Raw genomic sequence first — 71,741 nt, 5'->3', positions numbered from 1 at the left:
CCTCCGTTGTGGAAGGACTTCAAAAATTATTTGAAACACAAACGAAAGGAAATGTCCCTTGAAGATCTCATTGTTCGGTTGAGAATCGAAGAGGACAATAAAGCTGCTGAAAGGAGAGGCCGTGGAAATTCAACAATAATGGGAGCAAATATTGTTGAAGCTAACAAAAAGAGGAAGAAGGCTTCTGGTCCGAAATACAACCCAAGCAAGAAGCGGTTCAGTGGAAACTGCTACAACTGTGGGAAAACCGGACACAAATCTACGGAGTGTCGTGCTCCGAAGAAAGACAAGAAAAGGGGTCAAGCAAACATGGTAGTAAACCATGATGATGTTGATAACTTGTGTGCCATGCTCTCTGAATGTAACTTGGTGGGAAATCCTAAACTGTGGTGGTTTGATTCAGGAGCCACTCGCCATGTTTGTGCAGTTAGAGAGGCTTTTGCTACCTATGCTCTTGCTGAACCCGGAGAGACAGTTTATATGGGAAATGCTTCAACAGCAAAAGTTGAAGGATATGGGAAGGTATTTCTAAAAATGACTTCTGGCAAGGTCATGACTTTGAACAATGTCCTTCATGTTCCCGAAATGAGAAAGAATTTAGTCTCTACTGGACTTCTTGTTAAGCACGGTTTTAAGTGCATTTTTGTATCCAACAAGGTTGTAATTAGTAAGAATGAAATATTTGTGGGAAAAGGTTACCTCACCGAGGGCCTTTTCAACCTAAATGTAATGGTTGTTGAAAATAATAATAATATTTCAGCTTCTTCTTACTTACTTGAGTCAAATGATTTATGGCATGTACATTTGGGTCATGTCAATTATAAAACCTTGCGGAAAATGATTAACTTGGAAGTACTGCCCAAGTTTGAATGCGAAAAATCAAAATGTCAAATATGTGTGGAATCTAAGTATGTTAAACATCCTTATAAGTCAGTTGAAAGGAATTCAAATCCTTTAGACTTAATTCACACAGATATTTGTGACATGAAGTCAATATCATCTCGCGGTGGAAAGAAGTATTTCATAACTTTTATTGACGATGGTACTCGATATTGCTATGTTTACTTACTGAATAGTAAAGATGAAGCAATAGACGCATTCAGGCAATACAAAAATGAAGTTGAAACGCAACTTAACAAGAAAGTAAAAATGATAAGAAGTGATAGGGGTGGTGAATATGAATCTCCTTTTGAAGAAATATGTTTAGAATATGGAATTATTCATCAAACAACAGCCCCTTACACGCCCCAATCTAATGGGATTGCGGAAAGAAAGAATCGCACATTAAAGGAGATGATGAATGCGTTGTTGATAAGTTCTGGTTTGCCACAGAACTTGTGGGGGGAAGCCATTCTTACGGCTAATCGAATATTAAATCGAGTGCCCCATAGCAAAACACAATCCATTCCTTATGAACAATGGAAAGGAAGGAAGCCCAACTTGAATTATTTTAAAGTGTGGGGGTGTTTGGCAAAAGTGCAAGTTCCTAAACCCAAAAGGGTAAAGATAGGACCGAAAACCGTTGATTGTGTTTTCATAGGATATGCGACAAATAGTAAAGCATATCGATTTCTGGTTCATAAATCAGAAAATCCCGACATTCATAATAATACGGTTATAGAATCAGATAATGCTGAGTTTTTTGAAAATATATATCCGTATAAAAAGGAATGTGAGTCGTTTGGTGAAGGATCTAAACGACCTCGGGAAGAAACAAAAGAAAGTACATGTAATCAGGAGAATCCAAGACGTAGTAAATGTCAAAGAACGTCTACTTCATTTGGACCAGATTTTGTGACTTTCTTATTGGAGAATGAGCCTCAAACATTTAAAGAAGCTATGACTTCTTCGGAATCATTGTTTTGGAAAGAGGCAGTCAATAGTGAAATAGAATCCATATTGAACAACCATACATGGGAATTGGTTGATCTTCCTCCTGGAAATAAACCTTTGGGTTCTAAATGGATTTTTAAGAGAAAAATCAAAGATGATGGCACTATTGATAAATTCAAGGCAAGGCTCGTAGTCAAAGGGTATAGACAACGAGAAGGTCTAGACTACTTTGATACATACTCTCCAGTTACAAGAATTACGTCCATACGGATGTTAGTAGCATTAGCTGCAGTATATGGTCTTGAAATTCATCAAATGGATGTTAAGACGGCCTTCTTAAATGGAGAGTTGGAGGAAGAAATTTACATGGAACAACCTGAAGGGTTTGTGGTTCCAGGTAAAGAAAAGAAGGTATGTAGACTTGTTAAGTCTCTTTACGGACTAAAACAAGCACCCAAACAATGGCATGCGAAATTTGACCAAACAATGTTGTCAAATGGTTTTAAGATAAATGAATGTGATAAATGCGTGTACATTAAAAATGTTCCAAATCACATAGTCATTGTTTGCCTATATGTGGATGATATGTTGATAATGAGTAATGACATTGCCAACATAAATGCTACTAAGCGTATGCTCAATAGCAAGTTTGATATGAAAGACTTGGGAGTTGCTGATTTAATTCTGGGAATTAAGATCAATAAGACTCCTCAAGGTCTGGCATTGTCACAATCTCATTATATTAAGACAGTACTTGAAAAATTCAAGCACTTGGGCTTTAAAGTTGCAAAGACTCCAATTGACGTGAATCTTGCATTAGCAAAGAACAAAGGCCAAAGCATATCATAATTGGATTATGCTCGTGTATTGGGATGCTTAATGTATATCATGAATTGTACACGACCAGACATAGCTTGTGCTATAAGTAAACTGAGTCGATATACGAGCAATCCAGGCCAATCTCATTGGATGGCAATGAAACGAGTTTTGGGATATTTAGAACATACCCAGAACTTTGAATTGCACTACAGTAATTTCCCTGCGGTGATTGAGGGATACTGTGATGCAAATTGGATCACCGGTTCAACTGATTCTAAGTCCACGAGTGGATATGTATTCACTATTGGTGGAGGAGCGGTATCTTGGAAGTCGTCCAAACAAACATGTATTGCCCGCTCTACAATGGAGGCTGAATTCATAGCCTTAGATAAAGCCGGTGAAGAAGCTGAATGGCTCCGGAATTTCTTGGAAGATATTCCATTTTGGCCCAAACCGTTGGCACCAATATGCATACATTGTGATAGTCAAGCGGCAATTGGAAGGGCTGGGAGCGTCATGTATAACGGTAAATCTCGTCATATACGACGAAGACATAAAACCGTTAGGCAATTACTCTCTAGAGGAATTATCACAATTGACTATGTAAAGTCAAGTGATAATGTGTCGGATCCACTTACAAAAGGCCTAACTAGAGAGGTAGTTGAGAAATCATCAAGGGGAATGGGGCTATGGCCGAGAACAAGTCATTGTGGCGGTAACTCTACCTAGAAGACTGGAGATCCCAAGATCTAGGTTCAAAGAGATCAAACAAAGTCATTAATGACGGTTCAACATTGTCAAATAAAATTTTAGTCCATTCTCGTGATGAGACAATGTTCAGTACCAAGGATAAAGCATTAAGGCTTTTTAATGATTTCTAAATTTGATACGGGGTATATCAAATAGTGTATCTACAGGATGACACGTTTAGGAATCACCTATTTAAGTGTGAAGTGTGAGCCGCTTCAAGGAGAACTTTGTAAGGCCAGTTCTCTACGCACTTATGAAACCAGGCGGTGTTCATGGCTGAAACGAACACAACAATGAGAACCAAAGACGGTTAAGGGTTGATTGTGTGACTTATGGTTGTCTAGGTATACACCAAAGATCGACGGTTCAAAGATATCAAATCTACCGATTGACCGAGTATATCCGACATAAGTTTACTACGGAAAGTTCAAAGGGAAACCTACTTATCCAGATGCAATTAATCCTTGCTTGTAAATCACACAGTTTTTCATGCATACTTCCGTGATATAGCCATTCCCCATTCATGTGGGGGATTGTTGAGGTTTTATTTTTAAGATGTAATATTCTTAAAATGAGGGTGAATGGAAAATGGAGGAAAAATGAAATTTTGAGTAAAATTTTAAGTTTTCCCCTCTTAACAATGAGACATTGTCCCATATTGGAAGTGGAAGACATTTTTGGTGGGTATATATATAATTGCTCTTCTTGTAGCTCTTAAAGAGTTAAGAAGAAAGCAAGCCTCGCGCCGTCGTCGTCGTCGCTCGCTCGGCTCGGCTTCGGCTTCGGATTTGGATTTGGATTTGGATTTGGTCAAATGATCGATTGATTGATTAATTTTTTGGACCAAATTTATTTGTTAATAGTAAATATTAACGTAAGATTATCCGTATTTATAAACGGATATTTTCCAATCCGTGTATTGATAATTTGGCAGCCGGATAATGGTCTTCCCACCATGAAGTGCTTGCTCCACAAACATGAAGTGCTTGCTCCACAAACATGTAATGCTTGCTCCACCATGAAGGGTGGACGTTTGGTCTTGCACTCCTTCTTGGCTGCTATATATATGAGCAGCAAATGTTGAAGAAAGATACTCAACTCAACATACAATTCGCTCAACAAATTGGCTATACATTGCATTCCTTCCTCTCAGAACTTCCATACGTTTTTCTGAGTATATACTCCTTCGTTCTGCATTGTTTTTTAACTTCAAACAAAGCAACTGTAAGTGTGATTTGCTACCGAACTTTGTGTTCGCCGAAACACTGGGGTTTGAAGTACCGCTACACCAGTGTGTTATTCGTTCTATCCTGGGAGGAAATAATCCATTACCTTGGGTACTAGGAGGGGATTAAATTCCTTAAGGAAACACTGTGAATTCAGTGGGCTCGAATTTATTATTATTGTTTCATTACGTTAACTTATATTTTGCAGAATTAATATTTACAAATACAGGAATATTGACGGGAATAACAATCTTAAGGAATTTAATATTTATTTCTGTACTTGTGTTATTCTTATTATTCTGCAAACTAAAACCTTTGTGGTTTGTGTACTCCCGTTTTGGAGAGTTAAGCCTTCGTGGCGTTTTGTTGGATATTAAAATCTACGTGATTTTTACTCCAGTTTGAAAACGTGTATTAAACGTTTGTTTGTGTCATTCTTTTCTGAAAAAGATGATGACTGAAAACGAAAACCAAGCTGTTCCGATGGCGACTGCCAACGCAACGACAAGCCGAACACCGGCGTTGGCACCGGCAGAAAAACCCGAAAAATTTTCCGGGATTGATTTCAAACGCTGGCAGCAGAAGATGTTCTTCTACTTAACTACGTTATGTCTACAGAAGTTCATCAAGGAAGATGTTCCTGATCTGCCGGATAAAACTCCAGATAATGAACGCTTTCTCGTGATTGAAGCGTGGAAGCATTCTGATTTTTTATGCAAGAATTATATTCTTAGCGGACTGGATGATAATCTGTATAATGTATACAGTAGCATGGAGACATCCAAAGAATTGTGGAATGCGCTTGAAAAGAAATATAAGACTGAAGATGCCGGGATGAAGAAATTCGTTGCCGCAAAATTTCTGGACTACAAAATGATAGATAGCAAGTCTGTTATTACTCAAGTCCAGGAATTGCAAGTGATTATTCATGATCTACTTGCTGAATTGCAAATGGATTTTTAAGAGAAAAATCAAAGATGATGGCACTATTGATAAATTCAAGGCAAGGCTCGTAGTCAAAGGGTATAGACAACGAGAAGGTCTAGACTACTTTGATACATACTCTCCAGTTACAAGAATTACGTCCATACGGATGTTAGTAGCATTAGCTGCAGTGTATGGTCTTGAAATTCATCAAATGGATGTTAAGACGGCCTTCTTAAATGGAGAGTTGGAGGAAGAAATTTACATGGAACAACCTGAAGGGTTTGTGGTTCCAGGTAAAGAAAAGAAGGTATGTAGACTTGTTAAGTCTCTTTACGGACTAAAACAAGCACCCAAACAATGGCATGCGAAATTTGACCAAACAATGTTGTCAAATGGTTTTAAGATAAATGAATGTGATAAATGCGTGTACATTAAAAATGTTCCAAATCACATAGTCATTGTTTGCCTATATGTGGATGATATGTTGATAATGAGTAATGACATTGCCAACATAAATGCTACTAAGCGTATGCTCAATAGCAAGTTTGATATGAAAGACTTGGGAGTTGCTGATTTAATTCTGGGAATTAAGATCAATAAGACTCCTCAAGGTCTGGCATTGTCACAATCTCATTATATTAAGACAGTACTTGAAAAATTCAAGCACTTGGGCTTTAAAGTTGCAAAAACTCCAATTGACGTGAATCTTGCATTAGCAAAGAACAAAGGCCAAAGCATATCACAATTGGATTATGCTCGTGTATTGGGATGCTTAATGTATATCATGAATTGTACACGACCAGACATAGCTTGTGCTATAAGTAAACTGAGTCGATATACGAGCAATCCAGGCCAATCTCATTGGATGGCAATGAAACGAGTTTTGGGATATTTAGAACATACCCAGAACTTTGAATTGCACTACAGTAATTTCCCTGCGGTGATTGAGGGATACTGTGATGCAAATTGGATCACCGGTTCAACTGATTCTAAGTCCACGAGTGGATATGTATTCACTATTGGTGGAGGAGCGGTATCTTGGAAGTCGTCCAAACAAACATGTATTGCCCGCTCTACAATGGAGGCTGAATTCATAGCCTTAGATAAAGCCGGTGAAGAAGCTGAATGGCTCCGAAATTTCTTGGAAGACATTCCATTTTGGCCCAAACCGTTGGCACCAATATGCATACATTGTGATAGTCAAGCGGCAATTGGAAGGGCTGGGAGCGTCATGTATAACGGTAAATCTCGTCATATACGACGAAGACATAAAACCGTTAGGCAATTACTCTCTAGAGGAATTATCACAATTGACTATGTAAAGTCAAGTGATAATGTGTCGGATCCACTTACAAAAGGCCTAACTAGAGAGGTAGTTGAGAAATCATCAAGGGGAATGGGGCTATGGCCGAGAACAAGTCATTGTGGCGGTAACTCTACCTAGAAGACTGGAGATCCCAAGATCTAGGTTCAAAGAGATCAAACAAAGTCATTAATGACGGTTCAACATTGTCAAATAAAATTTTAGTCCATTCTCGTGATGAGACAATGTTCAGTACCAAGGATAAAGCATTAAGGCTTTTTAATGATTTCTAAATTTGATACGGGGTATATCAAATAGTGTATCTACAGGATGACACGTTTAGGAATCACCTATTTAAGTGTGAAGTGTGAGCCGCTTCAAGGAGAACTTTGTAAGGCCAGTTCTCTACGCACTTATGAAACCAGGCGGTGTTCATGGCTGAAACGAACACAACAATGAGAACCAAAGACGGTTAAGGGTTGATTGTGTGACTTATGGTTGTCTAGATATACACCAAAGATCGACGGTTCAAAGATATCAAATCTACCGATTGACCGAGTATATCCGACATAAGTTTACTACGGAAAGTTCAAAGGGAAACCTACTTATCCAGATGCAATTAATCCTTGCTTGTAAATCACACAGTTTTTTCATGCATACTTCCGTGATATAGCCATTCCCCATTCATGTGGGGGATTGTTGAGGTTTTATTTTTAAGATGTAATATTCTTAAAATGAGGGTGAATGGGAAATGGAGGAAAAATAAAATTTTGAGTAAAATTTTAAGTTTTCCCCTCTTAACAATGAGACATTGTCCCATATTGGAAGTGGAAGACATTTTTGGTGGGTATATATATAATTGCTCTTCTTGTAGCTCTTAAAGAGTTAAGAAGAAAGCAAGCCTCGCGCCGTCGTCGTCGTCGCTCGCTCGGCTCGGCTTCGGCTACGGCTTCGGCTTCGGCTTCGGCTTCGGATTTGGATTTGGATTTGGATTTGGATTTGGTCAAATGATCGATTGATTGATTAATTTTTTGGACCAAATTTATTTGTTAATAGTAAATATTAACGTAAGATTATCCGTATTTGTAAACGGATATTTTTCAATCCGTGTATTGATAATTTGGCAGCCGGATAATGGTCTTCCCACCATGAAGTGCTTGCTCCACAAACATGAAGTGCTTGCTCCACAAACATGTAATGCTTGCTCCACCATGAAGGGTGGACGTTTGGTCTTGCACTCCTTCTTGGCTGCTATATATATGAGCAGCAAATGTTGAAGAAAGATACTCAACTCAACATACAATTCGCTCAACAAATTGGCTTATACATTGCATTCCTTCCTCTCAGAACTTCCATACGTTTTTCTGAGTATATACTCCTTCGTTCTGCATTGTTTTTTAACTTCAAACAAAGCAACTGTAAGTGTGATTTGCTACCGAACTTTGTGTTCGCCGAAACACTGGGGTTTGAAGTACCGCTACACCAGTGTGTTATTCGTTCTATCCTGGGAGGAAATAATCCATTACCTTGGGTACTAGGAGGGGATTAAATTCCTTAAGGAAACACTGTGAATTCAGTGGGCTCGAATTTATTATTATTGTTTCATTACGTTAACTTATATTTTGCAGAATTAATATTTACAAATACAGGAATATTGACGGGAATAACAATCTTAAGGAATTTAATATTTATTTCTGTACTTGTGTTATTCTTATTATTCTGCAAACTAAAACCTTTGTGGTTTGTGTACTCCCGTTTTGGAGAGTTAAGCCTTCGTGGCGTTTTGTTGGATATTAAAATCTACGTGATTTTTACTCCAGTTTGAAAACGTGTATTAAACGTTTGTTTGTGTCATTCTTTTACAGAAAAGATGATGACTGAAAACGAGAACAGGATGACTCGCCGTAAGCAACGAGCAGGGTTGTGATAGAATGATAAGTACTTCTTCATCTTGAATTAGGGTCTCGGGTTCGAGTCTTGTATCGAGTCGCCTTTATTAGAAAATATTTTTTTCCCCCAATGTGGGATTTCGTGTAGCAAATTCGAGTTTAATCGGGCCCTAATACGAATATCGAACATAAATGGGAGACCAAAAAAACACACAATGTGGGACGTTTAGCATGCACACCCACAATTAGACATGTTGCATGAGCAATATAACACGGTGATCCAACATCGGATAAGCTTATCATGTCATGAAAACAGAATTTGAATTTAATTCAAATGCGAAAAGGTAGCTCATGATGCGAGAATAATTTTGATATCATATTAATAAAATATATATTAGATCTCATTTAAATTCAAATTTTATTTAATGAGATAAAAATTACCTAAAATCATATGAGGAGATAATTGTTCATCCCCTTAATCGTTCGGCCTTAACAATTGCCAACCACAGAAAGAAGAATTATTGCTTCAGTCAAAGCTGTCAAATAGTCTATTTACTAGCTATGATTGATTTTTCTTAATTAGCAGCCAAGTTTGGAGCTTAGCACTCAAGTCCTGTGATTATTTTTTGTGAAGTGATCGTTCAATAAGTTTCTAAAAGAAAAGCATGACCAGGAAAATGATTAGGAAATTACTGTTAATGTCAATCTTAAAGTCAAGATTACTGTCCCTATACATTCTATTATGGACCACATTTATTTACCTTTTACTTCATGAACCTTGTTTGGGTGACGTATCAATGGGATCAAGGTTGAGTCAGTGGCGAAATTAGAATTTTTTTCAACGGTGTTCAAACTTGAAATAAGTAAAAAACAATTTGACAAAGGGTGTTCAATATATGCTATGTTCATCTAAAACGTAATATTTTACCTATATATACAGTGTAATTTTCCGATAAAGGGTGATCAATTGACCACCGTAACCATAGTGTGGCTTCACCCCTGGTTGGGGTAGGGGTGGGGTAAGTGCCTCGGGGGCGGACATAGAGTTTAGCTTACATGTTTGGCCTTAGCTTATATATAGCTTCGGCTGAATCCAATAATTTTGGTTCAAATTTTGTATTTATGTTAAAAGATTTATTGAATATATACAAATTACTCCCTCCGGTCCACAATAAGTGATTTTTTCCGACTTCAAGAATGAATTAATTATTTTTTCCTACATTGCCCTTGGAGTAAATAGTGTTGGAGTACGTGCTAGGAGTGTTTATGTGAAGAGATAGTAAAGGTTAATATGACCAATTTCTTTGCTAATTAATGTTAAAAGGTAAATTTCTTAATCTGTGTGAAAACAGCCAAGAAATTACTTATTGTGAACCGGAAAGAGTAATAATTTAGAACTTAATAACTTAAACGGACTAAAATTTCAGACTATGCCTCAAATTTTAGCTCCCCTATGGACTAACTGAGTAAGGGGAGTTAAAGTATTGAATACCATTAAGCACAATGTCATTTTCAAGATGTTAAAGTGTACATACCTTTGACTTTGAGAACAGTAAATACCATCCAATACAGTAAATAAAACATTTTTTTTTCCATCTCAACTTTTTTCACCTTCTTATGCCCACTTCATATTTTCCTTTACTCTGTGTTGGGCTAAGATCTGCAAAAGCTTTAATTAGCCAACCTGTTTTTGCCTTTTCATTTAAGTTTGGAATCATTCTATCTAGGAACAGCAAAACAAAAAGATTGCGTTTGTTCTCGGGTTCATATTATTTGTCTTTTAAGATTTGTGCACACTAATTAAGAAAAGAAAATTGATAGTTTAATCATAAGTGTTGTCGGCTAAACTCTATACCTTTTTTCTCTCATAGAAGTCTCATTTAATTAATAATTCACTATTTGAAATAGTAAGGGTGGATTTGAAAAAGGAAAGTAAATAACTGATTTCTTATTTTTTTAAAACGCTTAATATTTTAAAATAAATTCAGTTTGCAAAATGACTAATACTTGGAACGATGTAGTATATTGATTAAAATATCTCCATATGGGGAAAAGAAGTATTAACGTTATAAAGTTATTCGGTACTTGTGCGGGATACTCCCTCCGTCCCGTTTTTAATGTCATTTTAGCTCATGTCCGTTAAGAATAATAAATACAAGGTGTAGTTTACTAAATTACTCCTATTAAATACTTTTTGAAAATTGAGTAGTATTAAAAAGAAGTACAACTCCTTTAATATTATGGGTATAGTTGAAAATAATTAACAAATTTAATCTTGAATTTCTAAAGTGACAATTATTTTGGATATTATTTGAGCTAAAACGATAGTTAGAATGGGACGGAAAAAGTAATAGCTAAATCATAGAATTAATCAAGGTGTCCGCAAGTTGGACTCGACACTACGTTTGTTAACAATGATTCTTGATTGGACGGTTATTATTGAAGAGAGACAATAGTTATGGCACAATTTCAATTATTAGGGATGTTTTAAAACATGGGGTTTGTAGGGTGGGCAGAGTAGGCAGGGCTAAGCCTTGATTTTCTGGCTTATTGCTTCACAAGTAACTCTTCTATTGACTTTTTCAGATATATCATTTTGGACTCTATTAATTGTAAATAGTTACTAATACTTGCATTAGAATAGTATGTATATAACTTTACATCATACTCTTAGGGGTATGATTCTTCTGCGGATCCAGCGTGAATACGTGATACTTTATGTATCAGGCGGAGGCGGATTTAGGGGGGCGGAAGGGTGTTCACTCGAACCCTCTTCGCCGGAAAATTACACTGTATATATAAGGTAAAATTCGGTCTGTACCTCTATATATTACATTTTGAATTCCCTTGAAACAACCCAAAAACATAGCTCAATGATCATGTGGTTCAAAATCTTTGTTAGATTGCCGGGTCAATTCCCACTGCCACAATTTCTTCTATTTTTTCAACGTTTTTCTCTTTTTTGAACCCCTCAGCAGGAAAGACATAATATATAACTACCATATATCTACTCTTGATGATTGTATTCATGAGATTCATCCCAATTTATTGCGAAGGCAAATGATCTTAATTCCTCTTGCCTAAACTTCAAAAAACTAAAATTGTAATAAAAGGAAAATGGTCATAACTTCCCCTAACCAAAAGTCCAAAACTAAACTTAATCTTACCAATAAAATCTATTCAAATAGCTGTTGTTTTAATAAAGCTCCCTTCACAATTTTGAGTCAAAACCATGATTATAGAGCGTGTAGTAGCTAGAAAAGTAGGAAAAGACAACGCATATATTAAATTGCCCTATATATATATATATATATCATGCATGACCCTTACCCTAACCAAAATCAAGAAATTAAACTCTCTTTCTCTGTCTCAATTCCAATATTCCTACTCCCTCTCCTCAAGAAACCAAAGCAAAATTGAAAACCAATTAGATTTTGTTGAGGGGAATGCTGTCTGGTTCGAAACCATTCTGTAAAGTGATCCAAGTCAATGTTTCTGGGTCGAATCTTATATATGTGTATGAAAACTAAATATAGATAAAATTTGATATACATTCAGAACGCACAATGTCTAAATTCTGGATTCTCTGTCGTAAATCAAAGTTGATGATCATTTGATCATGAGTGATTTCGGACCAGGCTTCATTCCCCTCAACTCAAGAGTTTTTCATATATATACTACTCATCAAAAGCTTATAAGGATCATTGCAGGTTAAATTTTATTGCTGTTGTGAAATATATACTTCAATTAATATTATGTCATTTTCCTTATTGTGTTAAACAGCTAAAGGATGGTTCAAACGGAGAGACATCATACCACTGGTATTTATTTACTGTCTTCATTATATGCAAGTTTAAATTATTTTTTTAAAGTTTTCTAGCTCGTGTTCGGTATTCACATTGGAACTCCAATTAAATTCTGATTCGCACCGGAAGTCCAACATTAGGGTAAAGTATTCCCCAATCAGAGGCGGACGCACATGATGAGTCGAGGAGTCACCGACACTCGGAAACTTCGGCAAAATCTCCATATATACCTACTAATATCTTCAAAAAATAGTCAGATATTAGCATAGGCCCCGTACCAATCTTCATGTGCACTGGTAAATTTATAAATGTCATGGTGCCCTCGAGGCTGCCGAATCCTGGGTCCGCCTATGTTTCTAATAAATGTGATTCCATACTCAGGGCTCAAACCAGAGACTTATGGTTTGAAGATGAACACTATTCACTGCAAAAAAAATTTCTCTTTTAAATTCACTTCAGCTTTCTGGGCATCCTTTATCTATTGATGATGATACTTATAGTGGTTGGTCTGTGCCATAATTATTTTTACATAGGTTTATTAAATGGAAATAAATAAAGATGCCCTCGCTGTTGATCAATATAGCCATAGAAGTGTATTTTAATTTCCTTGCTCCTTGAGTTTATTATTTTTAAGAGTTTAATAATAAGTGTAGCAAAAAAAGAAATGAGTACGTATCTGAGGTTGCTCCTATTTTCAAGAGTTTCAGTTTTATTCTTTTTTATCTAAAAATGGATCATAGAAATGTAATACATGTCTTGGTGTTTGTTAAGGAATACAACTTTAGTCCCCTTTATCTTTCTATGTTTTTCACCAAATTCATTGAAAAACATGGATTATGTGTAGTGTGAAAATATGACTTGATTGGTGCAAAAGAATTAAAAAGTTTGGAATAGAAACATAAAGTAATTGGGTTAGGTTTTCACCTTTTTATACAGTTGGGAAGAAGAGTCTTAGCTTTTAATTACACCTTTACTTGTAGAGAGTTGCAAAGAATATGAAGTTTTTTATTATAACTTTTCTTTTCACCATTTCACTTAATGATGGCTTAGCTGCATGAGAAACTACGTTGATATTTGACTTTACTTTTTTCTTTTGGGACTTTATCCATTAATTTTGTATTCGTATCGGAGTAATTCGACTAATTCAGATTCGTGCTGCGTATGTTCAGTAAAGGGAAAAACGCTTCCAACCAAGTGCTTTTTCATCTAAAGCGCTCAGATTTGAAAGCTTTGAGTAATGGTGAAGAGATCGATCTCAGTCAACCCGTCATACTTTTTGACGGTAATAATTAACTTTTCCTTGATCCCTTCACCTAACTTTCATCATTAACACTAAGCTCCTCTTGTAAACTTTTTACTACAATTGTGGGACATGTTGTGTCACGTTTGCATGAAAATCTAATACTGGTCCATATTGTTGCTTTTGCTATCGATAGCCTATATTCTAGTTTTAATTTTGATTCAAATGTTCCATAAAATCTTTTACTTGGTTTAACTTAGAGGACAAGAGATTAACTTTAGAATGAGAAAATTAAGGTTGAGAATAACATTAAGGCAAAAATAACTATAAATGATTTCGACACCTGAAAATCGCGTTACAAAATCTATAATCCGATTCTTAGCTTCTATATTTGAATAAAGGAATAACAACAATTCAGTTGAGTTATATATAAATTTTGTTCTTGTCTATTTGTCTATACAAAATGTAGGTAAATACATATCAGATTGTGTTTCCATCAATATTTTCGTTAGAGCGAATCTAAGATAATTTCCAAGCTAACATAAGATATCCTAAGTGTGTGTCAGGATAGTCCAAAGTTTCGATAATTAGCTCTCGGCATTCCGGTCAAAAAACATCGATAAAGAGTACACTACTCCGTGGTGGGGATTATAACTTTCCATAAATTTCTCATTTGTCACTCAATGACAAAACCTTGCTTTATTTTTTCTCTTCTTTTTTTTTACGATCGACGAATCGAACATTTTTGCCTCTTCTTCTCCCTCTAAATTAAATTTTTCGTTGCCATAATAGTTGAATTTCTATTTAGTATTTATGATACAAGTTGAATCCTAGATGTAGAAATAGAAGAAGGTGTACCCCTCTCCGTCGAAAGAAATGAGATTATTGCGGAAACACACATTAAAAATATTAATCAAATTTATCCGACGTAGAGGTAAACAAGAAAGCGACGTAAGTGAATATATATAACCTAGACTCTTATTTTCCGTACAAGAAATGTATTTTGACTAATAATGTTTGTCAATATTTTTGGTGGAAAATATTCTTGGAAGGAGTCAGAATAAAAGAGAGAGAACTTAGTACCTTCTCTTTTGTAACTCACTTGACTATATTTAATGAAATTTCTCAAGAAAAAGTAGAAAGTTTTGATTCTCCGTAGCGATATTAAAGCACTATGGAGTGCACATATCTATGAGTGAATTTCTACATTTAGCGACCAAAACAATTGATAATCATTAATTATATAAGAGGTTACCGTAGGCATGCAAAATTTATTGAATTTAAATTCAATAAAAATTTTGGACTATACTTTAAATATATGTTAGTCCAAATAAATATTATGGGTCAATATGATTAGATTAATAATATTAGTCAAATATATATGGATTAAATAAATAAATTCAAATTTATTGGGCTAAGAGTGATGAGCCCACTTCATTAGGCCAAAGAGGTCCAGTTTGGTGCCACGTGTCAAATGGCGTTACACGCTAAGTCAAACAGAAGAGCCAATAAGATCGTGTCATGTGTCAAAATGACAAGGCATGCCAAGTCAAATTAAAAGGCCAATGAAATCACGCCACGTGTGCAAGTGACATATTTTGACCAATCAAATGAGGTCTTGTCACTCTTCAATCTGATTGGTCGAAAAGAGTTTGTTCTCATCACAACTCTTCTCTACCACAACTATAAATAGGGGTCTTCATAACCCAAAAAAGGGACCAGAAATTATAACAAGAAGACACAAGAGAGCTCGTGGATCAAAGGCCACAATTCTCTGCAAACTCCAAGTGTTCAAGTATTCAAGCACTTCAACAGAAATTTCAAGTATTCAAGATCAAGAACGAATCCAAATCAAATACAAGGCGTTCAAAATCAAGGCTACTTGTTCGTGATAAAATTCGTGGCAACAATCAAAGTGTTCGTGACGGATAAATCAAATTCAAATTCAAGATCAAGCCCAAAGGCTCTTGAATTTATATTGAAAAAGTAGAATCAAATGGATCATAGAGATTGTAACACTCAAATTACTCGAAATCAAATACTATGATTGTTGCAATATTTTTCGGTCTTGATTTTATTTTCTTGACGCAATTTATTGCCTACAAATTCTGGCACGCCCAGTAGGAAAATCTTTACTCTCATCTCAACTTTTCAATCTCCAAAGTTCAAGAATATCGAAATGGCTTCACAGAAAATTAACCGCAGATCAACTTCCAGTTAGGCTGTTAATTCCAAGTTCTATGTTGATGTGGAAAGCATCATCGATGTTACCTTCGGAAGCTTTGGGCCAGTTACAAGGAGCAAAGCCATCTCTTTAGGACAGCAAACACTCCAAGTGTCGTCCGCATCAACCTCTATTTTCGGATCTTCATCTTCAAAAAGAGCAAGATCTGCTACAAGCACGACCCATAAAGGGAACGACGTCGACAAAAGATCAAAAAGGTTCTTGCCTAACTTAGTTTACCTAAGTCCGAGAAACCTTTCATGCAAGCTTATGATGATGACTTGAGCGCTGGATCTACTTTAGTCTTCATTAATGCGACCTCCAAGCTCTATCCCAATAATGACCTATTCCAAATTTGACGAAAGCAGTTGAAGGCTTGTCAAACCGCGTGCAGGATCAAGATGAAAAAACTTTCTAATTTAACAAATAAATTGGATAGCGTAGTAGAAGGAGAATCCATACAAAAAACTTTAAATCTTCAAAGGATACAAGAGAAATAAGACTCCTCCGAAAAGTAAGCAACGACAACTAAAGAGATATAAGTCTCCGCTGAAGGTCTAATTCCCGTTGAGAAATTGAAGGACTTCATCATGGAGGCTATCAAAGATAGACATGAGTCGTCGTCCAAATTATCTCTCACATATTTAAAGTCGTATACGCAAAGAATTGATAACTTGAAGATGCATGCTGGTTATCAACCTCCTAAGTTGCAACAATTCGACGACAAGGGAAATCTGAAACAACATGTAGCGCACTTTGTTGAAACTTACAACAATGAACATACAATGATTATCTTGTCAAATAGTTTGTTCGATCTCTCAAAGGTAATGCATTTGATTGGTATACATATCTCAAACCTGAATCCATCGATAGTTGAGAGCAGTTAGAGCAGGAGTTTCTTAATCCTTTCTATAGCACAAGACGTATCGTAAACATGATCGAACTTACAAATGCTCATCAACAAAAGGATGAGCTAGTTATTGATTTCATCAACTGCTGGAGAAGCTTAAGCCTCAGCTACAAAGATCGCCTTAGTGAAACTTCTGGCATCGAAATGTGCATTCAAGGCATGCATTGGGGTCTTCGCTATATCTTACAAAGCATAAAGTCCAAAACATTTGAAGAACTAGAAACTCGTGCTCATGATATGGAACTAAATATGGCCATAAGTGCCGGCCAAGGGCTACCTGTCTTTGAGGCTTACGACGAAGAAGAACAAGAAGGCGAGGATAGGAGCAAGTTTTCATTCAAAAATGAAACCGAAGAGTCTATGCATGTCTCTATGCTCCTTAACGCATGAGCCTAAACTGCAAGTTATAATGATCCTCAACGCAGGAGCCTAAATTGCAAGTTATAATACTCCTCAACGCACGAACTTAAACTGCAAGTTATAATACTCCTTAACGCACGAGCCTAAACTACAAGTTATAATGCCCCTCAATGCATGAGCCTAAACTGCATGTTGCAATGCTCCTCAACGCACGAGCCTAAACTGCAAGTTATAATGTTTCTTGGTACATGAGTATACATTGTATGTCACTAAGCTCCCCAATTTTTAACTAAATCTTTAAGACGTAAAGCTCTTCAAATTCGAGCAAAGTCTTCAAGTTGTAAAGCTCTTCGAATTTGGGCGAAGTGTTCAAGTCGCAAAGCTCTTCAAATTCAATCAAAGTTTTCAAGTTGTAAAGCTCTTCAAATTTGGGCAAAGTGTTCAAGTCACAAAGCTCTTCAAATACGAGCATAGACTCAAGTTGAAAGCTCTTCAAAGTCGAGCAAGGACTTCAAATCGCATTTTTTTTCAAATTCGAGCAAAGTCTTCAAGTTGTAAAGCTCTTCGAATTTGGGCAAAGTGTTCAAGTCGCAAAGCTCTTCAAATTCAATCAAAGTCTTCAAGTTATAAATCTTTTCAAATTTGGGCAAAGTGTTCAAGTCGCAAAGCTCTTCAAATACGAGCAAAGACTCAAGTCGAAAGCTCTTCAAAGTCGAGAAATGACTTTAAATCACAAAGTTTTTCAAATTTGAGCCAAACTTCAAGACGTAAAGATCTTCAAATTCGGCAAAGTCTTCAAGTTGTAAAGCTCTTCAAATTCGAGCAAAGTGTTCCAGTTGCAAAACTCTTCAACTTTGAGCTAAATCTTCAAGTCACGAAGCTCTTCAAATTCGAGTAGAACTTCAAGTTGCAAAGCACTTCAAAATTGAGCAAGCTTTAAAGTTGCGAAGAATTTTGAATTGTAAGCTAAATCTTCAAATTACAATGCTCCTAGACGCATGAGCCTAAACTGCAGGTCATAAAGCTCTTCAAATTTGAGCAAAATCTTCAAGTTGCAAAGCTCTTCAAAATACGAGCTTAAATTACAAGTCACTACGCTCCTTGACGCATGAGCCTAAACTGCATGTTCCTACACTCATAGCCCGCATGAGTCTAAACTGTGTACGACCCAAAAAAAGAAAAAAAAAGAAAAAAGTACGCTAGGTTGAAAACCTCGAAAGAAGCGGCCTAGGCGATTAAAAACAATCACCCATTCTGAACTACGGTATGATTTGATCATCTTCACCGAGGTACATAGGCAGCTTAGAGTTTCATTCTGAGTTTATTCGCATGAATTCAAAAGATACACATTGCCCCAACCGTTGTCCGAATAAAGTATGATGGAACATAATCCATTCAATCAATACTTGAAAATCGGACTGAAATGCCATTCTTCTATTGAACTTTGGATCCCATATGATTTAAAGGGGGTGATACTTCATGGTAAATTGGTGTCCTCAATGAGATGATTATAATCTTTTAGGAGGCTACCAAGTATTTACATAAAGTCTGGAGATTCACTATGCCTTCGCTAAACCTTCAAGTTTTTGGTCTTCAAGTTGAAATATTTAAATCTGTCAAGCCTCCAAGTTGAAGTCTACAAGTACTCCAAGTCTTCAAGTCGATCGGTCTTCTAGTTAAAATCTTCAGATTCACCTATTCTTCAAGTTGAATTTTCAAGTCCACCGCCCTTCACATTGAAATCTGCAAGTTTGCCAGTTTTTAAGTTGAAGTCTTCAAGTCTGCTAATTCTTCAAGTCGAAGTTTAAAGCCCATCGCTCTTCAAGTTGACGCGTCGAAGTTTGCCAAATCTTCAAGTCCATTAAATCATCAAGTTTGTCGGTCTTCAAGTTGATTTCTACAAATTCACCAAGTTTTTAAGTTGAGGCTTTCTATTCTAATCTTAAGGTGGACGTTTAAATCCCTTTGCACCTTAAGTTGGCTTCTTTATGGTTTGTCCTTAAAAGGAACTAAATTTTTCAGTCTTAAGGTGGACATTTAAGTCCCTTTGCACCTTAAGTTGGTCTCATCACGGATTTGATCCTTCTATATATTGTTAAGAATTTGTCCGTCTATATAGTGATATGGATTTATCCGTCTATATGGTGATGTGGATTTGTCCGTCTATATATTGATGTGGATTTATCCGTCTATATGGTGATGTGAATTTGTTCGTCTATATGGTGATGTGAATTTGTTCGTCTATATGGTGATGTGAATTTGTTCGTCTATATGGTAATGTAGATTTTTTCGTCTATATGGTGATGTGGATTTGTCGTCTATGTATTGAAATGTATTTGTCCATCTATATATTGCGAGGGATTTGGCCTTCTATATGTTGTTGAGGATTTGATCATCTATATATTGTGATAAATTTATCTTTCTATGGAACGTCATGAAATTGCCCGTCAACTTGGCACTCAACGACTCTTCTCTTCTAGACTTACAAAAAAGGGGAGACATAAACAAATATAAAAAAATAATGCAAAAGAATTTTTTTTACCTTCAGTGATGCTCCGCAATCGTCAAAACATTGTGAATTGGTGTTCAATGAAGGAAAAAATACGCCACCTTATATAGATGATTCAGGATGGCTATGTAGAAGGCTTTTCGATGTTGGACATTGCTACATATTGCTTCCTACAAGGATTTGGCTAGTGGAGGCAGCGACAGTAAGTAAATTCAATATAGGAGTAACTATCTTGGAGTCTAAAGCAAATTAAATTGTCAAAGTAGATGTCACGTGAATGCATCAAGGATACAACACGTGAATTTGACTTTTTCTAGCCTAACCACTATTGTTGTACTATTTTGCTAATAAAGGAAAAAATAAGATCTTTGGCACTGGTGGTTCAAGTGTCAAGAATTATTTGCCTAAGTAATTTGACATTATTCTCATACGAATGTGGATTGATATTCAAAGTCTCAAGGAATAAATTGTGGGCACGACCTCTACTTATCTCGAACCCCAAATTTAATGCTCCGTTAATACTTCATGTCTAGTCTTAAAAAAAAGGGTTTAAAACTCCGACAAGCCTTGAAGTAGGAGACATTTGTAGACATGTAAAATTTATTGAATTTAAATTCAATAAAAATTTTGGACTATACTTTAAATATATGTTAGTCCAAATAAATATTATGGGCCAATATGATTAGATTAATTATATTAGTCCAATATATATGGATTAAATAAATAAATTCAAATTTATTGGGCTACCAAATTTAATTGGGCTAAGAGTGATGAGTCACTTCATTAGGCCCAAGAGGTCCAGTTTGGTGCCACGTGTCAAATGACGTGGCACGTCCAGTCAAATAGAAGAGCTAATGGGATCATGCCATGTGTCAAAATGACAAGGCATGCCAAGTCAAATGAAAAGGCAAATGAAATCACGCCATGTGTGCAAGTGACATGTTTTGACCAATCAAATGGGGCCTTGTCACTCTTCAATCTGATTGGTCGGAAAGAGTTTGTTCTCATCACAACTCTTCTCTTCCACAACTATAAATAGGGGTCTTCATAACCCAGAAAAAGACCAGAAATTATAACAAGAAGCAAGGAAGAGCTCGTGAATCAAAGGCTGCAAATTCCTCCGCAAGTTCAAGTTCAAGCTCAAGAACAAAGAACAAATCAAGTTCAAGTTCAAGCAATCAAGCTCAAGCTCAATCTCAAGAATGAAGAACACATCAAGATTCAAGGAGTACGAGTTCAAATCAAAGTTCATGCTAGTTGAATTCAAGATCATTGTTCTGTAAAGTACCGGGCTACTTTAACACTCTTTGAAGTCCAAATCGATGACTAATTGATTAGAAATGGAAGTAAAATTTTCATGTCCAAGAATACTTTAAGGTCAATATATGGTTACGGAATAAATTGAAATCAAGTTGGTTTAGTATAATATTTTTAAAATGGCAGAAATATGGAACTGCCAATTAGTATTTTGGCTACGTAATTAATTAATTATTTTCTATGAAAAACAAGGGTGCAAAAGATCATCACAAAGTGGGCTTACAATTGAGATTACACGTGAATTACAAGCCCACCCCAAAGACGATGTTGTACACGAGGGTCATTCTTATGTTTCTTTATTTGTCAATTTTAAAAGAAGAAAAATGCAGCAACCAGGTCACGAAATTGAAACGAAAAGAAATAGGGTTTACTTAAGGATTACTAAATAAGGGCAGTAAAATAGCTTCACTGTAAGTTATTCTCAAAACATGAAGCATAGGGGAAGACATATACATCATTGTCTTTCACTTTTGGTAGGAATGAGATGAAAAATTATTGGGATTTGAAGAATAGCTAATGCTTGTCATTTAAATTCCACCACGATAACTTTTCAAAGGGAACAAAGTGATTTGGATAGCTTCCAAGTAAACAACGAAAATCCCAACAATCCTTGAAGGATTAAGTAGAAACAAATCGCGAGGTCGAGGCATATTAACAATCAAATGTTGGCGGTGGACTACGATGGTTTAGTATAGAAATTCTTGCATCAGATCTTTAAGTTTGGATTCAAGGTAAGTTTTAAAGCTTTCTCTCCTAATAGGAAATTCTATTAGAACTCACGTGCTATATATATTCGACAAAATTCCTAAGTTAGGTCTCTTTGTGCTCCAGTATTCAGTTTACTCTATTCTTATTCGGTAGTATGAAAATGTGACAGTCTTATATGCTTACATATATTATCAATTATTAGTTGACTTTGTTATGATATTTTTATTTAGTTTAGCATTCATTCATGCATTAATGTGATCACATTCAGAAAGGGATAGCTAGCCGACCTCTCTTTGCGTGAGTGCCACGAGGCCAGGGTTAGCTACCCCACTCTCGTAGGGGCTATTGTTTGATGGGGAGATTGGCCGACACTCCCTCGTGCGTGTTGCTAGATCTCACGTACGTAGGGCCACTATGTGTAACTATTTTTCAGAAATGTTATTTCATTAAAAATACTTAGTTTTCACCTTAAGTTTCAGTTATCAATTATAGACTCAGTTTTCATGTTTTCAGTTATCAGCTTATAGTTTTAGTTTTCAGCTCATTTCCTGTTTATAGATTATGCTGTTATGAAATTGGAGTTATCAACTTATAGTTTCATGTTTTAACTCATTTCCTGTTAATAGATTTTGTTGATATGATATTCTATGAAATCACTTCCTTTCATATTATGATTTCTTTTCCAGAAGGTCTCGTTCTGCCTTTTTAAAGGTAGCCTATGAGACTTACTGGGTATCCTTTGATGGCAATTAACCTGTTTGGGCCTGCCATGTCATGTGGCAGGTGTTGAAATTGTAGGTAACGAGATACGTGGCTAGAGACATACTTCGTAGACTCAATTGGCAAGCCCGTTGTTTCCTCCCAGCGGTGTTGGTGTCCTTTTAGGTCTTTAATTATTGTTTGACTTTCATATTATTCTAGGGGAATTCCCCATAGACGTATGTATTCAGACTTACAGTTAGAGGCTCATGACTTTGCAAGTGGGTTCAGTTGTCAGACATGTTAATATAAATATTAGATTTTCGTTTTTAGATAACTATTATTTTAAGACTTATTTATGAATTTCTTGGATATTATGTACATCGACTTTCAGTTAGTTAGAATAAGTTTGCTTGACGGGTAAGGTAGGTTGAGCGCCATCACGTCCCACCCAGTTTGGGGGCGTGACAGGTTCATGGCAACAACTACATATTCAAGATCAAGCTAAAAGGCCATTGGATTAATTTATATTGGAAAAGTAGAATTAGAGGAATCATAGAGATTATAACACTCAAATTACACGAAATCAAATACTACGATTGTTGCAATATTTTTCGGTCTTGATTTTATTTTCTCAACGTAATTTATTGTCTACAGTTACCAATAGAGAAAAAACCTTTTTTACGTCATTCGCTATTGAAAAATCATAAATGAAGAGCTATAGTAATTTTTATTGAAATAATATATATGTAACAATAAGGGAATTTATAACTAAAAAGCTACAATTTTGGGAAAAAAATTAATACTCCCTCCGTTCCAATTTATGTGAACCTGTTTGACTAGGTACAAAATTTAAGAAAAAAACGAAAACTTTTGAAAGTTGTGGTCTTGAACAAGTCAAAAGGGGTCGTGAGTATTTGTGTGGTTATAAAAGCTTCTCATTAAGGGTAGAATTAAAAGTTTAAGCTAAATTATTTCCAAATTCAGAAAAGGATCATTCTTGTTGGAACAGACCAAAAAAGAAATAGGTTCATATAAACTGAAACGGAGGGAATACTCTGTATGTGACAATATAGAGGCGGGAAAATCGAAGGTGTAAATCGTATTTGTCAAATTGACATATCACTTTAATGTTATAAATCGCATTGCATAGTCAAATGCGACTTATAAATCGCATTCTTAAAATTATAATCACATTCCTAAAATGCAACTTATTAATAATCTCTCTCATTAAATGCGATGTATAAATCGCATTCTTAAAATTATAATCATAATCGTATTCCTAAAATGCGGCTTATTAATCTCTCTCATTAAATGCGACTTATAAATGGATTTTTAAAACGCCACTTATAAATCGCATTTCAAATACGATTATTCGGCAGGAAACTCCTTCACTCCAATTACTTCAACTGTCAACCAAAAATTTCTCTTCGCATATCAGCACTTTGTTTTATTATCTTTAACAACAAACTAATGAAATTATAGAATGGTTGAACTGCCCCATATTGGAGAAGGGTGAATGAGAAATGGAGGGAAAATGAAATATTTGAGTTTCCCTCTTTGACAAAGGGACATTGTCCCATATTGGAGAAGGAAAAGACTTTTGATGGGTATATATATAATTGCTCTTCTTTTAGCTTTTAAAGAGTTAAGAACAAGGCAAGCCTCACGTCATCATTGTCATCGCTCGATTTTGGATTCGGATGATTGATTGATTGATCCAAATCAGATATTTTTGTAACGGTAAATTAATTTTCCTCCGCGTTTTGCTTTACGTAAGTAGCCATTAACGTAATAGTCGTTCTTACGCAAACAGTCACTCTGAAAAGTTGCACCTCTTCATTTAAACCCAACATGATGGCTATAAATAGTAGACCATTCCTTCATATTTTTCTTACGAAATTTCTGAATTCTCCTCTTCCTTTTTGTATTGTTTTAACTACAAACAAAGTAACACTAAGTGTGATTAGGTACCGTTCATTGTGTTCACTGAAACACTCGAAATACCGCTACCCCAGTGTGTAATCTGTTCTATCCTGGGAGGAAGTAATCCACAACCTCGGGTACTAAGAGCAGATTAAGTTTCTTAAAGAAACACTGTGAATTCAGTGGGTTCGGATTAAATTCTGTTTCTTCTACATTTTTATTTATACGTTGTTTTCTTCTCCAGAATTATTTTACAACTACAGTATATGAGCTGTTTGTAATTTACACCTTTACTGGATAAAGTGCATAGCAAATTTGGATTAAGTGCTAAATTCAAGAAATAATGACTCAATTTGAGATTAAAATAAAGGTCAAGTACGACATACATGGATATAGTTAATTATCCAACTTCCTTTTGGGTTAAAGTATCTAGCTGGGATTCCCCGATTTAGAATAAGAACTTCACATATTTTTATCTAAGAAGCTTCAATCTCAAGTTCAAATTCATAGCATTATAGCTTAAATGTTTTGCGTGTGACGATTGAATCCAAAATTATTACTAGTTTGTATTGATTATCAAAGCATTTTGTGACGAAAAAAATAAGTTCAAGTTTAACATTAATCATGTTTAAATGAATCAAATTAAATATTTTTTCAGGATGATTAAATTCAAAATTTTACTCATAGCGAAAAGGCTCATGATGCATAATATAACTCAAAAACAAGTTATCAGAATTGAATCAATATTTCTAGAGATTGTCATTTTGTTGCGCTTTAGTTTATCAAATAGTGGATCATTATTATTCACTTTCTTATCATTTTTGTTAGTTTTTTACCAGAATTTTATTCTTCTCTAGAATTATTTTACAACTACAATATATTAACAAGCTTAAGGAACTTAATTTTATATATTATATTTATGTTATACATACTGTTCTGGAGACTAAAACCTGTGTGATTTTCTACTTACGTTTTGGAGATTAAAACCTTCGTGGTTTTCTACTCCATTTGTTTACTTTAACGTATAGTCTGTTTTTGGTTAACTTTCTGTTATTTGGAGATTAAAATCCTAGCGATTTTCTACTCCATTGGAGATTAAAATCTACATGATTTTCTACTCCAGTTTTATACGGTTTGAAGATATAAAAACTTCGCTGTATATTAGACGTTTGTTTGTGTCATTCTTTTATAGAAATGACGACTGAGAACGAAAATCAGATTGTTCCTATAGTGATTGCCAATGCATCGACAAGCCAAACAACACCGGCATTGGCACCGGCACCGACAGAAAAATCCGAAAAATTTTACGGAATTGATTTCAAGCGGTGGCAGCATAAGGTTCTTCTACTTAACGACTTTAAGTCTACAGAAGTTCATTAAGGAAGATGTTCCTGTTCTGCCTGATGAAACTCCAAACAATGAACGCTTTCTCGTGACTGAGTGGTGGAAGCATTCTGATTTTTTATACAAGAATTACATTCTTAGCGGACTGGAGGACGATTTGTATAACGTCTATAGTAATGTAGAGACGTCAAAGGAACTATGGATTACGCTTGAAAAGAAATACAAAACTGAGGATATCGGGTTGAAGAAAGTTGTTGCCGCTAAATTTTTGGACTACAAAATGGTAGATAGCAAGCATGTTATTACCCAAGTCCAGGAATTGCAAGTGATTAATCACGATCTCCTTGCTGAAGGTATAAGTCGAATTAATACTTATGTCGAAAGAAATTATATTATTATTACTATCAAAATTTTCATTGAAGGTTTTGTCATCAATGAAGCATTCCAAGTTGCAGCGATGATTGAGAAGTTGTCTCCTTTGTGGAAGGACTTCAAAAATTACTTGAAATACAAATGCAAGAAGATGTCGCTTGAAGATCTCATTATTCGGTTGAGAATCGAAGAGGACAACAAAGCTGCTGAAACGAAAGGTCGTGGAAACTCAACAATAATGGGAGAAAACATTGTTGAGGATGCTCCTCAAAATAATAGAAAGAGGAAGAAGGCTTATGGACCAAAAAGCAACCCACGCAAGAAGCGGTTCAAAGAAAATTGCTACAACTGTGGGAAAGTTGGTGTCACGACCCAAACCGATGGGCCATGACGAGTGCCCGAGTCTTACCTGTCAAACACCCCTAAGCATGCGTCTAAGATATAAACATGAATTAAGGGTAGATCGTGAATAATATATGTCAATAAACTGTTGAATTACGTGAATAACATACATGAGGTAAACATGTCCAAAATACATATATACATATACATGCGGAATATAGTAGGGCGAGCCGGCAAGGCTACTATGGACAACTACATATCCAAGACTGGAAGCCGATAAGGCCACATACTTTTTAACTATACATAACTGTCTGCAGTCCTCTAATAGAGTGTACAACTGTATGAAGGACGGGACTAGGCCCCGTCGTACCCATATCTACATACAAAAATAGCATACCAAAACTAATAACAGCTCCGGATCAAGTGGAGCACACCAACTCTCGCTGATCAAGGATCCTAAAAGGGGGGACCGTCAGCCTGTCTACCTGCACCTGCGGGCATAAAACGTAGCGTCCCCATGCAAAAGGGATGTCAGTACGAATAATGTACCAAGTATGTAAGGCATGAAAATCAGTCCATAAAAGATATAGATGAAACATGGAGTAAAGAATTTCACTTGTAAGTCTAAATAACTTTGTGAATCCCGAAACATTTATAATGTCATGCACGTGCGTATAAATGTCGTATCATGCATAGGTATAGGTGTACATAATATCATCAAGCCTCTGAAGGCATCCCATCATATCATCCCAGCCACTGTGGGCAAAATCATCAACATATACTAGTTGATTAGGTGGTGGTGTATATATAACGCCATAACCTTTTCTCATATCCCATATACATATAATATATGCGTATATAACACCATCTGGTCATGGGTCAATGTACATGTATAAATGAATATAATGCATAAGAAATACGTTGATAAGACTTCTCGGTATGTCATAAGATCCATATGCTTTCGGATAAATTTTATCAACTACATATTTTTCTGAGACCCATGAACATAAGATATAACAATAAGACACGTGGAAAATCAAGAACATAGGCATCACTAGTACTTCTAAGAATACAGTCATTTGTGAAAGTTGTGCGTTTGCTCATTTTGTTGTATCATATGGGTCATGCCAAAATAAAATAAGGGATAACCTTAATATACCTGAGCCGATTCTCTTAACAATCCCTCTCTAACTCACGTCTTTTGCGGAAAACACATAACGGTGGATTGGAGTAGGGAAAAATCCGTATGATATTCTTGAGAAAGATTGTACCGTGCTCTCTTAGAATTGAATCTTACGCTGCTGTAGCGTTATGAAATTTCATTAGAATTCATTTGGGAATTCATCCGTTACTTAGCGCATACACCCCCCTTAAAGATGTAGGAAGATGTCTTAAAATTTTAGGTTGTGAGCCCCACATTTTTTATGATTTAGCCACATAATCCTCTAAGGGTGCCACCTTATTAAATGAACTTAACAGTCATATTCATCTAAGGTCCTTGGCTGCCACATTGATGTTCATTAGGATTATCCAAAGATCTTAATTAATTAGCTAATCTCCCACTCAAATCAATAGTTACCCAATTATTTACATAATTAAGAATTATCTCAAATTACTTAAAATACTACTCACCTTTAACACACTTTATACACCTTGCTATCATGGTCATGTGGTACCATGTATGGCACTAGTCTATAAATATCGGGTATTATAGCTCGGACCGTATTTTATCCCAAATTGACAACCTTCAACAAAACTCATTTTCTTTGACCCGTTTACCCTTTAACCTTCATGGCACTTACTTATCGCTTGTTATAAATGACACAAATTCTTATAACCTCAAAAATAATCTCATCTCTGAGTCTACGTCGATTAACTTACGACGAAACTGTAACGTACGAAAACGCGAAATGTAACATCCTTCCCCCCTTAGAAAACATTCATCCTCGAATGTTTAACTTCCCGGGATCTATATAAATTTTGGCAGAGTCGCCTTTGTAACAGTACTACTATCAACCCTTCATGTAGAAAACTCAATAATTCAATGCCACATATTGCCACAATCATCAATCACTACAATGGCCTGACACGACCAATGAAAATAATTAACACAAGAATCCATACTCGTACCTTAAGGTTGTGATGCCTCAGTCGGATCCTTTTCTGGAAGAGGAAATAAGTGAGGATACCTAGACTTCATGTCCTTTTCAGCTTCCCAAGTCATTTCTTCCTAATTTTTGTTTCTCCAAAGTACTTTCACCGAAACTACGTCTTTAGTCCTCAATTTCCAAACCTGTCTATCTAGTATAGCAATGGGAGTTTCCTCATATGATAGCTGCTTTGTGATGTGAACATCATCAACTGACACGACTCTAGAAGGATCTCCGGTGCATTTACGAATCATAGACACATGAAAGACTAGATGTACAGACTCCAAGTCAGAAGGCAAGTCTAACTCATATGCTACCTGATCTACCTTGCGTATTATCTTATATGGTCCAATGTACCAAGGGCTAAGTTTTTCTTTCTTACCGAACCTCATAACGCCTTTCATCGGTGATACCTTTAGGAATACCCAATCGTCAACCTGAAACTCCAAGTCTCGTCGTCGATTATCCGCATAAGACTTCTTACGGGTTTGAGATGTTAATAGCCTTCCATGTATAAGCTTAATCTTCTCGATTGCTTATTGTACCAACTCTGGTCCTACTAACTTAGTTTCCCCAACATCGAACCATCCTATAGGCGACCTACACTTCCGTCTGTAAAGAGCTTCGTATGGAGCCATCTGAATACTGGAATGATAGCTATTATTATATGCGAACTCAATAAGCGGCAGATGATCATCCCAGCTACCCTTGAAGTCTATCACACAGGCCTGTAACATATCCTCAAGTGACTAAATAGTACGCTCAGCCTGTCTGTCTGTCTGAGGATAAAATGTCGTACTCAGACTTACCCGAGTCCCCAATCCTTTTTGGAAGGACCTCCAGAAATTAGATATCCCAGATAATAGATATAGGGACACCATGAAGTCGTACTATCTCCTTAATGTAAAGACTTGCATAATCCTCTGCGGAATATGTAGTCCTAACGGGCAGAAAATGGTCTGATTTTGTAAGTCTATCAACAATCACCCATATAGAATCGAACTTATGCTGGGTACGAGGTAAGCCTACGATGAAATCCATATTGATTACTTCCCACTTCCAAGTTGGAATCTCTATAGCCTGTAATAATCCACCTGGTTTTTTATGCTCAATCTTAACCTGCTGACAGTTAGGGCACTGAGCAACAAACTCCGCTATATCTTTTTTCATTCTGTCCCACAAATATATTTCCCTGATATCATGATACATCTGTGTTGCTCCTGGATGGATAGAATAATGAGAATAGTGAGTTTCTCCCACAACCTGCCGACGCAGCCCTGCAACATTAGGGACACATAATCGTCCTCGATATCTAAGGACCCCACCTTATGTAATCTTAAATGGTGTCTTATCCTTCTGAGGAGTTGTATCCCTGTAATGAGCTAACACATGATCCTCGTACTGGCGTTCCTTTACTTCAGTTACTAAAGAGGATGTTGTCGTGTCCTGAATAGTTATACCGGTATCACATGAATCCAGTAATCGAACTCCAAGACTAGCTAGCTTATGAATGTCACAGGCTATTCCACTCTTCCCTGGTTGTAAATATGACAGGCTACCCATAGATCTACGGTTGAGGGCATCAGTTACTACATTCGCCTTCCCGGGATGGTATAAAATATCAACGTCATAGTCTTTCAGTAGATCCAACCATCTCCTTTGGCGTAAATTCAATTCATTTTGCTTGAAGATATACTGAAGGCTCTTATGATCTATATAGATATCAACATGAATGCCATACAAGTAGTGCCTCCACATCTTTAGTGCATGAATCACTGCGGCTAACTCTAAATCGTGGGTCGGGTAATTCTTCTTGTGTTTTCTTAATTTTCTAGAAGCATAAGCTACAACTTTACCATGCTGCATCAGTACACCACCCAATCCAATGCCTGAAGCATCACAATAGATAGCATAACCATCGGCCCCCTCTGGGAGTGTTAGAGTCGGTGCTGAAGTTAATATGTCCTTTAATGCCTGGAAACTTCGTTCGCAAGTATCAGTCCATTGAAACTTTGCTCCCTTATGAGTCAACTTTGTCAATGGTGCTGAAAGAGAAGAAAATCCCTCTATAAATCTCCTAAAATAACCTGCCAAGCCGAGGAAGCTACGAACCTCACATCATCTGCTTTGGGCCAAGGCCAAGTCTTTACTGCCTCAATCTTTTGTGTATCAACCCGGATACCTTCACCTGAAATAATATGCCCAAGGAAAGCTACAGAATTCAACTAGAATTCACATTTAGAGAGTTTGGCGTACAACTTCTCTTTTTGTGAACTTTGAGCACAGTACGCAAATGATCTGCATGCTCAGTTTTTGAATGAGAATACACCAATATATCATCAATGAATACAATCAAAAATAGATCTAGAAAGGGTCTGAACACTCAGTTCATCAAGTCCATGAATACTGTTGGGGCATTAGTCAAACCGAATGACATAACACGAAACTCAAAGTGCCTGTATATGGTCCTGAATGCTATCTTCGAAATATCTTTCTCCTTAACCCTTACCTGATGGTACCTGACCTCAGGCCTATCTTCGAGAAACACTTGGCACCTTGCAACTGATCAAATAAATCATCAATCCTTGGAAGTGGATACTTATTCTTGATCGCCACTTTATTCAACTGTCTATAATCAATACACATCCGCAAGGAACCATATTTATTCCTCACAAATAACACAGGTGCTCCCCACGGTGATGTACTAGGTCTGATAAAGCCTTTTTCAAGCAAGTCTCTTAGTTGTTCCTTCAACTCTCTCAGCTCTGCAGGTACCATTCTATAGGGAGGAATAGATATTGGATGAATATCTGGTAATATGTCAATAGCAAACTCAGTTTCTCGCTCTGGCGGAAGACCTGGAAGTTCATCGGGAAACTCATTAACCATAGGGATAGATTAAATGGTTGGTGACTCTACTTTCATATCCTGAACCCGAACTAAGTGATAAATATAGCCCTTTCTGATCATCTTCCTTGCCTTGAGATAGGAAATAAATCTACCTCTCGGCGATGCCGCATTACCTTTCCATTCCAAAACAGGCTCCCCTAGAAATTGAAATCGGACCATATTTGATCTACAATCAACGTTGGCATAACAAGAAGCCAACCAATCCATACCCATTATAACATCAAATTCTACCATATCTAACTCAATTAGGTATGCTACTGTAGATTGACTATGAACTACTATTATGCAATCTCTATATACCCGCCTAGCTATCACTGGATCCCCAACAATTGTGGACACCTCAAAAGGGTTAACCAACTCAGGTTTTATTTCAAACTTACAAGCAACCAACAGAGTAACATATTATAAGGTGGAACCTGGGTCAATCAGTGCATATACATCATATGAGGAGACTGATAATATACCTGTAACAACATCAGGTGACGACTCATGATCCTGTCGTCCTACTAATGCATAAATGCGGTTCTGAGGACCGCTCGAGCTAGATGCTCTACCTCTGCCTCTACCACGATTGATTGGTACTTGTGAGCCTTGCCCAGGGGGGCGTACTGATGATGATGAACCAACTACAGATCCTGCTGGCTGAACTATGCTTGCATCACCTCTCGTCGGACAATACCTCATAATGTGGCCTAGATAACCATAAGTATAACAAACACCCAACCACATACGGCACTGCCCGGCATGCTGCTTATCACACTGAGCACATAGTGGCAAGGGCGACCTCATCTGACTTGACTCACCCCTATACTGAGAACTTGAGGCCTTGGAATTCTGACTAGGCCCTGAATATGTGGAACGATCAAATCTCCAACCGGCAAACTGACGGGGTGCGCTGATGGCTAGGCTGGATACCTCGGGTATTGTTGTCTCTAACCACCTCGAAACTCACTAGAAGCACCTGAAGATCTCTCTCTCTCTCTTACTCTGGCCCCTATCATGCTCACAATCCGCCCTCTGCTTCTGTTTACACTCCTCTACACCCTGAGAGTATGCCTGAATACGAGAAATATCCATGCATGGTTGAAGTGAGACCGACATGCAGTCATTAAGCAGGTGCGACTCCAACCCCATCACGAACCGGTGAACCCGATCCTCTATCTTATCTACAATAGTGGGAGCATACCTAGCCAACGAATCAAACTGAAGGTTGTACTCCTGAACACTCATTTTACCCTGCTGAAGGGTCAATAACCTATCAACTCTAGCCCTTATAAGCTAGAGTTGTACTCCTAGCCAACTCTATCTACAATAGTGGGAGCATACCTAGCCAACGAATCAAACTGAAGGTTGTACTCCTGAACACTCATACTACCCTGCTGAAGGGTCAATAACCTATCAACTCTAGCCCTTATAAGCTCTGGTGGCAGATAATGACGAAGAAAAGCCTCTATAAACTCATGTCATGCCGCTGGAGGGGCATCCTCACCTCTGGACAACTCCTAAGACTCGTACCAATTAACTGCAACATCTTGAAGTCTGTAGGAAGCTAGCTCAACTGACTCAGTCGCAATGGCCTTCATTACCCTCAAAGTCTTCTGCATCCTATCGATAAATACCTGAGGGTCCCCGTTTGGATCTGCTCCAGTGAATACCGGAGGGTCCAAATTAATGAAATTACGAACCCTCGCACTGACAGAGCTATCTGCATAACCAATACCTACTTCCTGATGTCGAGCCTGTGCGGATACTAATTGAGTTAATAGCTGAATAACATCTCTCATCTCCTGACCAGGTGCATCTGGCTGAGGAGCTAGACGTACAGGGGTTGGCGCTGGAGCTGGTGCCCTTCGGAGCTCCTATGGAGAGGGCGGTGTATGTGAAGTCTAAGATGGAATCTCACTATAAGACTCTCCCCGAGCCCTGGTAACTCGTGGCGCTCGACTAGTAGTCTCATCAGCCACGGACTTGCCCTTCTGGGTGGCTGTAGCCTTCTTAGGCATCGCTTAAAACATAATATATCGTTAGGGAAATGAATCCTCATATCGCACGATCTAAGATAAGAAAGGAGGATAACGTCCTATATGTCCTGTAGCCTCTTGTTTATAAATGTGGTGCACAACACACTCATAGACAAGACTCTACTAGACACGATCTGTAGATAACCCTAAGACAGAACTGCTCTGATACCACTTTTGTCACGACCCAAACCGATGGGCCATGACGAGTGCCCGAGTCTTACCTGTTGAACACCTCTAAGCATGCGTCTAAGATATAAACATGAATTAAGGGTAGGTCATGAATAATATCTGTCAATAAACTGCTGAATTACGTGAATAACATACATGAAGGAGACATGTACAAAAGACATATATACATATACATGCGGAATATAGTAGGGCGAGATGACAAGGCTACTATGGACAACTACATATCCAAGACTAGAAGCCGATAAGGCCACATACTTTCCAACTATACATAACTGTCTACAGACCTCTAATAAAGTGTACAACTATATGAAGGACGGGACTAGGCCCCGTCGTACCCATATCTACATACAAAAATAGCATACCAAAACTAATAACATCTCCAGATCAAGTGGAGCACACCAACTCTCGCTGATCAAGGATCCTAAAAAGGGGGACCGTCAGCTTGTCTACCTACACCTGCGGGCATGAAACGCAGCGTCCCCATGCAAAAGGGATGTCAGTACGAATAATGCACCGAGTATGTAAGGCATGAAAATCAGTCCATAAAAGACATAGATGAAACATGGAGTAAAGAATTCCACTTGTAAGTCTAAATAACTTTGTGAATCCCGAAATATTTATAATGTCATGCATGTATGTATAAATATCGTATCATGCATAGGTATATGTGTACATAATATCATCAAGCCTCTGTGGGCATACCATCATATCATCTCGGCCACTGTGGGCAAAATCATCAACATATACCAGCTGATCAGGTGGTGGTGCGTATATAACGCCATAACCTTTTTCATATCCCATATACATATAATATACGCGTATATAACGTCATGTGGTCATTGGTCAATGTACATGTATAAATGAATGAAATGCATAAGAAATACGTTGATAAGACTTCTCGGTATGTCATAAGATCCATATGCCTTCGGATAAATTTTATCAACTACATATTTTTCTGAGATCCACGAACATAAGATATAACAATAAGACACGTGGAAAATCAAGAACATAGGCATCACTAGTACTTCTAAGAATATAGTCATTTGTGAAAGTTGTGCGTTTGCTCATTTTGTTGTAGCATATGGGTCATGCCAAAATGAAAGAAGAGATAGCCTTAACATACCTGAGTCGATTCTCTTAACAATCCCTCTAACACACGTCTTTTACGAAAAACACGTAACGGCGGATCGGGGTGAAAAAAAATCCGTATGATATTCTTGAGAAAGATTGTACCGTGCTCTCTTAGAATTGAATCTTACGCTGCTGTAGCGTTATGAAATTTCATTAGAATTCATTTGGGAATTCATCCGTTACTTAGCGCATACACCCCCCTTAAAGATGTAGGAAGATGTCTTAAAATTTTAGGTTGTGGGCCCCACTTTTTTGATGATTTAGCCATATAATCCTCTAAGGGTGCCACCTTATTAAATGAACTTAAGAGTCTCATTCATCTAAGGTCCTTGGCTGCCACGTTGATGTTCATTAGGCTTATCCAAAGATCTTAATTAATTAGCTAATCTCTCACTCAAATCAATAATTACCTAATTATCCACATAATTAAGAATTATCTCAAATTACTTAAAATACTACTCACTTTTAACACACTTTATACACCTTGCTATCATGGTCATGTGGTACCTTGTATGACACTAGTCCATAAATACCAGGTATTATAGCTCGGACCGTATTTTATCCCAAATTGACAACCTTCAACGAAACTCATTTTCTTTAACTCGTTTACCCTTTAACCTTCACGTCACTTACTTATCGCCTGTTATAAATGGCACAAATGCTTATAACCTCAAAAATAATCTCATCCTCGAGTCTACGTTGATTAACTTACGACGAAACTTTAACGTACGAAAATGCGAAATGTAACAGCTGGACACAAATCTACAGATTGTCGTGCTCTAAGGAAAGACAGGAAGAATGGTCAAGCAAACATGGTTGAAAAGCACGAGGATATTGATGACTTATGTGCTATGCTGTCTGAATGCAACCTGGTGGGAAATCCTAAGTAATGGTAGATTGATTCTGGAGCCACTTGTCACGTATGTGTTGTTAGAGAAGCATTTGCTACATATACTCCCGTTGGACCCGAAGAGACGTTTTCTATGGGAAATTCTGCAACGGCCAAGATTGAAGGATGTGGCAAGATATTTCTGAAAATGACCTCTGGCAAGATAGTGACTCTGAACAATGTCCTTCATGTTCCTGAAATTAGGAAGAACTTAGTCTCTATTGTACTTCTCGTTAAGAACGGGTTTAAGTGCGTTTTTGTATCTGATAAGGTTGTAATAAGTAAGAATGAAATATTTATAGAAAAATATTACCTCACTGAGGGCATTTTCAAACTGAATGTAATGGTCGTTGAGAATAATAAAATTCCAGCTTCTTCTTACTCACTTGAGTCAAATGATTTATGGCATAAACGTTTGGGACATGACAGTTATAAAACCTTCCGAAAAATGATTAATTTGGAAGTATTGCCTAAGTTTGAATGCGGTAAATCAAAATATCAAATATGTTTGGAATCTAAGTATGTTAAACATTCTTATAAGTCAGTTGAAAGGAATTCAAATCCTTTAGACTTAATTCACACAGATATTTGCGGCATGAAGTCAATACCATCTCGCGGTGGAAAGAAGTATTTCATAACTTTTATTGATGATAGTACTCGATATTGCTATGTCTAGTTACTTAATAGTAAAGATGAATCAATAGATACATTCAAGCAATACAAAACTGAAGTTGAAACACAACTTAACAAGAAAATTAAAATGATAAGAAGTGATAGGGGTGGTGAATACGAATCTCATTTTAAAAAAATATGTTTAGAATATGAAATTATTCATCAAACAACGACCCCTTACAAGCCCCAATCCAATGGAATTGCGTAAAGAAAGAATCGTTCATTAAAGGAGATGATGAATGCATTGTTGATAAGTTCTGGTTTGCCACAGAACTTGTGGGGGGAAGCCATTCTTACGGCTAACCGGATACTAAATCGAGTACCCCATAGCAAAACACAATCCATTCCATATGAAAAATAAAAAGGAAGGAAGTTCATCTTGAATTATCTTAAAGTGTGGGGGTGTCATTTCTCAAAATGAAATGGAAAGGAATGAAGCCCAAAATAAGAATTTCACATATTTTTATCTAAGAAGCTTCAATCTCAAGTTCAAATTCATAGCATTATAGATTAATTGTTTTGGGTGTGACGATTCAATCCAAAATTATTACTAGTTTGTATTGATTATCAAAGCATTTTGTGACGAAAAATGTAAGTTCAACTTTAACATTAATCATGTTTAAATGAATCAAATTAAATATTTTTTCAGGATGATTAAATTCAAAATTTTACTCGTAGCGAAAAGGCTCATGATGCACAACATAACTCAAAAACAAGTTATCAGAATTGAATCAATATTTCTAGAGATTGTCATTTGTCGCGCTTTAGTTTATCAAATAGTGGATCATCTATTATTTCACTTTCTCATCATTTTTGTTAGTTTTTTACCAGAATTTTATTTTTCTACTACCAATAAGTGGAAAGTTTTGATTCTTCTTCTTCAAAAAAAAAAAGATAGAGAGGGGATAATTTCTCCTATACAAAGTATTGAGTTATTCTTCAATATAGCAAAACACATATTTACTAAGAGCCTAAAATAACTTCAATTTATAAAGCATTATTGAGTACACATGTATGAGTGAATTTCTACATTTAACAAAAAATAAAATTAACAATCATTAATTATATAAGAGGTTACCATCAGAGAAGAAACTTTTTTTCAAGTCATTTGCAATTGAAAAAATTATAAATGAACAAAAATATTATATGTAACACTACAATTTCGAAAGAAATTTATATGTGACAATATGAAAGCGCAAAAACTGAAGGTGTAGATCATATTTGTCAAATTGGCTTATCATATAAATTCGACTTAGGTTCTGGAAACGGGACAAATAAAATTAAATAATGAGCGCGACTTATACATCGCAATAGTAGCATTCGACTTATAAATTGCAGTGATGAAACACGATTTATTATTTGACACGCTTCTTCAACTAAGCTAGCGTTTGAACGTAAATTCCCAAATTTGTTTTAAAAAATTTGATTTGGGTGAAGTTTGGTTTGAAGATGAAAATATGTTTGGACATCAGTTTTCAAAACATATTTCTCAAATTTATTTTGGAAAAACGTAAAACATGTCTTATACCCATAAGTTTAAAAAATTATCACAAATACCCAACAGTCTCATTATCAATAACATTCATTATATTATCGCAAACCATAGTCCTGAATATAAATAAATTTGGCATAAAATTATTATTTTTATAATTAACTACATGATACACTATCAGATGACCGAGAAGACGAAACAACATCGTTACAAAATAATAAATTGTGGACTCTTTTATAAAATATAAAAGTTTGGGGTAATTTTAAAAAAATATAATAGTGATATTTTGGCCCAAGGATTTGGGATTTTGCCAAAATGTAAGCAAAATCTATGGCCAAACGGATCCTAACTTTCACCTCAAAATTTCTGTCGCACATCAACACTTTGTTTCAGTAAGAAATTAAAAAATAGTCATATTTATAAGTGATAATTGAAAAATAGTCACAGTTTTAAAAGTAATCAAAATTTAGCCACTTTTCAAGATAAATCTGAACGAAAATATTGTTCAAAATTAAAAAATAGCCGCAACTTTAAAAGTAATCGAAATTTAGCTTTTTCATGTAAAGATAAATCTGAATGAAAATGCTGTTCAAAATCCGAAAAATATTCCAGCATAATATACCGAAGATTCAGTATAATTCTAGCATATTATACTAGAGTTTCAGTATAATATACCGGTCCAGTATAATATACTTTGAGTTATACACCTGTGCATCTAATATTCACTATATTATGCTGGAACTTTCTAGACCGGTCCGTATTGCAGTAAAACAGTAGCTATTTTTTGATGAATTTGTAAATGGTAACTATTTTTGAATTATTGGTGAGAAAAACTATTTTTACCTTTGTTTTGTCATCTCTTTGGTCTCGCCATTAAAAAAATGTAGACTTCAACTTCGGTGTAAGCTGAACAACTGGTTCATCTGGACAGCTCTTCCCGGGTTAGATGCTTGCCGGTTTTGGTTAGCGTTTACAGCAATTTCTGTATTCTCTGATCGGAGAAAACTGCGGCCGTTGATACTTCCGGGTCGGAATGCGGGTTTGAATCCGATTTCGTTATTGGAAGGGCACATTTACAATGATGCCGTGAACAAGTATGTTTTTTGATTGGTTCTTATTGTGGATCATAATAGATGTTTGTGTTTAATTTGAATTTAGAGAGTATAAGATGTAAATGTATTTTGCAGAAATTGATATCTTTGTTCTTCTTAATACATGAATGCCTGGGAAAATTATGCTTTTTTTTCATGCTCGTGCTCGTAATAGTTTTATTCTTTTTGAAACAGAGGAAGCATATTATTGTCTAAATATTTAAATAAAAATTGCGTTAGATACTTTCCTGCAATTTCTATTGGGATTTGGGAGTATGCTCGAGTTTTATTGCAAGCCTGTTAGTTACTAATTCAGTTTAATTAAAGTCTTTCTTTGAGTTCAAAAAGAAATTCAGTACTTTTTTCTACTCTAAATATATTCTTCTATTTATATGAAGATATAATACTACTCCACCTATTTTGATTCTCTAATGTAGATGTGTTATATTAAACCTTAATAAATTTCTATTAATTATATATTGAGAACTCAAGTAGAAAATCTCATGAGCCTGTTTAGTATATCTAGGCAAAGACGAGCTCGAGCTTTAGGCTTGTTAAACTTCTACTGGTCGAGTGTGAGCATGGCTTAGAACTCCTTTAGTATTTGAGCCGAGCTCTACTTGTACGTTAACACATTTTAGTTTGAAAATCAAAACTTCGATTGAATTTACAACTCTAGTGTAACGCAAACAAAAATAAACATGAAAATTCAGTTTTTATACAATTAGGGATTGCCTTATGGATTTAGATTGAGTCGGTGGTCTAGAGAGTGTGGGAATGCTAAGATGTATCCTTTCATTAATTATTATTTACTCTTACTATTTATGAGGATAATCAGAAATGGAGATTTGTGCATACCAAGGCTAACTATTTTTTATCGAGCTCTCTTGGGAAAATGGTTGTGGAGATCCACATGTGAGGAGAACCTCTCTTTTGTAGGAGGTGCACAGGTGATATGCGTGAAGCATAGATACAGTCAATATGGGTGGCTCTCAGAAAAGTCACATCATCATGCTGAATGAGTTAAGGAAAGAGAATATAAAGCAAAGAAAAAATAATCACAAGACTCCTAACTGAATAAGCAAGTTGGCGAAAGTCACGGAGAGGATGTGGATCATCTTCCACTCCATAACATTTCTCTTTAGAATTATGGGTCGTGATGTTCTCCATTTTCAAAAGTTAATAGGTGGTTCCTAGAACAGTAATTCCATATGACTAGTGAAGATATGGTAGATACAGCTGGTAGTTTCAATGGATCCTTTTTACTTCCATAAATGGAGTGAACCAAGCCAACATATACAAGAATGAGGATTAAAAAGCAGTAAGCAATTTACCATTTTTGATGTCCTGCATTTTTGCTAGTTTTGGAACTTAAAACCTATACTGATAAGCTCATAAAATAAGACACATTCAACCAGTGTTATTAAAAGCTATCGCTTCGTCGATTAAAGCAATGAAGTGATACAAGGTGAGGTGTTACCGCGTAATGGTGAAGTCATCCGCTTTAAAGAACTGAGCGCTTGAAACAATGATGTGCAAAGTTATCCGAATGAGAAACAATCAATTCTTTGACTACCATATTTGAGGAGTTGGATTGATGTCGACATTATTGTACTGCCCTCGTCCTGTTTTGTTGTGAAGGGGTTTGGAGTACGAGAGTCAAAGCACCTAATTTTCAGTGTGGATTTCGGCATAGATATTTCAAGTTTTTTTAAATAAAATTTACATATTTGAAAATTATGTGGAAAGGACCATACATCAGCATAGTTATTAATTCAAAATATTACAACATAGTTTAAGAAAATCTTAGTCAAAGGAAAACTATTTTACTCCCCCAAAATAATGTTAGTGTTACATAAAATGGGATAGAGGGAAAATTCTCGTTGCAATTTGATTATTATAATACTAAAATTATTATATTTGGTATTTCTAATTTTTTCATAAATTGCACGCTTTACTTCAGAGAAGTGTTTACATTATTTCACACTTTTCTTATTGAACTGTTATAAAACCTGATATGATGAACCTTTGAAGAATAAAGTTATCTGTATGCAAAGCCATGCTATAAAATCTTGCATGTTAAGCCTGTGTTAGAAACTTATCATGTAAACTTGCCTAGAAATGCTATGGAGTTTAATCTTTTCCTCTTGTTATGACTCTTTGAGCCTTGGCATGAATGTGACAAAATTCTATCTATTTGTTCTCATCAACATTAAAACGCCAACCAGTTACATGATCTGCCTGTTTTGTTGATCAGTAGATAGGTTTCTACTGGCATGTTTATTTCTATGTTGGTGTTAACTGTTACTTGCTGTGCACTTTCACACGTTAAAACGGAGTTTTTAAATGGATCTACAGCTAATATGTGTCCAATGAATTTTATTTTGTGTAGAAGCGGCAAAACAGGTATATAATCGGTAAATGAGTATGCTAATTTGTAACCTGTACTCATTTTACTAGCCATAGATTTAGGATCTATCAACCATTTACCTATTTTTTCCACCTCTAGATATTGGTAGAGTAGATTAATATATGAGAGACTAGAAAAAATGAATATTGTGCTTATGTGCTTTATAATTTCCATTCATGTGTCAGGTAGAATTTTGTTGACATATACGTTTATTACTCTCAAGTTTCAGTATCATCCTTGAAAACAAGCAGTTTTAGTTTTATGGAAAGTTTCTATTGTCCCAAAAAGCATTTAACTGCACATTTGTGCGTGTTAACATTTTTGGCTCCTTATTTATTTGTTTATTTAATCTCCATCCCATTTCTTCTTTTAGCCGTTCTCCGGGCTCAGGTGATAGGGTATCTAGATTGAATGGAGGTCTAGAACATTGATAAAATATTTGCATGTATAAACTTGACACGGGATTTGTTACAATTATGAAATACATTCGATCACTACCTCCTCACACCCTTCCAGTTCAATCAGTACCATTATCTCCTAATGTTTAGCTAGTAAATTGAACACTGTAGGTGTTTTACCTTTGGCTTTAGTTTTTGACTATGTTTTGGATGCAATGGTCATTTCCAGGAAATAGATTTTGGCTTTATTCTGCAGATCAGAACGTTTTTATGTATGCTTTAAAGCTCGATCCTCGTGATCTTTGCACGGAACACTCGTGAGGAGTGCCACTTGCCTTTTCATCTGTTACAACTCTGCCACTTGCATCAGTATTCCTTCCAGATGCATGCACACTTCATTTCACTGTTCTATATATCGTTCAGGTGCTGGATATGAACTACATAACCCATTTCCAGTAATTCCACTGGCTTCCCTCTGTCCCTGAATAACGGTAGTCTAACCTTTCTCTTTTTCACCAGAGACTCGCTCCAAATTATCAGTGTCTTCATCAGATGAAATTTTTGTTTTGACATCTGCTATCAGCTTTCGTTTACTTGGTATATCTCTGGTACCAGTGCTTGTGAGTATTGTGAGGAAATTGAGTGCATTGATTGTCCACAAAGTTTCCTAATATATTTTTGCTGATAAAGATTTATTTGGTGCATGTTTGTTTCTGTAATTGAAGTATCACCTTGCTTCTTTTCGTGTTTAAATGCAGCAAATGCTTTTATTGGCATTAAGTTATTTAAGTATGGTAGACCGTCAAATATGGCATCCTTGCTGCTCTTCGTGTTAAATGCAGCAAGTGATTTTATTGAAAATCTGACGGCGTCATTTTCAAGTTATTTAAGGATTCTAGAATGTGAATATCTAGATCTAGCAGTCCTGGTTAATTTCTAACTTAGGGTTCTGCTGGAATTAAGTGTTTTTATTCTTCTCTAGATTTGTATAGAGATAGTTGTTAGTTGATTAACTGAAAAAGTTACGTGCAGCGTCCTTGGTATAAGTTTCCTATTTGAGTGCTTCCATTATACCAGCATAACTTACTGGCGGAGCCCTTCGTATAAGGTTTTTCTGGATGATTGTTGAATGAAAAGTTCCGATTCTGCTCATGTGTTTCTATTAGACCAGCATAAATTATCATTGTCAATGAACTTGTAACCTTTGTAAAGTCTTACACGTGCTAGACTGTTCCTGCAGGTACATTACTGGAACGTCAGAGGATCAGGACTTTGTATCGGAGAAAGATCTGGATCATTTTCTGCAACTTCTAGATGGTAAAGACACCTGGCTCCTAGAATTGCTTGACCCATATTCTTAAGGGTTGCTTCCATTTGGATATATCTTCAGTACCTTTTTACCAAATTAAAAAGGGACAATCTTTTAAATTCACTTGTTTTGAGTTTGATTTTTGAGAGTTGCAATTTGACATGAAAAGGCTTGCTTTTCTGTTCCAGAACTTGGGATATGTGTGTTTAAATTACTGTTTTATTTTAACATAATTGGAAGGGTGGTGATCATGACGAGCTTTGTGGACTTTAAAATAGGTGCAACACGTTTGGTACTTTACATGTCCACATTTCAATTCTAAAAGTTATACTTAAGTCAGCTCTGGAATTTTCCATGACCGAGATACCAAATTTATAATGAATTTTGTGGTACGAAAATTGTGTTGATTGTTTTCAAATTGAATCTTTTCATCTATATTTGGAAAATCATATTCATCGGTTTTGCTCTACGTTTTGCTTAGTGGTTTTATCTATCAAGAAAAGCTTATCTCTATCCTAGAATTAATTAATTTTCTTCTTATCACCCTGAGTCTCTTGGTATACAATGTGAACTATGTCTTTGTTCCAAAACTGTCTGATGAACTGCGCTTTCATATAGTGTTTTAAGATTTTCAGACCTTCATGGACTTTAGGACTTATGAAGCTGCTGCTTATATTGTTTGCATGATTTCCCTGAAGTCGATCGATCATTCTACCTACTCGTTTTGATACCAAAAACTGCATCTTGTCTTGTTCACTTATTTTATTGTATCATCATTATGTATAACTTTTAGAAACTATGTACCAAAAACTGCACCTTGTTTTGTTCATTTATTTTATTCTGTCGTCATTATGTATAACTTTTAGAAACTATGTACCAAAAACTGCACCTTGTTTTGTTCATTTATTTTATTCTGTCGCCATTATGTATAACTTTTAGAAACTATGTAGTCACACATCATGTGTCATTGTTTATATTTTCCTGAAACAATGTAGTCATCCATCATATCTGTAACATGAAATCTATTGCAGGGTGCACCCTCTCCAGCTTTTCAAAGGCGAGACAAACCTAGGCGTGTAGACCTGTACTTTTCAAGTTGGGTTGTTAAGCCTGGTAAGTGGTGCCATTTCTAGTGGATGTACAAAACGAAAAATATCAACTTTGCCAATTGTCTAGGACACTATAGCTTAAGATTTACTTTTAAGTGTGCACTTGTAACTATGGTTGCAGTGGAATCAAAGAAAGGGGATGGACTACTGTCTGCATGTGAGGTCACACTATTTCAGTATGAAGATGTGGGCATCCCAAAAGATGTAGCATGGTTAGGGATTCGTCAGGGGCTCTGGCGTACTGTCAAGAAGTTGCACAATGGCCTCCGAGCATATCAGGATGCAAGGAAGTCAGAGGCAGCGGTTTCCAGGTGTGCAATGATGACAAGAATCACTGCAAAAATATCATCTGATGTAGGTACTGGTACTTTGGAGCGAGTCTCTGGTGAAGAAGAGAAACGTGAGACTAACGATATCCAGGGTCAGAGAGGAGGTGGCGGCATCAAGTGGAAATATGGGAAGTATTCCTACGCTGTTGATTTGAGCTTTGACCACGTTCCATTTCGTAAGTGTTCCTTCTTTGGGCTAGCTTCCGAGGGGACAAGTTTTCAGTTTCACGAACTCCACGAGGATTAATCTCATCATGTCTCAAATGGACAAACAATATTTTGTACATTGAGACCCAACATCACTTGTTTTTATTGTTGTTAGTAGTGTGAATTTCGTGTTCTCAATTTGGATAGTTATGGTTTCTAACTTATGTATTAGATCATTTTGACAAGCAGCACAGAGATCAAATTGTTCACTTCTCTTGACTAGAACATTTCCATGTATAGACTGCATCTTATGTTCATATCAACATTTTGATATGAAAATCTAAAGTTGGGATGACTAAAATTGTCTTGAATCAATATTGTAGTACATTTTTCGTAAACAGGTGATGATGTTATGTGCAAAAATACCAACCCTTCACTAATGCTAGGAAATGGTACTGTCATAGGTGAATTTAAGATTTTAAATCAGTGAATTTGAAATAATAGTCCATTCGCTATTTCTTTATGACAATCAAAATGGAATAATAAGTAAAACAATTATTTTTCTAGAAAATATAGTTCGATTCTAAAAAAGTGTATGTGCCATGTATTCACTACTACATTAGCCTTAGAAAAGGTACTGGGATGATTCAACCCTTTTTACTGCGAATTAAAAAAATTATGATGAGGAACGCTTCCCTTTTTAATAGATTTTACGCGCCACAAATTCTAATTAAAGTGGAGGTAATTCGACGATAAACGATTGGAAAACAAAACAAAAAAAAAACTGGTAATTCGACGATAAACGATTGGAAAACAAAACAAAAAAAAAATACATCTTACTGAATCCAAAGATAGTATGAGAGGATAGTATGGCTTCTCAGGCTGTCACAATACCCAAACAAGGGGTATTTATGACGAAATGACTTACTCTCTAATATTTTGGACCCTTTCTACAATATGCAAATTCATGGCTCAACTCTCCTCTTGTCTCTATGGATAAAAGCTTGAAATGGATCACCTTTTTTTTTGGTTTTTCACACGGTGTCCGGTATTCATATTGGGGCCGACTAAATCAGAATTCACGCCGGGAAGTCCCACATTGGGAGGTAAAGCGCTCCCTAACAAAGGCGACTCTATACCCAGGGAGTCGAACCCGAGACCTCTGGTTAAGGATGAAGGAATATTTATCACTTCACCACAACCCTTTTGTTAAATGGACCATCTAATATCAAAACAGAGAAAAAGAAGAAAAAAAATTGCTTCTTCCTTCAACGATAAAATAAAATATACTTACTTTATTTGAAAAAGAATGACGGAATGTTTGACCTAATGGTTAATGAAGTGGATATAGAATCACGAATTCTCAGGTTCAATAAAGCAAAACAATAGGTAATTTTCTTTACATATGTCCAAACTTTGTAGACAAAGTTATCTGATATCTATACTCATGGGAAGTAATGATAATGTGAATATTAAAATATTCAATTCTCAAAGCAAACTTGGCATTGACAATATAATAAATCATAATTCATTAAGAATATTAAAAATATTTGGAAAATATCATAATCGAAGAAAGAATTATTTGATTCTCTAAATAATAATAGTGTCATATAAAAAAGAACCTAAAATAAGGGTGGCATGTGGGCCGGGCCCGATCCTAAGTGGGCTTCGCGAGCCCGGTCCTAGGCGGGCCGGTCCTAAGTGGTCCCGGGCTTCGCGGGCTTCTTGTTGGAACCGGCCCGAGACCGGAACCACGAACTAACGGTCCCGGGTTTAAGTGGGCCGGTCCAGGGCCTAAATGGGCCCAACGGATACTTTCTATTTTTTAAATTTTTTTATACAAGTTAGAGAAAAAAAATGGTAATAAAGATATCTAAGGCAATTCCTTATAAATTATATTATAGAATTGTCACCTAAATTTTTTAATTCAAATTTAAAGACAAAAATATTGTAAAGAGATATTCAAAGTAATGCGTTATAATTTTATTATAGCATTAAAAAATTATGGCAATATCTTTCTTAGTCTTCCTCCCTCCTATGGAATGAGCACAACAAGGTGCTAATACCACCATTGAGAAGAAAAAGAAACTAATCAATATGTGCCAAAATACAAGTTACATATTAATTTACATGGTATCTCTTACAAATTTCATAAATCCTTCAAGATCCGGAAGAATTTCCGTTGGTGGTGGCGGAAAAGAAGCTTGGTCATCACCGCTTCTAGACGAAGCATCATCCTCCGCAAGTTCAGCTAGAATTTCTTCGTAAGTTTCGTCTACCTCTGGTTGTGATTCAGCAAGTCCAAAATTTCTTCTTTCCGAACGGATCCAATCTCTGAAAAGTACTAATTTTTCCAAGCTCTCCCTCATAGATGCTCTATAATCACCGAGTTGAAGTCTTGCTTGACTGAAAGTACTCTCTGATGTCACTGTTGAAACTTGAATAGTTAAAATGTCTCGGGCCATCCTTGAAAGAATCGGAAAGTGTTTTTCTTTGTCCTTCCACCATTTCAAAATATTAAAGGAGCCGTCGGGATTCACTTCCTCAATTCCCTGTGATAAATAAACTTCAAGCTCATTTAGTTGTGAAAAATCACTAGTACTAGAACCTTGAGAACCCATGAACCCCGCCCAAGCACTAAGTGCTCTTACTACCGCAGTTCTTTTAGATGATTGAGAACTAGAAGAAGAAGGAGTTGGATAATTTGGTCTAGCATGATCTAATGCAACTTGATAAGCATTATAAATAGTTTGAACATTTATTTTAATTGAGGCTATTGCGTATGGAAGTTTAGACAACTTCTCATCTTCAAGTGCTAAACCATTATAAATAGTTTCATGCCAAAATTGAGGACCTCCTAATTTCATAGTAGGATTTAACAATGCAGCAACACCATAAATAGGAAAAATAGGGAAAAAATATTTTTCAAACTTTTTTCTCATAGAATTAATAGCAAGTTGATAAATTTTCCCACCCTCTGAAAAATGATCAAACAAATTTGCAAGTTCTGCAATACAAACTAAACAGTTAGAAATAGTAGGATAATATTGCCCAAAAAATTCATTTGTTGCAATATGAATTTTTTCTAAAAAATCTACAAGCATTTTAACATTAGCCCAATCCGCATTTGTAAGGTGCTTATCATCATCACTTACATGAGCATTAAATGTTGAGTTTATGGGGTTTCTATATTCATATGCAACAACTAAACTTTCACACATGTAATTCCATATAGTTGGACAAGGTTTAGGAATCTTTCTTTCTCTTAGGCCAAATTCATCGCATCTTTTAAAATATTCTCTAAGTCTACTTCTACGGTTTGAATAAAAAAGCCAATTAAGAGCCATTTCAACCTTTTCAATTTCAACATTTAAAATTCGCATACCATCACCCACAATTAAATGGTAAATATGACAAATACATCTAACATGAAAAATATTACTAAATGTAGGATTTAGTGTAGTGGTAAGCAAGGCTACAGTATTTGTGTTACTAGTAGCATTATCCATTGAAACTGACATTATCTTATCACTAATGAAAAAATATCTACAAATATCCGTAATCGTGCTAGAAATAAACTGCCCTGTGTGACATAAATTAATTATTCTATAAGCAATAATGCGCTTTTGCTTATCCAATCCTCATCAATCCAATGACTGGTAACAGTAAGGTAATCACAGTCATTACCACTTCAACCAATATCAGTTGTAATAGCAACACGATAATTTATATGAGTAAATAAATAGCGCAAATATTGTTCATATTCATGTTTATATTTATAAATATCGTTCTTTACGGTTGTGCGAGGAAAACCTTTATAAGTAGGATTATGAACTTTTCTAATATAATGCACAAAGTGAGGGTTAGAAGGAAAACTGTAGGGTAAGCAAAACTAGCCTAAATTCGAACTTGTGACCTATTGGTGAAATTCATCCAATGAAATTTAACAAAGGGATTTAAATGCAACACCAAAAGCCTACTAGGTAAGAACCAGCAGAAGGAAATTCAAAACTCCATTGATCACTTTTTCAGACTTTTTTCATAATATAGTGGCACATAATTTGAGTCTCAATGAATAACAAATCCGATCTCACTCCCCTACCCTTATCCCCTCAAATATAATGTGTCACTACCATCTCTCGTGTTTACTTATATCTATCATCTCTCCCGAGTTGCCAAACTAACAAGTCTATTAGAAGAAAGTCGAATTATTTCAAATGTCGAATTAGTAACTTTTACACCAATTTTCAAATGTCGAATTAGTAACTTTTACACCACTTGAAATGAGATCGGTGGGGTGGTCTCAGGAGATGAAATTGCACTTGTTTATGAATTGAACAAGCTGGGGAAAGTGTTTTATTAATGTAGAATTGCCCTAGGTGTCCCGCTAAAAATCTTACGGTTGTGCGAGGAAAACCTTTATAAGTAGGATTATAAACTTTTCTAATATAATGTACAAAGTGAGGGTTAGAAGGAAAACTATAGGGTAAGCACATAACAGTAACCATTTTTGCCAATTCTTCCCGATCTTTTTTTGGATCATACTATAAAATACCACCGGTAACAGTGTTAATTCCCGATTAAAATTGATTTGACCCGATACTAAGGTCAACCTGACTAGGTGCACTTGTCCCCTCGGCCAAAGTTTTCATACGAAAATATCTAGCTTTATCTTGAGGGTGTAGCAATATGTGTCTAGTCAAACTCCCCTCCCCCCCTCCCCTCGTCCCCCTGACTTCCAACATATTTAAAAACTAACTCTTTGCCACAAGTTTTACACTTAGCCCTATTTTTTTCTCTTAGTTGAATAAAAAATGGCCAAACAACAGATGTTTCTGCCCGTTTAGAAGGTTGTCTAGAAAAAGTAGGGGCATTAACAGGAGGGTCAGACGGGGCATCATTTGGATTATTATTAGTTGGGTTAACTTTAGGAGTAGGACTAGTGGGTGTATCGTCATCCGGTTACGTTTCATCAAAATCTATTTCTTCATCATCATTTTCATCAATAGTTGGATTACCATAAAGAGCATTCATATATTGATGGTTTAATTGTTCACCGGGTGCAATATTATGGCAAAATTGACTTTCGGTAAATTGTAATAAACTATTATCGCTATCAAGAATAGGAGGTGTAGGACGGGTAATAGGTTTAGGTCGGGGAGCCGGGGGAAGTGGAGGAGGAACAGATTGGCCACTAGATTCACCACTCTTGGATTTTTCCTTATTTTTACTAAATATTTTTTTTTAAGGAATAAGTCATCTTAATTAATCAAGCAAAGTAAATAAAACAAACAAAACTATAATATTAAAACTTAAGAGTTGGAATGAGTTTACCGAATTGACGAACAACTTGTTGAAAATTAATTATCGTTGAAGACTTAAAGACTTGAAGACTTCAATTCACCAACTTCACAATTTTGCACAAATTGTAACAATTAAGTAAGCAATTATAGAAGAATATTAGAGAGAGATTGATGATTTTGTGAGAAAAATGAAAGAATGAGAAGGTATTTATAGTTGAAAATATGGAAAAAGTGTAATTATAAAAAGTTTGGGGTTAAAACAAAGTTTGGGGATTAAATGGCTATTTTGCAAATAGCCAACGGCTATTTTGGCAGACCAAACGGCTAGTTTTTAAATAGCCAAACGGTCAAATTTTTTTTTTTTAAAAAAAAATTATTCGTTGGCCTGGATAGGCCCGTTGAGGACCGCTTGAACCAGCCCACTTCTCAGTCGGTCCCGGTCTCGCGGGCCTCGCCTATGGGACCGGCCCACTACCCAGCCCACCTCCCCACGGTCCCGATCCTATCCGGTTAGGACCGTTTAGGCTCACCGCCCATTTGGACTTGCGGTCCTGGGCCGGTCCCGATCCTAACCGAAGAATGAAATGGATATAGACTCACATACATACACTACACCTTCTTTTTCTTTTGTGTTTTATGCATTCACTGTCTGAAACTCACTAACCCGATTAATTCAAATTTAACCATTCAGGATTTACTAAGGAAAAATACTTGCTATCAAGAGTTTCTCCATTCCTATAACTCAACCCTGAGTCTTCCCGTTAAAAATGGAGAATCGCATTGATTCCATTATACTACTTGGTGACATGCGTATACTATGAATAAAATGCAGTTAGGCCACAAAATATCTCGCATTTACGCAGGTCCACTTTTTGCATACACTACAAATTATCCTTATTGGGCCAGAAGCCTTAAATAACTATGGATTTATTTGTTTAAATATAGACCCCACTTTTGGTCCCATAATTTTGGATTAACACTGACCACTTGACCTGTAGCTTTCAATTGTGTCAAATTGCTATCAATTCTTTCTTTTATTGCTAAAGGTCCCCTCTTTAGAGGCCTAAATTTGACTTCTTACCATAAAAACAATCGTAGAGATTTTTCATGTCATTTTAAAGAGTAACATTTAGGCCTACTTGTAATTTTCCTACTTGTTTTAAGTCATTTAAACCTTATCAATAAGCTATTTTATGAAAATGAAATGGATATGATGTCACATGCTATGCAACTTTAGACCTTTCATTTTGATATATAACAAGCTCTTAAGCTTTTGCTAAAAAGTTCAAAAACCAAAAATAATGTTTATACTAAAGAATAGAGTGAATTTTCGAAATTTCATTAGAAATAATTAAACGATCTAAATGTAAGTTACAATTATTGACTCGGACGTTCTTCAAGAATGTTTTCTCAAAAAATTTCAAATAAATAATTTCTCTCTAAATTTGTATTTCGGCACTGAATTTTTTTAAAATTAAGCGCGAACAAAAGAATCAACTTGTGTAAATCGAGTTTTAAGCAAAAATTTCCCTCTCATCAATCTCTTACTGTAGCACCACTTTCAATTATAACAAGTTATTATTTTGACATTTATAAGATTACTTTTATGTGAACAGTATTTCTTGAGAAAACTAATTTGAACCAAAATTAGATTTTTTTTTCTTTTTGGTGAGTGTTTCATTTGATTGAAATATCTCATCTGTAGAACTAAAATTGAAGTATTGTGAATGTCTATTGCAATAAGATTTTTAACAGAATTTTAGGTAGGAATTGTCATTTTCCACTAGGTTTATGTCACAAGGGATAGAGCTAACAACTTTGGAAATTGGACTTCACACAAAATACTCATTGAGTTTTAATTGACCATTTCACCCCTCACTTCTTTTCTTTCTGACTACACATCTCAACCATTTTTTTGTTAATACACGTGAATATATTTGAATTAAATCCATGAAAATGAGTTTTCACAAATATCTTATTCGCCATTTAAGAGTAGGGAATATATTTTATTTTAAAAAACTAAAATAATAGAGAGATAAAAATTTCTCCCCCACTTATTATTTATACTAATTCAATAAATGCAAGATATATGTTTTAGCTTTTGACATATTTATCACTTAACTATAATTATAATATGTATATTTTTCAATTTGATTTTCTATTATTCAGGTTAAATTATTTGAATTTGATATAAATACCGAGTCCCAATAAGTAATGGATAGGATGTTAGTGAGGTCCAAATAATTTTTTAGTGATCACATCCACTTCGAAAATTATTATTTAATTTGATTCTCCCATCCCTAGAATCTCCATGAGAACCAAACCTTTAAATAGTCAACATATTCCAAAACTGATCACGTAATCTCTAGTTTTATATTATTGTTATTCGACTAATTAGCTAATTTCTTCTAATCATATTTTTTTATTATTTCCTAATAAAAAAGATGTATTTTTATCATATGTTCCACATCAAACTATGAGTGTATGTATTTTGAAACCTGTTAATGACGTAATTTGGTAATGAACTGGTGTTGTTCACATGACCTATCATTGTTTAATTAATGTAATGTATCTTCTATTTGTTCATGGGTAAGTTGGGTAGACGACATTGTGCATGCTTGCTCGACCGGGGTATCTAGGTTGAGCGTCGGTCCCACTCCCGTGGTCGGGGCGTGACATCCAAGTCATGTGTACTTTCTAAATTCATCTATCTTGCTTTTGCTAAGAAAATTCTCCCATAAGAATATGTTAATAGATCATATATTTGTCAGTTTTTTTTAATTTTCACTAAACATATATTTACTTATCGAAAATTTAACAAAGTAAGATTAAAATAATATTTATGTAACAAAAAACCCCGATAAACCCGAAAAATCCGACAAAACCGAACCAATCCAAACCGATATAGTTGGTTGATTTGGTGTTGATAAAATCGAACCAACCCGGTCCATGTACACCGCTAGCTGAAAGTATTAACTAAAACCGGAATACTCCTTCCGTTCACTTTTACTTGGCACGTTTTGACTTTTCACGCCCCTTAAGAAAATAATAAATGAAGTGTATAATTTACCATGATACCCATATTAATTGATGTATATTTTATTGGATTTGAGAAAATGATTTGAAATGAGTAATAAATATTGTGGGTATAACAGGGAAAAAATTTTGTCTTTCTCTTGATATGCGTAAAGTGTCAAATAAAAATGAAAATCTATTTTTAATATACATGCCAAGTAAAAGTGAACGGAAGGAGTAACTTTTACAGATAATGCATAAACATATGTATATTATAATTAATGTACAAATAATATACATTTGTCAAATATTATTTTTGAAAAGTCCAAAAAAATAAGTACTACTTTGTGATTAAGTTTATTATTCAGTGAAGTTTACTAAGTTCACTTAAGAAGAAATAGAAGAAAAAACATTTGTGATTAAGTGAAAAGGGAGCATAACGGTCAAAATGCATATCTATAAAAGGCCATGTATTCAAAATGAATGTTCAAGCATTTTGAATACAAATCTTGAAGAAGAACATCAAATCTTGAAGGAAAAGAAAAAAAGAAAGAAAGAAAAGAAGAAGAGTCATGAGTGTACGTATTCAAAATCTTTAATTTCAAAATTGGTTTTCTATCGTTTTATATCAACTGATTGATTAATACTACTTTTTTGAGAGTATTGGATTAGAAATTTTTATATATTTTATGTACATTTGATTTGATCGCTATCTTTTGTTTTTTTTGTACGGAGAAAACTACATTCACGAATCATACATTGATGAAGATATGATTCACGTGGTGAATTCTCATTTAAAGTTCTTAATTTCTGAATTTATTTTTAGATTTGTGAGATCACTTTCTTGAAAATTGGATTTTAAATTGTATCTTTTCTAAATATTTTTTTATTTATTTTATGTGTGAAATAATTAGGTACCATCTGACAAGCTGGAAGGCAACCGTGATGTCCTAATGAATGATGCTGTAAGAGTTGTGCAATTTTAAATTGTATCTTTTTCTAAATATTTTTTATTTATTTTATGTGTGAAATATTTTAGGTACTATCTGACAATGGATTGGAAACCAACATTGATGTCATAATGATGGATCTGGTAGGTTGGGTCTGATGTAATTGTTACTTTGATTACCAATATAGAGTAGTTTTTGGTTACCAATTTATTGGTTTTTATTTACGTAACAGGAGGAGCGGGACCAAATTGTTGAGGTTAAAGTTACTGGTGACGTGTCCTCCGTCACCAAAAATAGACTTGTTAACCATTTCAGTGAGAGACGCTAGTGAATATGAGAATGGGACCATTAAGATAACATATGCAACAGCAGAGTCAGCTAAATTGGCTTCAAGTGCTGTTAAAAGGATTATTGGTGGTCGGCTCTTTGACGTCAGAAGGTAGCTTTTTGGTAAATAGGACTAACCACCTTAAGGTTGGGCAATAGGATGGCCAAATTGTCCTCTGTCACTTCAGTCAAAACTTTTGAGGCTCGAGATTTTCTATACATTTTCAAGAGCGACTCTCAGGACTCAAGAGGGTTGCTCTGCTATACTAGCCAAGACTTGTTCTCAAATGGAGGGCCCTTATGTAAAATACGTGAAAGCACAATTCAATAAACCTGTTTTTCTTGTAGGACCAGTAGTCCCTGATCCACCTTCTGGTAAATTGGAAGAGAGGTGGTCTAGTTGGTTAAACAAGTTTGAAGCTGGAATAGTCATTTACTGTTCTTTTGGAAGTGAAACTTTCTTGAAGGATGAACAGATCAAAGAACTGGCTTTAGGTCTGGAGCAAACTGGGCTACCTTTCTTTCTGGTCCTAAATTTTCCTGCCAATGATGATATCTCAGTCGAGTTAAACCGAGCTTTACCAGAAGGGTTTCTAGAAAGACTCGTCATTTCCTCTTACTAAAGTAAAGGAAACTACACAGCTAGCTTTCCTTCTGAATTTAGGAGCAAGGCACAGATTCTTAGAATTCAGACTTCTACGACTGCGAGGGTGTTTGGCTAAGCTTATAAGTCGGTCAAATTGGCTTATAAGCACCTTTTGGCTTATTTACGCGTTTGGTAAACATCCAAAGTGCTTATAAGCCAAGTGCTTATAAGCTAAAATCAGCCATAAGTCATAAGTCGGTCACCCCCAACTTATGGCTTTTCAACTTATAAGCACTTTTAGTTTGACCAACACTTTTACAAGTTTATCCTTAATAATATTTTCTAATTCACAAAATACTTTTCCCAAAATAAATTTCTTAACTTTCTCTTCATTCCATATTCGTTATTAATTCTTTTCTTTACAAAGAAATTTTTAATTTATAATCTTTTGAAAAAGATTCAAGGGTATTTTAGTCATTTTAACAAAAGAATAACTTATCAGCATTTTTTAATCAAACACATCAACTGCTTATTATCAGTTTCAGCACTTCTATCCAAACACGTAAATGCTTATTTTAAAAATCAGTTTCAGCATTTAAAAAAAAATTTCAGCACTACAAGCTTATCAGCTATTTACAATCAGTTAATCCAAACGGGCTCTACATCATCAACTGTTGAGGTTTTATTTTTAAGATGTAATATTCTTAAAATGAGGGTGAATGGGAAATGGAGGGAAAATGAAATTTTGAGTAAAATTTTAAGTTTCCCTCTTAACAATGAGACATTGTCCCATATTGGAAGTGGAAGACATTTTTGGTGGGTATATATATAATTGCTCTTCTTGTAACTCTTAAAGAGTTAAGAAGAAAGCAAGCCTCGCGCCGTCGTCGTCGCTCGCTCGCTCGGCTCGGCTTCGGCTACGGCTACGGCTTCGGCTTCGGCTTCGGCTTCGGCTTCGGCTTCGGCTTCGGCTTCGGATTTGGATTTGTTCAAATGATTGATTGATTAATTTTTTGGACCAAATTTATTTGTTAATAGTAAATATTAACGTAAGATTATCCGTATTTGTAACAGATATTTTTCAATCCGTGTATTGATAATTTGGCAGCCGGATAATGGTCTTCCCACCATGAAGTGCTTGCTCCACAAACATGAAGTGCTTGCTCCACCATGAAGGGTGGACGTTTGGTCTTGCACTCCTTCTTGGCTGCTATATATATGAGCAGCAAATGTTGAAGAAAGATACTCAACTCAACATACAATTCGCTCAACAAATTGGCTATACATTGCACTCCTTCCTCTCAGAACTTCCATACGTTTTTCTGAGTATATACTCCTTCGTTCTGCATTGTTTTTAACTTCAAACAAAGCAACTGTAAGTGTGATTTGCTACCGAACTTTGTGTTCGCCGAAACACTGGGGTTTGAAGTACCGCTACACCAGTGTGTTATTCGTTCTATCCTGGGAGGAAATAATCCATTACCTTGGGTACTAGGAGGGGATTAAATTCCTTAAGGAAACACTGTGAATTCAGTGGGCTCGAATTTATTATTATTGTTTCATTACGTTAACTTATATTTTGCAGAATTAATATTTACAAATACAGCAATATTGACCGGGAATAACATCAACAACAACAACAACAAAGCCAATGTAATCCCACAGGGTTAGATGTGTAAGAAAAAGCCAAAATTAATTTAAAACTAAACTTGATATTCAGAAGTCATTCCATAAAGCACTAAAACTAAACTGTAATGAAAAACCAAAGAAATATAAAAGCAACTAACTGGCATCTTATGGTAAATTCACATCTGACATTACCTTTCTAGCATAAGTCTGATTTCTTTTGTCTGCAACAGCTTCTTTATCATCCATTACTCCTCGCCTTGTATCGTTGATAGCATGAAGATGAGCATGGGTTGGTGCAGCTTTACCTGAAGCCACAGAAACAGCAAGCTGACTAAGTGAGCCCCAAGCATTCTGCTGCCACCTATAAATAACTGTACAAGTTAGAATGCCAACCTCATCAAGCTTCCGTCCTTCACGATCTGCTTGTTCTTGAGCTCGTCTCAAGGCTTTAAGCCTCCAACTTGCACCTCCGTCGCCAATAACAGCAGTAGACAGAAGTTGTATTGTTCCTCCTGAATCATCAGGATAACCACACCTCCACCATCCTTCAAATATGGGTTCAGTTCTCTGGGATTTACTTTTTTCGCCTAAAACAAGAATTATCAAGCACTGAACCAAATTACTCTTACTTCATATCCCTTCAATGAATTGAGAGATGAGTAGCAACACTCGGTATAATAAAGATTCATCAGGAAGGGCACTTCAAATCAAAACTTCTGATACATTGGAATAAAGACACAAATACAATTAAAGAACAAATGGAAGAATCATAACATTACAGCTTTTTCAATGTGAACAATATATGACATGTCAACTACTACTATAAGATATGATAAAATGGAAAGAGACTAGCATTCAAAGTCACACAAGGTTAAGACGTCGTCAACTAGAAATATACCTCTTCAGCTGGAGTTTCCTCAGCTGAACAGCTGGTGTCCTTATCTTAAAATTCCATCAAAGAATAATAACTCAATCAATTATTTCATCAGTTAATTTTGGGAAAAGGGCTATTCGAAATTAAGTAGAGAATAACTGGATCTCCTCCTAGATTTTTTCCTTTGCCTAACACCAAATTGACCACGAGCATCAGAGGCATAAGTATTCATCAGAGCACCCAAATTTGTCAACTAATTTCAAAATCCGAAAAGTATTTTAATATAATATACTGAAATTCCAGTATATTATCTGGAGTTTCACTATATTATACTGAAGTTCCAGCATAATATACTGGACTTCCAATATAATATACTAGAGTTTCAGTATAATATACTGATCCAAATAATATACTGGAAGTTCATACACAAATGCTCGAATCTCCAGTATATTATGGTGAAACTTTTCGTGTTACAGCAAAATAGTGACTATATTTCAATGATTTTGCAAATACTGATTATTTTTTAAGGAGCAGTCCTAAAAATGACAAGTGCTATTTTTACAAAAATTTCGTAACAAATGAGTTTGTATACATGTTTGACTTATTCGCGTATAACGGGCCACGGTATATTTTAAATTTTAAAATTCTCTCAAAACAGTTCCTTTTAGACATAAATATCCAAATATTTTTTCTTAGAAAGTAGAAACTATTATGATCCGTCACTCAAAGTAAGAAACAAAGCATAATCTTCTGATGGGTTTGTGACTTGATTTCCCTTTGCAAATCAGTAAGTTCCTTCATCCTTTTTTTCTCCTTTGTTTCTCCAGAACTTTGCTTGATTTATGAAATTATTGTTTTTAGGTTTGTTCGGTGCTTTTTAGGGTAAATCAATGGCGTTTTCTTTTTTATTGTGAATTTCCTTAAAGTAATACTATGGCAAGGATAAGATGCCTCAAGTAAATAGTTCTTCCTGAAATTACTTTATAGAATTATTAAGTGGAAAAGGTATTCGATTTACTCGTGTTATGTTTTCCTTTTTCCTTGCAATATTTTGAGTTTTTATTAATTGGGACCGAAGATATTAACCGATTCCTAATTTGAGTTGGTCCTGGATTTGCTTCTCATCTGCTCTATATAACTACAGAGAGGTTGGAGACCACATTCACACATGTCGACTCTTTGAACATGGATGCTGCTATTTTCGAAGAGCACCGTCATCATTGCAGGGGGGAAGTAAGCTGCGTAGTTCGACCACTACCAGTATCACCACAGGAATTAAGAATCTATAACCATAATAGTAATAATATTTCTGATTTACCTACTTTAGCTCTTCAATTTCACCTTCGTACTCAACTTGACGTTTGGTATATAACACCCCATGATTACCCTCCACAACTCCTATATATGGCTGAATCTCATGAAACTGAGACCAATTCATTTCATCTCAAACTATGCCCTTTTCAATACTCGTCATATGACGTGTTCTACCGTGTCATTGATGGAAATCTCAAGAACTGGGGGGACTATTACGAGACGTATAGTCACATTCTTATCCATAAAATGATTTGTCAGATACGTAAATTTGTTGATGATGAGTTGAACAAGGGTATTACTTGCCAAAACTTGGAGATGTTTGTTGGTTTAAATTCGAAAGTCGAATATATTTGGGATGGGAGGAAAGAAGAATGGTCGGCGTGGCGCTTCAATGGGATGATGATACCTGCTAGTAAGTCATCCATAATGCAGTTGCCGGAAAGAATGGAGATTGACGAAGATCAGTGTTTGAATGATGACTGTGTGATTTATTTGGAACAACTCGCAAAAGAGAGGAAAAAGATCCTTTGCTTGCCTTGCTCACATATGTTTCATGGAGATTGCATTACTAAGTGGTTAGAAAAGAGCCATTACTGCCCTGTTTGCCGTTATAACATGCCAACGGCAGAAAATTAGACTCCTAGCTAGCTAGCTTTCTCTTTTTATTTATTTATTTGTTTATAGTTGCATTAGTCAATGTAATTAAGGAAGCCAAGTTGAATGGAACATTTTGAAAAAGTTGATGAGAATATTCCAAGCTCACTGGTTGATGGTTTATGTTACATTGATATTTTATGGTATAAATTCGTTATAAATTACACTATTCTATTTGATGTGAAGACCGTATGAAGGACAGAAAACTCTAGGTTTCAAGTCAAATGACTATCTTTCGGACATATCTAGGACAAAGACTAAGTCCTCTTCTTTGGACTCGTGGCTCAATCCTGACCTTTGATAAAAAAAAATATGATAGATTAAATGAGGGCCGTTCAGATAAAGCAATTAACAGTTGTATAGCTTTGGATTTCACATTTACCTCTCTCACATGTGCACCGTGGAAATAGGATAGAGAAGAATATTCTTCAGTTATTTAGTTATTAGATAACAAATAAGAAATAGCCAGTTGTATAGATGATTCTTTATCATTTCTGTTTTTCTTTACACAAATACTTGTATAAATACACTGCTTCTGCAGATGATGAAATACATAGAAAATTTCCACAAATCTATTTTTCATATTTACATTCTATCATGGTATTAGAGCAATAGCTCGTTTCTGGGATTGATCTTCCTTCTCCTTCAACTTTCTGTTCATCACAGTCTCAGTCACCATGACTGATACAATAGATCTTACTGTACCTCAAACTGGTTCCAGCAATGGAGCTAACTTCGATCCAAATCACCCTTACTTCTTGCATTCATCAGATGCTCCAGGAATGAGTCTCGTGAATGCAGCCTTCGATGGAAGGGGTTTTCAAGGTTGGAGAAGGTCAGTTCTGATTGCACTCTCAACAAAGAACAAACTGGGATTTATTGATGGAACCCGTGCTCCTCCTGTTATCACATCTAAGGACTATCAACCATGGACTAGATGCAACGATATGGTGACTTCTTGGTTGTTGAATTCACTCTCCAAAGACATTGGAGATAGTGTCATCTACTCCAGATCTGCAAGAGAACTCTGGATCAGTCTGGAACACAGATTTGAAAAATCAAATGAAGCAAAATTGTATCACTTGCGTAAGGAATTATCTTCTTTAGTTCAAGGAACAAATGATATAGCAAGCTATTTTACAAAACTCAAACGTTTATGGGATGAGCTAGACTCTCTAATTTGTGATGTAAAGTGTGTTTGTACTTGTGTATGTTCTGGGAAGCAAAAGCTGGAAAAATCCTTAGAAGATGAGAGACTTATACAGTTTCTCATGGGACTAAATGATGTTTATGGTCAGGCTAGGGGGAACATTTTAATGTTGAATCCTCTACCTAGCATAGATCATGCTTATTCTCTAGTATTACAGGATGAGAGTCGGAGAGAGGTCTATATGAATCCTCTTATTTCTTCTGATTCCTCATCCTTCATGGTGGGAAGTCAGGGAAGTTATGCACTAAGAAAAAACAAGAAAATGCAAAAGAACACACGGCACACTCAATAATTTCAAAAGGGGGAAAACCCCATGCAACTCCAGAAATCAGAAAATAATATGCAGAGATTTGCAAATCAATCACAAAGAAACACAGCTTCAAAACCAAAGAAACAAAGGTTCAATCCTAATGTATCTTGCACTCATTGCAAAAAGATAGGACATACAGTTGCAGATTGTTACAAGATTATTGGATTTCCTGAGGATTTTGAATTCACAAATGCTAAAGGAAGTCAAAATCAGATCAGGAGCAATGGAGTGCTTACAGGGGATCAAGCAGATGATGGAGTCAGCAGTTACAATGAAGTGTTAAACCAACACCTCTCTAAGGATCAATTTTCACAATTGGTTCAGATGATCAAACAAGTGAAAATTTCAGATAGAGGAAGCAGTTTAGAAATAAATGCAAATGCAGTAGCTGGTACTATTAACAAATATATTGGCTGCTGTTTTTTAGTTTTTAATACCAGTGTTTGGATAATTGATTCAGGGGCTTCAGAACATATGTGTTTTGATTCAAATACTTTTATCTCTTTAGATCCTCTTCCTACACCTTTACACATAAATCTGCCTAATTCATTTAGGGTAACAGTTACACATACAGAGAAAGTCCCTATCTCTGCTAATTTTATTTTAGAAAAGGTCCTTCATGTGCCTAGTTTTAAATATAATCTATTATCAGTTAATAGATTTTCTGTTCAGTTTCAATGTATAATCTGATTCACTCATACTCAATGTCTATTGCATGCCCCTTTCATAAAGAGGCCTCAAGTTTTTGGTGATACAAATGAAGGACTCTACCTGTTCCAGCCTAGTCTTAAGGAGAAACTTGTTTCACCTTCAGTTCATAGTGTTTTCAATCAAATTTCAATTGTCTTTCCATTTTCTACTAATGTGGTTACAGATGTAAACCTTTGGCATATTAGATTAGGGCATATGCCTTTTTCATCAATGAAGAATCTTAGTTTTGTTTCATTGCCTTCCAATTCTGATTGTCTATGTGATATTTGTCCTAAAGCTAGGCAAACTAGGATTCCTTTTCCTTTGAGTCAAATCAAATCCAAAAGAGCATTTGAATTAATTCATGTGGATACATGGGGCCCTTATAAGGAACCTACTTATAATGGCTTTAAGTATTTTTTTAACTATTATGGATGACTATAGCAGGGGTACTTGGACATTTTTGTTAAGCACCAAGAGTAATGCTTTCACAATCTTAAAGAATTTTTTAACAATGGTAGAAAGGCAATTTGCAGTCAAGGTACAGAAATTGAGAACATACAATGCCTTTGAATTAGGCAAAGGATCACAGCAAGCAGCTTTTCTCAGCTCTCAAGTAATAATACACCAGACTTCTTATGTATCAACACCTCAACAGAATGGCATAGTTGAAAGAAAACATAGACATCTTTTGGAAATAGCAAGGGCTTTGCTTTTCCAATCTAAGGTGCCTATCAGATATTGGGGAGGGTGTCTATTAACTGCAACCTACCTGATAAACAGGCTACCTTCTAAGGTTCCTCAAGGGAAAACACCCGATTCTATTCTGTTCAATCAGTCTCTTTCTTATGATTCATTAAGGTCATCTGGATGTCTTTGTTATATTTTTACCTTGTCTAGTAGTAGAAACAAATTTGAGTCAAGGGTAAAGAGTTGTGTATTTTTGGGATATCCTTTAGTTCAAAAAGGGTATAAAGTGTTGGAATTAGATACTAAAAGAATTCTTGTGTCTAGAGATGTTCATTTCCATGAAAACATCTATCCTTTTGCTTCAGCCACCACACCACACTCAGTTTGTTTTTAATCCAGATCTTATATTTCCCACCCCTTCTCCTATGGACACAACCACCAATGACCTTCCACCAAACACCTCTTTGGTTGAGCCTACACCACCTTCATCACCTAGTATCACCGGGATCCACTCACCTCATTTTTCTCCCTCACCATCACCTCACTTTTCTCATCCTCCTTCTCCCATCACCACTGGTTTGCCCACTACATCTATTTCTACACCAGGAATCAGGAAGTCTACTAGAGTTTCTAAATGGCCTGCTCACCTCAAAGATTTTGTTTGCTCTAATGTTTATTTGACTGACCTTACTTCGTCATGTTTTATTCAGCCCTGCCAGCCTAATGTCTTTAGCTTTGGTGCACTTTCTGCTCATAACAGGCAGATGATGCAATCTCTTTCAGAGATTTCAGAACCTACCAGTTTCTCTCAAGCTTCTGCCCATCCTGGATGGATACAAGCAATGCATTAAGAAAGTGAAACTTTAGAAGCTAACCACACATGGGATGTGGTTCTTTTACCACAGGACAAGAAGGCCCTACCTTGTAAATGGGTCTACAAGGTCAAGCATAATTCAGATGGAACTGTAGAAAGACTCAAAGCACGATTGATGGTCAGGGGGATATTCAAAGGGAAGGAATTGACTACACATTTTCTCATGTAGCCAAAATGACTACCATCCATTGTTTAATGGTTGTTGCAGTAAAGAAGAATTAGCCTATCTAATCAATTGGATATTAGTAATGCATTTTTACATGGTGACTTACAAGAGGATGTGTTTATGAATTTTCTAGCAGGTATACCCCCACCTAGTCCCAATCATGTATGTTTATTTAGGAAGTCACTTTATGGTTTAAAACAAGCTTCACGACAGTGGTATGCTCGGCTTGCTGGTGCTTTAAGTTTTAAGGGTTATTCCTCCTCCTTAACTGACTATTATTTATTCTTCAAAAGGACAAACAATCTAGTTTCTATAGTAGTTGTTTATGTTGACGACATTCTCATCAGTGGAGATAATATAGAAGAAATAACCACACTCAAGTCTTTCCTTCAAAGTGAATTCAAAGTCAAAGATTTGGGTGATCTTCATTATTTCTTAGGTATGAAAATACTTCGAGAAAAACAGGGGATTATAGTCTGTCAGAGGAAATATACCTTAGATTTATTGAAGGAGTTTGATGTTTCTGCTCTCTCCTCAGTCTCTTCTCCGCTTGAACCTTCATCCAAGCTTCACGCTGATGGAGGTCATTTGCTTCTTGATCCAACCATCTATCGGCACCTTGTTGGGAAATTGAATTATTTCACCCATACAAGACCCGATTTGTCATTTGATGTGCTGAAGTTGAGTCAATATATGGACCAAACCAGACACTCGCACTTCTCCGCAACCCTTTGTGTCCTACGCTATTTGAGATGGAGAAGATGCTCATATTGGAAAAATGTTCTTTACCAACAGCAACCTAGTTTCTTTTCCTATTACAAACAATGTCTCGTGTTATTTAACAATTCATTGCCTTATGATCACAAACAAATTCATCTATATACAAAAGATGAACACTAAAAAATAATTCTCAATCTCACATGTCTAGAATATTAGATAAAAAGAACAAAGAATGTTGTGAAATAGCACCCAAAATCTTATTTACAAGATGGTAGAATAGCTCATTTCTTGGTCTGGTTTGACACTCTTGGATTAACCAAACTCGGTACTAATGTGTTGCTGTGACGAGTTCTTAGAACCCTAGTTTCATGCGCTCCTCGAATTTTTGTCTTAAATCTTCTTCTGCAGGAACCTTCCCGCCACTCTCCAACGTTTTGCGCCACCAAGTAGTTAGTTCATCCTGTAAAGAATTAGAAACGGATTTCATATTTAGAGTCAGTGAATTCAAAGTGGCTGCTATATACTAGCGCACATAAAAGAGTCAGGTAAAAACAACACCAGGACAATTAGATGCAACATCAAATTAGCATAATCATGCAGCCAAGTAAGCAACTGAATATGATGTTTCCTGCAAACATGTTATTTAATCTTTACATATAAAAGTGATTAATTCCCTAAAGAGAAGAAGAAAAACGAAGTACTTAACATGATAATAGCCTCACTTCCATCATTTGATGCAGGGTATGGGTAGCCCGGTGCACTAAGCTCCCGCTATGTGCGTGGTCCGTGAAAGGACCGGACCACAAGGGACTATTGTACGCAGCCTTACCCTGCATTTCTGCAAGAGGCTGTTTGATGCAGGGTATAGCTTTCCAAATAAAAAGATATAACAGAAATGGTTAACTAAGCATGATGATAACCTTAGCTTTCCCTATGTCTAGTTGAATTAGGAACCATCATTTGATTGCCCAGAAAACAAAAACTATCATCGACAGCTCCATAAAAAAACTCTGTATAACGGGTAACTATAAAGTATATTACCTCCAAAAAGTCCTGGTTGGAGACATATTGGCTTCCCACAAAACACTCGACTCCACAGACATTTACTGATATGTTCCTAGAATCTCTCTCAGATTTTTCTCCTTTTACACCTACGGATTCCAGAAAAGGAAGATTATTGACAAGTGTAAAAAAACAAAGATAACAATCCGTTCTGCATTATTCCAGAAAAGGAAGATTATTGACAAGTGTAAAAAAACAAAGATAACAATCCGTTCTGCATTATTCCAGAAAAGGAAGATTATAGACAAGTGTAAAACAACAAAGATAACAATCCGTTCTGCATTGAAAGGCAGGGAAAAAGTTTGTAACGCAAACTATAATGAAAGCTTACCAGTTATGCAAGCAACATAGTATCATGTACCTCCTCGCCCTGCTTCCCACTTCCCTAATCGTAAACGCAGGAAAAGCCCATCCAAATGTGATAGTGAAGTGTTGGAGTTCATCCAACTGAGGAAACCAAAATTCAAAACGTAATTAGACTGAAAAAATCAATAGGTATATATGTAACAGAGCGACACTAGCAGTAAAGAATGCCAAATAAATTAAATTGGGACAAGAAGTAAAGCTTTAGAACCTCCATTACCCAAACTAAAAATCATACATTAGCCGAGTTGTGATAATAGACCGATGATGCTTGTGCAGAATCTTATGTATGCCACCGCATCTAACTCTAGCCTATCTGTTTTGTGGAAGCTTTACCTAAATCTACGTCTAAAGAAATAACAAACTTGACATTAATATACTAACTTGCATAACATGCTTTGCTTACTTGAGAATATCCACACGAAACAATCGGAGACCCCTGATGACATCAAAAATTCCTTTCGGGACATCTGTTATCTCCTTACCAACAAGATTGGAAGAAATTATACTTTCTTTAAAACTGTTCTCCACATGAGAAGTTCTCTTTTTCTGAATTTGATTGGAACCAGAGGTTCTTGCAAACCAAAGCTGATTTTTACTGTGATAAGCCTGATTAGCAAGTTCAAGCCGTTGCCTTTGCTTTATTTCCACAAGGCTAGATGAACATTCATTGCCTGTGAAGAGCTGCAAACTATCATTCCTGTTCCGGTTTGGAGATGATGTTGGGCAGGAAATAGCCCAATGAACATCTAATGCACAGACAAGTAGATTCCTCAGTCCCATTATAGGCCCTGATGTTTTTAATAAGAACTTCTAACTCAGACTCCGTCACCTCTGAACAGTTGCGTAAGTCGTGGCCGCTTCTGCCGCAGAAGAAACAAGTTGTTCTTGTGTAACTGTACTCACCTCTAGTTGAAGAAGGTAGTATGTGTTTAAGGGCATCCAATCTCCTGGCAAATAGAGAGGCCAGCGCCTCGGATTTCTTGAACTTGGCGGAAGGTATAATAGGATGTATATTACTCTGATTGACCTCTTTTGAGCTGGCTGCAACATCATCGTCTTCGTCTCCAGACGAAGTCTCCCTTGCGCCTGAGATTTGGTGTTCAATCACACAATCAACACTCGTTTGAGCTTGAGGACTAGGCCTTCTGCATTCCGTGGAACATGTTAGTGTTTCATGTGCAGTTGGCTTGGGATTATCTGCGCTCAGAACAGTAGTCCCGGGAGTCCTGTTTGAGAATCTAGTTATCCACAGACTATGAAGAGACTGATTTCTGTTAGGCGTGCCATAAACTGTGTCACGTTCAGATGAATGACAGGTATTGTTTTCCTCACCAATGCTGGTTTTAAGTCTAGACAATGAGTCCGTGGAGTTCAGCCCAAAATTTGCTTTGCTACATGCAATGTCACTCGAAGCTTTGTTTTCTGCTGAAGCAGTCACATTGGCCCCCCGATGGCACGATATCTGTAACATGAAATCTATTGCAAGGTGCACCCTCTCCAACTTTTCAAAGGCGAGACAAACCTAGGCGTGTAGACATGTACTTTTCAAGTTGGGTTGTTAAGCCTGGTAAGTGGTGCCATTTGTAGTGGATGTACAAAAACGAAAAATATCAACTTTGTCAATTGTCTAGGATACTATAGCTTAAGATTTACTTTAAGTGTGCACTTGTAACTATGATTGATTTGAGCTTTGACCACGTTCCATTTCGTAAGTGTTCCTTCTTTGAGCTAGCTTCCGAGGGGACAAGTTTTCAGTTTCACGAACTCCACGAGGATTAATCTCATCATGTCTCAAATGGACAAACAATATTTTGTACATTGAGACCCAACATCACTTGTTTTTATTGTTGTTAGTAGCACTAAAAGAAAAATAGCCTTTTAGCAAAGGGAAAAATGGTCCTTAAAAGTTACTTTCTGGTCCCTAAACATCAACAGCGACCAAAAATATCTGGTCGCCACCCGCCGCTATAGCCTCCGACGCTAAAAGTCAATTACGACGGGATTTGGGTCTTGTCGTAAAATCTCATTAGAGACCAGTTGAAATCCTGGTCCCTTCTGGTTGTTAATATTTAGCGACCAGTTATTCTGGTCACTAATTTTACTTATTTCATTCTTGTGCATGTCAAATACAACTTGTAAAAAGAAAACTAGATAACAAAAATATAATATAGAGATAAATTTTGCTTTACAAAAATTTATTAACATTCCATTAATGACGTCATTTACAGGTACACTTCAATTAAGCAATCACAATATTGTTGACAGAACTCACACAAAAAACCTAGATAACATCCCTAGACATTATACAAAGTTTATCCAATATTCCTAGCAAAATGATAGTCAACTTGTATGCCCGCCAAATAAGATTTTTTACTTGTAAACTTCAATCTCCAAAACCTGTAAAATTTCTCTTCAGAAAAACCAATAAAGATTAACAAGATAATTGGTTAAAGAATATTTTATAATTTTACCCTAACAATGATTTAACTATTTGCCCAAATTCATCAAGTGTGATCATATACAATTCAAAAGTTAAACAGCAACGTGAAAGGGACTGCATGAAGTCAAACAAAAAAAATGAATTAGAACTTTGGAAAATATGTTTAAGGATAATTTTATCTACTACTCGAGTTAAAATATTAAATACAATTATGAAATAACTTTTTGGCTAAAGGTAAAAATCACAAGTACTCTTGACAGAAGCACAATCATCTTTCATGCTAAAGTAGTATAAGCTTTGCCCTTGTGCAGGTTTAATGTGCAAACACATAGGTCATTGCATCATTTAATGTGCAAGTTTAATGTGCTTGTGCAGGTTTAATGTGCAAACACATAAGTCATTGCATCATTTACTTAAAAATAAGGTGTCGAGACTTGAAAATCTTTACTTTTTCTGTTCTTTTGACCGAAGAATGTACAGTAACCAATCTAGACTTCAATTGGGTGTTTCAAGATTTTGCAAATATAACTTAGCTACACACTTATATAGCAGATATATCATTCTGCTGGTATGCCTCTCTGTATTGTTAGCACATAGTAGCATTGCCTTTTGTTTCTTTTAACTAATTAAAGTCTAGATTTTTTAAATTCCAAAGAGTAGCTTGACATCTAAGCCTTGCATTATTTGCAGCTGATATCAACTTTATAACAGAAAATCCAGAACATAGATGATTTAACACTTAAGAAATGATAATACTTTGGCACCTGGCGGAAGGAAACCATATTTCGTAGCATTCGTAGTGGATCCGATCTTACTTTCTGTCTTTGATTGTTTCACACTAAACCTAAAAAGAGTCAAAAGAAAATAAAATAAGAAAGACATGATGAAAATAATGTATTAGCAAAATAATCATGTAAACCAGGAGGTACACGGTAATATACTAATACATAAAAGATGCTTTACCTCGTCCATTCTTTTTCGTGTATTTTGTGTAGGATTTTTTTATTACTTAATATCATCATCCATTTGTTGCGGAATCTCATAGGAATCATGAGGTTTCATTTTCATCACCAGATGTCAACCCTTATTGAAATTGTCATTAGTATAAAAAACTTGTTATGCTTGGTCCGCTAATATAAAAGGCTCATTTATTTTCAAAACTTTCCCCCAATTAACACTTACAAATTCATATTCATCTTATTTAACTCCTTTTGTTTCATCATTCACATCAAACCAACTACATCGAAATAAAATTACTCTTCTACCAGGATGAACTGCAATTCTAGTATATCAGTCAAAACTCCATAATAATCAAGGCTCTCGCCATCTTTACTAGTCGCACCAATTACAAGCATCCCACAATTTTGAGTCTTTAACTGTTTATCACATGGACATGGTATTTCATGTCATTTTCCTGATTTTCTAAAAGCTTAATCCAAAAAATTTTGCACCCCAATTAAGTAGGCTTCATCAAGCCGAATATCAACAAGTTCCTTCTACTGCTTACTTCTGCCATAAACTTGGAAGGTTACATAAGAATCAAATTATAAAAACATATAGGATAATGAAAGTACTCTAAAATGCACATAACCTTTTAAGAAACGTTATATAAATTAAATATTAGAGACTTTTGTAAGGAGCTAAGCATGTTGAGCCACGTTGTGAGTGTTTGGCCACAAAAGCTGATATTATTGAGGAAAGGTGTTAAGAGTTAATAATTATTAACTTATGACATTTAAGAAACAAAAACTAATAATACTCCACGAATATGTAAGCTGCAACTTGATTGTCAAAACGGAGAATACATAATTTTTCAGTTCAACGCTTATCAACCAGTGTACTAATTGTTACTCATCAACAATTTCTCTGGTCATTAGAAATACATAACCTTCATAGCAATGAGCTAAAGTAAATAACTATTAACCAATGATAAGATTTAAGGATAATAATGATATACTACCAGAATGAGATAAACAGTAAATTAATTGTCAAAACAAACAGAACACAGAGTTTCTCTATACAACACTTATCAGCTAGTGTACTAGCTACCCATTCCATGTATTTTTGTTTATAGTTATAGTATTTCATGCTTGTTAATTGAATTAAATGAAAATTTGACTATAACCTAACATTATGACTGTCTTAATACTGATATAAAAAAAGACAAAGATAATAAAACTAACCAAATATGAATGCACTAAAATCAAACACTCGGTTCTGGAAATTTTCACTTTCGTCTACAACGATAGAACTAAAACGGGGCTGATTGAAAATAGAGTTGCTAGTTCTCATTTTGTTGAGTTAAAAATGAGCCACAAATACTCCAGAAGCTAAATACAATAGCAAGTCACAGTAAAGACTTTCTAAAGCTAAGCCAATGCAAACTAGACTCACTAAAAGTTAGAGAGGTTGAGAAAAACTAACTAAATATTACGTTAAATAAGTTTTCAAAAGGCAAAAGGTAGTCTAATATCTAACACTATATTACTGCTACAAAAGGATTGAAATATAACAATTCACTAATAAACAATCTAAACAAAATTGAAGTAAAGATCATTTTTTTACGGGAAATAAACAATTGAAGACATATCTTTACTCCAAACTAAATTTAAAAAAAGGGGAGTTCCTTTAAGCACTAATTTTAGAAACTAACGAAGAGAGAATAGAAGATGAAGAACAAATTACAAGAAAACTAAACAAAGAAAAGGCTTTTACAAACAATTCAAAAAGGGGACACGCAAGAAAACATAATCTTGAAAGAAACTGATTTTACAAAATCTTGCTGAGCAACCACAAAATAGAATCGCTAATGAAAACAATTTCTTTAAAAACCTAGATTTAACAAAAACCCATATGAGAAGTAATAAGTAAAGGTTTTCTCAAAAGAAAGTGTGCTTACTTTTGGTGAGATAGTCGTCCATTCCTAGTTTAATTTTCTCCCCAAACCTGCACAAATGGGTTGTAAACCTACCTTGACAGAGATGAAAACTGGAAGAGTAGAAAATGTAGCTCTGGTTTCAGTATACATACCGTCATTCATAGACTTTGAGAGGAATATGCAGATTTAGGTTTAGAGGGTAGTGATTTAGGGATTTTAATTTCATTGAGGGAGATGAGCCGTGAGTGCGAGCCAGCTAAAGGTTTCTTATTTCCTTGAAAAAGATAAAGATTTTTAAGTTAATTTTTTTTTTATATTTTATTCTAATTTGGTGTGGCGCCTCTTTTTTGCCCTAAAATTGTGTGATTCAGGGAGCAAATAGCAACCCTTTAATGAACTACACTTAATTCCCTCCATCGGTTTAATGAAAAATTAGAGAATTAAGGACCAGCATATATTCTCATCCCAAATAGTATATTTTTAGGGATCAGATTCGAACCCGTCATTAAATGTTGGTTCCTAATAAGGTTTTTTCTTGTAGTATAGCGTGAATTTCGTGTTCTCAGTTTGGATAGTTATGGTTTCTAACTTATGTATTAGATCATTTTGACAAGCAGCACAGAGATTAAATTGTTCACTTCTCTTGACTAGAACATTTCCATGTATAGACTGCATCTTATGTTCATATCAACATTTTGATATGAAAATCTAAAGTTGGGATGACTAAAATTGTCTTGAATCAATGTTGTAGTACATTTTTCGTAAACATGTGATGATGTTATATGCAAAAATACCAACCCTTCACTAATGCTAGGAAATGGTACTGTCATAGGTGAATTTAAGATTTTAAATCAGTGAATTTGAAATAATAGTCCATTCGCTATTTCTTTATGACAATCAAAATGGAATAATAAGTATAACAATTATTTTTC

At 35.7% G+C, this 71,741-nt stretch overlaps 4 protein-coding genes and 1 long non-coding RNA gene across 19 annotated transcripts; 2 read left to right on the top strand and 3 right to left on the bottom strand.

Moving 5' to 3' along the window:
• Nucleotides 1-29,980: 29,980 nt before the first annotated feature.
• Nucleotides 29,981-32,794, bottom strand: LOC138898405 (uncharacterized). The gene is made up of 5 exons (XM_070184470.1): nucleotides 32,551-32,794; nucleotides 32,029-32,409; nucleotides 31,430-31,512; nucleotides 30,405-30,628; nucleotides 29,981-30,311 (listed from the first exon to the last, which is right to left on the bottom strand). Exons 1-5 carry the CDS (start codon nucleotides 32,792-32,794, stop codon nucleotides 29,981-29,983), a joined length of 1,263 nt encoding a protein of 420 aa, XP_070040571.1.
• A 5,928-nt stretch (nucleotides 32,795-38,722) lies between these two features.
• LOC104119780 (uncharacterized) lies at nucleotides 38,723-45,122 on the top strand. 3 transcript variants are annotated; one of them, XM_070185943.1, is made up of 4 exons: nucleotides 38,723-39,052; nucleotides 43,098-43,174; nucleotides 44,198-44,279; nucleotides 44,397-45,122. In XM_070185943.1, the coding sequence occupies exons 2-4, from the start codon at nucleotides 43,172-43,174 to the stop codon at nucleotides 44,849-44,851; spliced, it is 540 nt and encodes a 179-aa protein (XP_070042044.1). In that variant the 5' UTR covers nucleotides 38,723-39,052; nucleotides 43,098-43,171; the 3' UTR covers nucleotides 44,852-45,122. The 3 variants fall into 3 exon arrangements, 2 of the variants coding, with proteins under 2 accessions (XP_070042044.1, XP_070042045.1); XM_070185944.1 differs by lacking the exon at nucleotides 38,723-39,052 and adding an exon at nucleotides 41,741-42,454; XR_011411115.1 differs by lacking the exon at nucleotides 38,723-39,052 and adding an exon at nucleotides 39,799-40,370 and having other exon boundaries at nucleotides 44,198-45,122.
• Nucleotides 45,123-46,712: 1,590 nt separating this feature from the next.
• Nucleotides 46,713-57,667, bottom strand: LOC104096370 (zinc finger BED domain-containing protein RICESLEEPER 4-like). Of its 6 annotated transcripts, none has more exons than XM_070186090.1 (4): nucleotides 57,460-57,667; nucleotides 56,955-57,148; nucleotides 56,754-56,866; nucleotides 46,713-47,303 (listed from the first exon to the last, which is right to left on the bottom strand). In XM_070186090.1, the coding sequence occupies exons 3-4, from the start codon at nucleotides 56,805-56,807 to the stop codon at nucleotides 46,878-46,880; spliced, it is 480 nt and encodes a 159-aa protein (XP_070042191.1). In that variant the 5' UTR covers nucleotides 56,808-56,866; nucleotides 56,955-57,148; nucleotides 57,460-57,667; the 3' UTR covers nucleotides 46,713-46,877. The 6 variants fall into 6 exon arrangements, 3 of the variants coding, with proteins under 3 accessions (XP_070042191.1, XP_070042189.1, XP_070042190.1); XR_011411229.1 differs by lacking the exon at nucleotides 46,713-47,303 and adding exons at nucleotides 53,483-54,902; nucleotides 54,967-55,000 and having other exon boundaries at nucleotides 56,754-57,148; nucleotides 57,460-57,625; XR_011411228.1 differs by lacking the exon at nucleotides 46,713-47,303 and adding exons at nucleotides 53,484-54,902; nucleotides 54,967-55,048 and having other exon boundaries at nucleotides 56,754-57,148; nucleotides 57,460-57,627.
• On the top strand, nucleotides 57,667-59,511 carry LOC104096369 (uncharacterized). The gene is made up of 2 exons (XR_011411236.1): nucleotides 57,667-58,222; nucleotides 58,580-59,511. It is a non-coding gene; the product is annotated as an uncharacterized lncRNA (long non-coding RNA).
• A 478-nt stretch (nucleotides 59,512-59,989) lies between these two features.
• On the bottom strand, nucleotides 59,990-71,237 carry LOC104096368 (uncharacterized). Of its 8 annotated transcripts, XR_011411231.1 has the most exons (9): nucleotides 70,962-71,232; nucleotides 70,831-70,877; nucleotides 68,696-68,775; nucleotides 66,540-67,888; nucleotides 65,895-66,509; nucleotides 65,457-65,572; nucleotides 65,105-65,214; nucleotides 63,838-64,523; nucleotides 59,992-60,417 (listed from the first exon to the last, which is right to left on the bottom strand). XR_011411231.1 is itself a non-coding variant. In XM_070186092.1 (3 exons), the coding sequence occupies exons 1-3, from the start codon at nucleotides 66,542-66,544 to the stop codon at nucleotides 64,514-64,516; spliced, it is 276 nt and encodes a 91-aa protein (XP_070042193.1). In that variant the 5' UTR covers nucleotides 66,545-66,973; the 3' UTR covers nucleotides 64,169-64,513. The 8 variants fall into 8 exon arrangements, 2 of the variants coding, with proteins under 2 accessions (XP_070042193.1, XP_070042192.1); XR_011411234.1 differs by having other exon boundaries at nucleotides 59,990-60,417; nucleotides 65,895-67,901; nucleotides 70,962-71,237; XR_011411233.1 differs by having other exon boundaries at nucleotides 59,990-60,417; nucleotides 65,895-67,901; nucleotides 68,688-68,775; nucleotides 70,962-71,236.
• Between the last annotated feature and the right edge of the window lie 504 nt (nucleotides 71,238-71,741).

This window comes from Nicotiana tomentosiformis, chromosome 9 (assembly GCF_000390325.3).
Source record: "Nicotiana tomentosiformis chromosome 9, ASM39032v3, whole genome shotgun sequence".
NCBI lineage: Eukaryota > Viridiplantae > Streptophyta > Magnoliopsida > Solanales > Solanaceae > Nicotiana > Nicotiana tomentosiformis.
Note: the sequence above shows the minus strand (reverse complement) of the source record. Positions and strands in the feature narration are given on the sequence as shown.

Bases quoted from the DNA above. Each gene is read 5' to 3' on its own strand.
- LOC138898405 (XM_070184470.1), bottom strand. From the start codon at position 32,794: ATGAGTGTTCAGGAGTACAACCTTCAGTTTGATTCGTTGGCTAGGTAT. The intron at 31,513-32,028 runs GTATATTATCAG...ATGAACTTCCAG, and splicing joins GTCACCTGATGTTGTTACAG to GTCTTCCGCCAGAGCGAGAA. The intron at 30,312-30,404 runs GCACTACTTGTA...TTTACGCCAAAG, and splicing joins CATGCACTAAAGATGTGGAG to GAGATGGTTGGATCTACTGA.
- LOC104119780 (XM_070185943.1), top strand. The intron at 44,280-44,396 runs GTAAGTGGTGCC...CTATGGTTGCAG, and splicing joins AAGTTGGGTTGTTAAGCCTG to TGGAATCAAAGAAAGGGGAT.
- LOC104096370 (XM_070186090.1), bottom strand. From the start codon at position 56,807: ATGGATGATAAAGAAGCTGTTGCAGACAAAAGAAATCAGACTTATGCT. The intron at 47,304-56,753 runs GTAATGTCAGAT...TATTTATCACAG, and splicing joins ATCAGACTTATGCTAGAAAG to GGAATTGAGGAAGTGAATCC.
- LOC104096368 (XM_070186091.1), bottom strand. From the start codon at position 66,271: ATGGGACTGAGGAATCTACTTGTCTGTGCATTAGATGTTCATTGGGCT. The intron at 65,573-65,894 runs GTAAGCAAAGCA...TGGTTTCCTCAG, and splicing joins TTTCGTGTGGATATTCTCAA to TTGGATGAACTCCAACACTT.